Raw genomic sequence first — 72,089 nt, 5'->3', positions numbered from 1 at the left:
AACGGACCGATTCACTTTGATTCTGTGAAGATCTGGACGATCTTCCGTCTCTACACATGTTATATTGAACGGTCCTTGTATTTTTGGCCCGATTCAAGGCGTCAGTCTCAACTAGGGTTTGAGATTTTTCCCTTTTATTTACTGATTTCTGATTGATACTCTTCCCTTTCTTGTGTTTGGCTGATATTTTCCTTATTTGGCTTAACCCGCTGTATTTTACCTATTTGTGATTTTACTTACCTTAAAACGAATTCTAATTGATTTTCGTATGCTATTTTCCTTATTCTCTGTTGAACCTGTTGTATTTCATTATTTTGAGTACTACTTGATTCTCGCATGTCACTTTTTGTCCCTTGTTTAAGTCACTGAACTTCCTCATTCTATGTGTTAGAAGCCCTAAAATTGATTCAGATTAATTGTAGTGTATCTTTCCCTATTTGTGTGTGAATAATTTGTTTCCGTGTTTACTTGTCTGACTTCTACTATATAAACCCCTCTCAGAAGAGATTCTAGGACCCCGAACTAGACTACTGTTTTCCACGACTCTCTCATTCACTCACTGTTACTTTCCAACTCTCAAAAACTATTTAACAACCTCTTATGGTGCAAGCGTTGCTCGGAGCCCATTCTTGAGGCTCTTGTGAACTCTGAAGCATTGGGGATTTGGGGTTTTTGCTTCTACACTCTGCACTCTTTTAATCTTGCTACTGGTTAGTGTTTAAATTCTCATAATGTTTAAATTATTTCCTGCATATGTATCTGAACTTTGATTCAATTGTGATGTTGTTCAACTTTGATGTCATTCTGTGACACATGAGAATAGTCTACTGTAATTTGCATTTTGTGATCTCATCTCTAGACCTTGTAGCATTACATGTTAATTTTGGGTTCCAACATAGTGGTTGTATGAGTTTCTGCATATTGTGATTAACTAATGTTCTCTATGATACATGTTCCTATTTGTATTATACTGTTAATCCTGAGCTTGGTATAATCTGATCCTCTAAGTTCTAAATTGGTCGCATTACTTGGTTTTATTGGCCTAATGCCTTGCCTGTTAACTTTGTAATCCTAGATCCTTTGTCTTTTGTCATATGTTACCCTGCCAATATACTAAATTATGTTCATTATGTGAATATCTTGTAAGTTTGCAAATGCTTTTTCAAAACCTATTACTTTAGTATTATTTTCACTAGCTGTTTCATGTCATGAGTTTAATTCTGGGGCTGGCTAAAAGCCAAAGCCCTTCCCGCTAAGTCTCCTCTATCAACCTCCCTAGTGTGAGCACTTCCCTGGGTTCTTGAAGCCCTTGGGAACTCTTACGCACTAGGGTCCAAGGTTCATTGCCATTTTTCCTAATTGCCCGACTGGGCACCCTTTTCCACCTACTGAACAAGCCAATGGGCTTGTGTAAATGGTTGTCTTTCTGGAACTGTTGATCATCTCTGGCTACTGGGTTTTGATTATTTGTGTGTAAATGGAGATCGTTTTTAATTGGCCTTGACTTCTGGGCTATGTTTGAAGCCTGCTGGATATGATGTTAAAGGCCCAGCAAGGATGGGAATTTAGTCGTATATTTGGGCATGTTATAGGCATGTCTATTGCCATGTAATATTACTATTCTACTTGTTGACCTGGGTCTGTAATAATACTTTGTATAAACAATTGGGGTGTTAGTGAAAGGGGAATGGGTAGAATTCTATATCAACATGCCATGGGTAGATGGCATGCCTATAGGACTTGACAATATGTTTGATATATGTATTGTTCGATTACATGAGCCCTATAGAAATCATGATATTACAAGAAGCACACACACCCTACTTGTTTACTATTCAAACGCTATGTCTACTGTTGCGTGGTTATAGACATCATGAAGTGAACACTTTGCATGACTACACAATTATTCACTAGAAAGTATGCCTATAGGATGTATAATATCTGTTTTGTCAACATAGAAACCATTCATGTAGGAAATCACACACTTCACTCAACTTGCCTAATACCTGCACATTATTCAAAAGTATGATCGTTGGACTAAATATTTTACCTGCTCTTATGTCTACTTCTGCCCGATTATTAGATATCATGTCTATAGGGAATGAATGCTAATAACACCCTTTTCAATCTGCACCACGCTCAATGGATATCATGCTTATAGGATTTTAATTACTTAAATTCATTGTTGCATCACACTGTCCTTCTAGAAAGCATGCCTATAGGAGCTAAATATGTATAAAATCAGCTCAAATTGTCAAGCTTTAGAAAGCATGCCTATAGGAGTTAAATATATGAGGATCAGTCCCAATCGTCAGTCTCTAAAAATCATGCTTATAGGACATCACTACGCGTTCTTCAAACGATGTTATCCACTTGATTATTAGGAAGCATAAGTAATTTTGAGCATTTCCAATAAGTTTTATTGTCCCTACTACGTAAATCACCTACAGATCATGCCTATAGGTTTAACAACTTATAACATGTAGTCTCAATAATCAGTATGTAATACCAAATACTCCTAAACTATATGGTCACATAGAAATCATGTCTATAGGGCTTAATGGCTTTAACTCGTCTCAATTTTGAAACTTTCAAATGCCTAACTTGTTTGCGTGCATTTGTTGTCAAAGTGTGGAGGCTAACTTGAGCCCTTAACTGCTTTATATGAAGTCCGACTTGTTTTGTATGTTGCCTAGTTTTCTCATTTTGAGTAACCTAAGCTAAGTCTATAATCACCCCAAATAGAGCTCCAAACGCCTCCTGGACCATAGGCATGGGAAGGATAGTGCATGCATAGGACACAAGTTATAATTGAACTAGTACGCTTTAGTTAACAACTTAAAAATAGTAATCGGGTAGCAGGAGATGATAGTCTGTGCCCGCCGAATAATACGAGTAACAGCTCATCTGGAGGGAGTTACGAAGTATTATTTATATTGCACGGGGTGATCCTTTAGGCTAAAAAACTTAGGATCCCCCCCCCCCCCGATTTTCTTTCTTTTCCTATTAGAATCAAAATAGTTGTACCCTTTGTTCAAAAATCTATTTATAATAAACTTCTTAAATTTTGTGATGTCTCTTCGTTTATTTGATCACCTAGACTAATTCATATAATTCGAGTTCGACCAGGAATCAGAGTTGTGGACCTCGAAGAGTGCCTAACACCTTCTCTTCGAGGTAATTTCGAGCCCTTACCCGATCTTTGGTGATGCAAACTAATCAAACAGAGTTTAATTACAAAATAGGTGCCCTATTGCACCTTAAACCCGTTAGGTGGCTCTCTCTCTTTTAACACCTTCCTTTAAAAAAGTTGTCACGTGTAGAAACCCGATTTCACGAGAAAAAGGGGCGCGACACGGCTCACAATGGGTAAAATTTTAAAGGAAATTTTACCTCCTATAACAAAGGTTGACACCTTATTTATTATAAATAAATACCACTTTCAAAAAATTATCTTCTATAGCTACCTTTTAATTTTTATAGTAAAATATCTATTTATGGTCACCTCCTACCGTTAATCTATTAAATACGCTGTGTATTTTTTTTCTCTCCTTTCAAATTTTTCTCTCACAAAATTACCGTATTTGATGTAAACTTCTCTCTCCATGATCTCTCTCTCCAATTTCTCTCACTCACATATCCGCTCTCTTCCCCATTCTCAGAAATCACGATTCTCCACTTCTTCATTTGCGTTGTCTCTCTCAATTTTCTGTATTTTTTGCACCAAATAGTTGTGGTAAGTATTTAAGTTGTTAGATTTTCGCTTGTATTGTGTTTCTTCTGTTTATCTCTACTAACTTTTTATAAATAATCACCATTGTTATGCTTTCAACAGAAAACTTAAAATTTCCTCTCCAATGGCAGATTCAACATCCCAGAAGAGGGTTACCAGAGGTATACCAACCAAAGCACTCAATTTCGATGGGCCCTCTTTCTCTTTGCAAATCACTCAAGCAGAATTAAAATTTGCAGGTTCAACAGCAAATACAGTTGTAGAGAGGAGAACAAAATACGCAATGACACATCGAAAGAAGCCCAAGTTGAGAAATCTTCAAAAGAATCAACACTTTCTGATTCGGAAAGAGAAGAAAACCTATGGATGATGCTTCAGGTGTTAAGGGAAAAGAGGTCGATGCGGGAACTAGCTCGGATACACAGGACGAAAAGGTAATTGTTGATGTATCTATATGTATTTGAGTCCACATACATTGAGTATTACCTTCTACAATGGGTTTCTCTTATTGTATGTTAATGTATTTATATGTATTCAATAGTGCATAAATTGCTTTCTCTTCTTGTATGTTGATTTACTTATATGTATGTTGATGTATTTATATGTATTCAATGCCTTCACTGCTTTGTACTTGTTACAGTGACTTTTGCATATTGTATTTAGATGTACCTTAGTTCATTCCACAGCTTTTTTAAATACACTACTTGTTCTAGTTTTAGTCATGTATTTCAACTAAGTATTTTCATGTGTATTCTCAAGCCAACTGTATTCTGTTGTATTTACAACAACAGTCATTGCCATAACTCTCATTTTTTTGTGGTAATTATCAATACATTATGTTTGCAAAACATGAACGAGTTATGTATTGCAAAAGATTTATTAAATCTTTTGTAATTTTTGTTGTATGCAGGAAATAAAACTATTTGTGAAACACCCACCTATTTTATCACCGCATATCAGTTCCTAAACTAACACAAACATAGTCTCCGACCTCAAAGAAAAACTTACTCCAAAGTTGTACAAAATATTTGGTACTACTTATTTTAGAAGTTTCCTTGATATGAAGCAATGTGAGGTCCAACATCAATTGTTCAGGTGCTTCATGGTTCTCCAGCTGGAAGGAAGTCATGATGATTCATTTTCAATATACGTCAATGGTACAACATTATCCTTTTCAATCAGGGAGTTTGCACTTGTCACTGGTCTCAATTGTGTTGGTGACCCTGAAGATTTTCAGTTTAACACAAAGGTGCATAACAGAATTATTGATACATACTTTGGCGGTGCAAAGAATGTCAAGAAGAAAGATATGTTGAAATGCTTTAATGACAAGAATTGGGGTCATGACAACGATAGGGATGCCATCAAAATAGTTGTGTTGTATTTCATACACACTTTCATATTATCCACTGAGAAGAACACTTTTACCATCCCAAGACTACATTTTAACTTGGTAGAGAGTAGGAGATATTCTGATTATCCATGGGGTAAGGATGCATTCCAATACCTTATTAAATCTATTAGTACGAAGATGGATTCTCAGAAGAAGTACTATACGATAGCTGGGATGACTCTCGCTATGCAAGTATGGTTTTACGAGTGCTATTCAAAGGTTGATCCCAAAATTGCACTGCGAGTTGATAACTAGATACCCAGAATACTCAATTAGAAATCCACTGTCAACTAGCCAACTTATGCTTATTTGATGAACGACATGTTCAATGACCGGGGAAATATGGTAATTTACTATTCGTTAATTGGCTGATATTTTTTTCTAAGAATATATTTCTGTTAGTGAAATCATTGTTGAAATTTTCATTGAAATATAGTTCAATGCATCACAAATCAATGTACCTATTTCAAAATTAGGTCGAATACAGTACAATAAATAATACAGTGGTAGAATTAAAGATTAGATACAGTTGCATACAACATACATCAATGTCACTGTTTTCCAAATTAACTGGAATACATTAGAATATAGAAAACAGTTTTTCAGATACAAATTTAAGTCAATGAGCATAATTTTGTAATCATATAGCAAAGGTCATTCACTTTGAGTGTATTTGTATTTTCAGATTCTTTACAATGACATTCAACCAAGCGATATAGAGCTTGCTGTTATTCAAATTCCTCCAGAAGGCGTTGATGTAGAGAACAATCCTATTCATTCAAACAACAATAAAGATGATTTGGATGACTTTAGTCCTATACCACCTCCTCTGCCTAAGAAGAAACATGATGCAAGTGTTGCTCCATCTTCATCACTGCCTCACAAAAAGTGCAAACAGCAGCTTATTGATCCCTCAACTGCAGAGAGTCCAATTTTGTAACGACCCGACCGGTCGTTTTGAGCTCCGATGGTTCGTTTAGTGGTTTGAGGCTATGAGCAGCTTCACTTCAGGTATTATGACTTGTACGCGTGGTCGGAATTAAATTTTGGGAAGTTTGGAGTTGATTTGGAAAGAGAATTCTCATTTTGAAAGCTTTAAGTTGGAAGAATTGACTAAGATTGGAATGTTGAGTAAACGACCTCGGAATCGGTATTTGAAAGTTCAAGCAGGTTCATATGATAATGTTGGACTTGGGCGTATGTCCGGATCGAGTTTTGGATGACTCGGGAGCGTTTCGGCGCCTATTGTGGAAGTTAGCATTTTTGGAAGAATTTCATAAATTTGGGTTGAAATGCACTTCGGTGTTATTGATGTCCATTTGAGATCCTGAGCCTGGGAATTGCTGCGTATTGGGATTTTGGTGTTCGGGGTGCGTCTGTAAGTGGATTCGGAGGTCTGTAGGACATTTTGGAGTCATTTGGCTAAAGTTAGAAATTTGAAGGTTTTTTAGAAGCTTGACCGAAAGTGGACTTTTTGATATCGGGGACAGATTTTGATTTCGGAAGTTAGAGTAGGTGCGTAATGTCGAATATGACTTGTGTGCAAAATTTGAGGTCAATCGAACTTGATTTGATAGGTTTCGGCATCGAATGTAGAAGTTGGAAATTCTAAAGTTCAATAAGCTTGGAATGAGGTGCAATCCATGCATTCGACGTTGTTTGATGTTATTTAAGCCCTCGAGCAGGTCTGTGTTATATTATGGGACTGGTTTGTATGATTGGACGGGGTCCAGAGGGCCTCGGGTGTGTTTTGGAGGGGGGGGGGGGTTTCTGATCATTTCGAGCTGTCTTAGAACTGCTGATATCTGGTATCTGGTTTCCTTCTTCACGAACGCAAAGAGAGTCCCGCATTCACCAAGAGGAATTTTGAGGCTGCTGGTTTTTGGCCTTCGCGAATGCAAGGTTCAAGTCGCGAATGCGGAGGGGTCGCCTGAGGAAACTACGCGAATGCGGAGGGTTGGTCACGAACGCGTAGAAGGAGGCGAGGACTGGGCCTGAGTTCATTGGCCTACGCGAACGCGGGGCTTGGTGATGCGAACGCGAAGGGTCTGGACAGCTGGCCTTCGCGAACGCGATCAGCAGACCGCGAATGCGAAGAAGGAATTCTGGGGGAGAAGCAGGTTATGCTTCGCGAACGCGAGAGTATTGCCACGTTCGCGAAGAAGGGCGGTGCTGGGCAGTAAGTTGTTTTAAGGCCGGGATTTGGCCCATTTCTTTCATTTCTCTTGGATTGGGAGATTCTTGGAGGGTTTCAAGAGGGGGTTTTCATCATCAATTGCAAGGTAAGCTATCCCCACCTATTATGAGTTAAATACATTGATTATGTATAGATTTTAACATGAAAATTAGTAGAAATTTGGGGTTTTGGTGGAAAAACCTAGAATTTGTATTTTTGGAATGTTACCACGAATTTAGGCATGAAATTGAGAGTAAATTATATATTTGAGTTCGTGAGGTTATGGGTAAAGTTTATCTTTGGAAAATTTCGGAATCCGGGCCCGAGGGCGATTTTGTCAACTTTTCGAGCGGAGTTGGAAATTTATATAAATTGAATTGTTATAAGTATTAGGGTATATTTTCATTGGTTTGCCCATTATTTGGCTAGTTTTGGAGCATTGGGCATCGCTTTGAGTCGTCGGAAGGGCTTGGAAGCCGGTTATGGAATTTCGGAGCGAGGTAAGTCTCCTCTCTAACCTTGTAAGAGGGAATTATCCCCATATGAGAAATAATTAAATATGTGCTTCTATTAGTGGGGGCTACGTACGCACGAGGTGATGAGGGTTCGTGCGTAGCTACTATTGTGCTTAAGTCCGAGTAGTCTAGGACACGAAAGCATGCTATACTTGAAATATTTGTAACCTTATTGACAATTTAAATTGCTTAAATCATATCGAATCGGTAAATGAATTTCTAAAGAAATTAAACATCATTTTCTTGACCGTTAAAGAGAAGTTTTCACTTCTTTGGGTAATTCTTTCCCTGATGAATTTTTGATTGACTGTTTGATGTGTTTATTTATATTTGACCGCGTCGCATATATGATTCGAGAGCGGGGTAATAAATGCATCTATGGTTCGTGCTATTCGACCCTCTGGCGGTGCACAGTTTAAATATTATGTTGGATCAGGTCGTACGACCTCGGCATGATTTGCACATGCTTGTATTGCATGCCTTGAAATTATAAATAATGATATTACCTCCATGGCCTGAGATAAATTGATAATTGAGGAAATATGAACTTGAAAATCTCTTATTATCAATAGGATTGTTACTTCCTAAATGATTCCCTTGAGTTTATTGATATTTTTAATAAATCCACGACTAATTAAATTTTTGGACCACTAGTACGTGTCGAAGTCGACCTCTCGTTACTACTTCTTCGAGGTTAGACTGGATACTTACTGGGTACGCGTTGTTTTCGCACTCATACTACATTTGTTGTGCATTTTTGTTGCACAGGCACATGTATGTCTAGTGGCCTCGTTGGGCGCAATGGTTGATATGAAAACTTAGGTAAGCTGCATCTCTCGAGACGATCCGCAGCCAGCAGAGTCTCACTCAGAGTATTGTACTTTCTTTTCTGTCTAATTTGTATTCCGTACAGTTATTGCATTACATTTTATTTCCTAGAAATTGCTCTTGCACTTGTGACACCGGGTTTTGGGATGACTATGGGATTATTCAGGATTTAAATTTATTAAAGACATCATTATTTTCTCGGTTAAGTTCATTGTTTATTGTTTAATGTAAGGAAATGAAATGATTTAAAAAAATTACTAAAATGAGGAATTAATTAACTTCTTGGTGTTGGCTTGCCTGACAAGTGGTGTCAGGCGCCATCGTGACCCTTAATGGATTTTGGGTCGTGACAACATGGTATCAGAGCACTAGGTTCCCTTAGATCTCACGAGTAATGAGCGAGTCTAGTAGAGTCTTGCAGATTGTTACGGAGACGTTTGTACTTATCTTCGAGAGGCTACAGGGCTATTAGGAGCACTTCCCTTCTTGATTCCTCATTGTGCGGTTTGATTCCTTGAGGCTTACGCCTTCATTTCCTTCCCATTCAATCTTATGCGACATGAAGCGGTGGTTCTAAATCGGGAATCGATGAATTTTAATGGTACTACAAATACGGTACGGGATGTTTCTCCCTGGGTAGTTGTTTGGACTGTTGTCGTTGCCTTGCTAAAGGATATTCTGTCGTTTCAGCTCAGTAGCTGTACTTTTGAGAGCTTTGAGGCTATGCACAGGTTGCTATGATGCTTATTAACAGTTATCGTGCAGTATTGATGTGATGGTAGGATGCTTGCCTATGTGTCAGGGCAGTGATTGACTTGAAAGGAGGTTTGCTCAGAGTATGATTTAGAGAATCGGTATTGTTATTTCTGGTGGAGGAAAGGCAATCGGACTATAAATGTTCAGGTTTGGGTTGATAGGATAACGAGACTTGTTATTTTCAAGTGTGGTGGAATTTTTATCTGCGACGTGGTATCGTCGTCTTCGATTGAATGTGTTAAGATTCGCCGGTGTTATGATCTTCTACAATTCGCCTTCGGGGCAGGATATTATGAGATAGTATTGGAGAAGCGGCTATCAGAGATCGCGGGGTGCGATGGTTGAGGATTGAATGGGTATTTCTAATGCTGACGGCTCGAGAAGGAGGATCTTCGGAAAGGGTTGAAGTTAGTAGCGATCTGTCGGTTCAAGTGCTACAGAGATAGATATTGATCTAAGGCAACAACTGGGCAGCAAAGGATGAGGAAGGACAGGCTGTGGTTATATTTCTAGAAGGCCAGGTGTAAGAAGCGAAAATCGAGTATTTGCTTAAAGGAGTGAGTTTGACCAAAGTGGGAGAGTGGCAGAGTAGGATATGGATTCAGTGGCAAGATAACTACACACTTTGAGGAAAAGTTTAGAGTGATTTGGGAATTTTAGTGGACAGTGATTGGGTCCACGAACTTAATTTTGAAATATTGGCTATTATATGGTGAGAGATTGGATGCAACAGAAATGGAGTTGCTTGATACGAAGAAGGATACCATATAACTTTGAATTGGAAGATATTGTCGCACATTTAGTTGATGTCCATAAGAAGTGAACAGACTAGTACAGTTGGTGAATGAGCACAGGCTCAGGATGGGTTATTGTTGTCATAGTGATTGTACCCCGTGCGGCAACGTTGGAAGATATCGGTGTGTAATTTCCACAGGTGGGTTATCTCCTATGAGCAAGTATGCGGTCACGTGGTTGGTGAAGCTTCTGCGAAGGATTTTACTGACTATCCAGTAAGAAGTCGAATATGTGAATGTTGCTAGAGATTGAGAGTGTTCATGAAATGCTAACAGAAGGATTTCGAGGAATTTGGCGGGTTGGTTGGGTAAGATCATGTCAACAATGAAGAAAGAATCTTGGTGGGTTCCAGAGTTGTGTAATAGTAGCTTCAAGCTAAGTGGGAGAGTCCCACCGCCTACGATTGGATTGCATGGTTATCTACTTGTGAGGTTCGGGTTATCGGCGTATTGGTGAGTTATTACAGCTAAGGGAAAAGAACATAAGTGATAATTTGAGCAAAGAAAATGATAAAGGTGTGCTATAGTTGGCCTTATTGACTCATGTTCAGGCTTTTGGAAGATTCAGGATTTATGCTTCGTACAGAGGTGATTTACAAGGGAAGTGACTCAGTCGGGTGCTTTATTGAGATGGGTTTTCATGTGCTAGCGGAGCCTTGGAATTTATTATATTCGGGACCAAGCCAGAGCGGATGACTCTCAACAACGGTCCTAGTGAATTCAAAGGTTAAAAATGCGGTGTCTAAGGATTCAAGCCCGCAGTATGGTTAAGAATTGAGCTTTTATGGCAGATTATGATAAGAGGCTCAGAATTTCTATGACATTTTTGACTTGAAGTGTACCATTAGGAGGAAAAAAGAGAAAAAGACTTTGGATTCGTAGAGGAATTATCAGAATGGGTGTATCAGTTGAAGATGCGAATGTGCGTGCAAGGAGGGTATGAAACTATGCATGGGTTTGGAGACAATGTGGTCTCGTGGAATGGGGTCACTCAAGGTGAGTGCGGATTTAGGTTGGTGATGTAAGGAATGGAGCTATTATTATCCCTAACGCAAGTTAAGAATGAATTAGAAGTTAGATTGGTTAGCCATGGTTGAATTGGCATAGTGGTGGCGGTATGTGCGAGGCTCGACGGCTGGCATAATTGATTTTATTTGGAAGTATTCAAGTATTATGGTATGAATGTGTAGGCGGATCCTGGAAGGGTTATGGTGGTTTAGACCACTACTTGAGGATTTGAATGTTCTACGATTATGAGAGTTCCATCACGTGTTGCTATGGTTCTCTTGGAATGAGTTAAGTAAAAAGTTTCTATGTGATGAAGTGTTTACCATATTAGTGGTTCAGGAGTTAAGATGAAATTCTTGTACTAATGCATATTGGCTTGTTAGGTGCAGTGAGCGGTATGAAATTTGAAAGTGAGGATCAAGTTTGCGGTTTGGTGTTTGACAAGGATGTCACAAGCCCGGATGAGCAAGAAGGGGATTTGGATGTTTGGAGTAAGCTGGTATTGTCTTCAGTGTCCTGAGATCGGCATTTTGTGTCAGAGGCTTTGCATCTTGGTTACGGATTCTTGATATGCTTTACAATATTAGTATGACCGGTGGTATGGATGTGCAGACTTGTTATCTAGTACGGAAGGTCGTGGGAGCATACCTCACGGGAAGATTGTATAAGTGTGACATGTAGTCACTTGATTGATTGAAGATTTAAACCAAGTTATAAGATTGTGGTAATATCACTAATTTGAGAATTTATGCCTGGAGGGCATCGGTTTATTGGGTTGTGGACTGTGGAGGTTCGCTCTAGATATGAGGGTTGTTCTTGTGAGTCGTGGGAAAAAGGATTATTATGGACTCTTGAAAGGTAATTAGCCTAGTACGGTGCGGTCAGAATCGGCTCAAGGTCGGTGCGTGGATTTAAATATGAATATGGGCTCTATATCAGGCTAGATGTGTTCATTTCAGCATAGCACTCCTTACGGAGGAGTATTCGGACGTTGGATGTTATCTCGTCGTCGGCTATTTCATGTAATACTATATGGTGTCGTATGCGTTATGAGACGGCTTGATAATTTTCTTATGTGTTGAGGTTCCGCGTAGCAATAGTATTATGCGAGCAGGATGGCTCTTGAGATTCTGATCATATATCTTACTTCAGTTGTGTTTGATATTTGTAGCGTATGGCGCTATCTATCTCCCCAGGGATGGTATTATGCACTTAGCGTGCTTGTTGCCATTTTGGTAGTAATGAGCACTCTAGCTCGGTATGTATCTCCTTATATAGATTTATGTGTGGATCGGGTGGCACGCCGCCACGGGTATGTTGTGTGGATCGGGTGGCACACCGCGAAGGTTATGTCGTTTGGATCGGGTTGCACGCCATAATAGAGTGATGTTAAGTACAGTCCCCTACATTCTATTTTGTGTGTTTGTTTCCCATTTTTCTAAGGAAGGTTTATAACACCTTTTCGGTTGTCTAATTAGTTGCGGTGAGCTGAGTAGTCCCTTCCAGAGTTTGTTTTCCATATGTATCACGTTCAAGTCTGTAGGCTATTGGCACATTGTGGCATCATGTGAGACTTTTTGGTCATGTCTGGGGTGGCTTGTTGCCTAAGCAACTCGTATTGGGTGAGACGAGATTATTGGATCTAGGATCAGTGCGATCATATTATATGAAGTATATCAAAGAGCAAATACCATTATTTGGTTCAGAATGCGGTAATGGTTCTTGTCAGGAGTATAGACTCAACGATTTGTTGACTCGGCAGTTGGTTATGAATTTCTATACATCTCTTCCATCGTGGCGGCATTGCGAGAGTTGGAATAGGACTTATATATGTCATGGGGTGCATTATGAGCATTAGATTCGAGAAATATCGGCTATTATGATCAGAGAGTGTTATTATGGTCTTGTGAATGATGTGGTGCATGGTGTAAATTCAGCAAGGGTGTGCAGTCATGTTCTGGTACAGCGTGTGGTGATTGATACGGCATTCATATGTTGGAAGCAGGCCTGGCAGAGAATTCCAGATGTTGGAACTAGGCTTTAAGGCTTTTGCCTAAATGAAAGAGGATATCTTTAAATTTGATCGAGCTAATGTGCTCAACTGAGTTGTGGTAGCACGGGTAGGTTGACGAGGTGTTAAACAATAATTTCAGACTACTCCAGCGCAATTCTCAGCACGTTCGAGGACGAACGTATGTTTAAGTGGGAGAGAATGTAAAGACCCGATCGGTCATTTTGAGCTCTAGCGCGTCGTTCAGCAATTTGAGGCCATAAGCAGCTTCAATTCAGGTATTATGACTTGTACGCATGGTGAGAATAAAATTTCAGGAAGTTTAGACTTGATTTGGAAAGAGAATTCTCATTTCGAAAGCCGTAAGTTGGAAGAATTGACTAAGATTCGATTTTTGAGTAAACGACCTCAAAATCAGGATTTGAAAGTTCCAGCAGGTTCGTATGATGATTTTGAACTTGGACGTATGTCCGGATCGGGTTTTGGATGACCCAGGAGCGTTTCGGCGCCTGTTGTGGAAGTTAGCATTTTTGAAAGAATTTCATAAATTTGGGTTGAAATGCATTTTGGTGTTATCGATGTCCGTTTGGGATTCCGAGCCTGGGAATAGCTCTGTATGGTGATTCTGGTGTTAGGGGCGCGTCCGGAAGTGGATTCGGAGGCCGTAGGGCATTTTGTAGTCATTAAGCTAAAGTTAGAAATTTGAAGGTTTTTGAGAAGTTTGACCAGAAGTGGACTTTTTGATATCGGGGCCGGATTCCGATTTTGGAAGTTGGAGTAGGTTCGTAATGTCGAATATGACTTGTGTGCAAAATTTGAGGTCAATCGGACGTGATTTGATAGGTTTCGGCATCGAATGTAGAAATTGGAAATTCTAAAGTTCATTAACCTTGGAATGAGGTGCAATCCATGAATTCGACGTTGTTTGATATGATTTGAGGCCTCGAGCAGGTTCGTTTATGTTGTGGAACTGGTTTATGTGATTGGACGGGGTCCCGGGGGCCTCGGGTGTGTTTCGGGGTGGTTTTGGATCATTTCGGGCTGTTTTGGAATTGCTTATATCTGGTATCTGGTTTCCTTCTTCGCGAATGCGAAGAGAGTCCCGCGTTCGCGAAGAGGAATTTGGAGGCTGCTAGTTTTTAGACTTCGCAAACGCAAGGTTCAGGTCGCGAATGCAGAGGGATCGCCTGAGGAAACTACGCGAACGCGGAGGGTTGGTCGCGAACGCGTAGAAGGAGGCGAGGACTGCGCCTGAGGTCGTTGGCCTACGCGAACGCGGGGCTTTGTAACGCGAAAGCGAAGGGTCTGGACAGATGGCCTTCGCGAACACGATCAACAGACCGCTAACGCGAAGAAGGAATTCTGGGGCAGAAGCAGGTTGTGCTTCGCGAACGCAAGAGTATTGCCGCGCTCGCGAAGAATGGCGGTGCTGGGCCGTGAGTTGTTTTAAAGACGGGATTTGGCCCATTTTCTTTCATTTTCTCTTGGCTTGGGCGATTCTTGAAGGGTTTCAAGAGGGGGTTTTCATCATCAATGGCAAGGTAAGCTATCCCCACCTATTATGAGTTAAATACATTGATTAGGTATAGATTCTAACATGCAAATTAGTAGAAATTTGGGATTTTGGTGGAAAAAACTAGAATTTGTATTTTTGGATTGTTACCACGAATATGGGCATGAAATTGAGAGTAAATTATATATTTGAGTTCGTGAGGTTATGGGTAAAGTTTATCTTTGGAAAATTTCGGAATCCGGGCACGTGAGCCCGATGGCGATTTTGTCAACTTTTCGAGCGGAGTTGGGAATTTATATAAATTGAATTCTTATAAGTATTAGGGTATATTTTCATTGGTTTGCCCATTATTTGGCTAGTTTTGGACGTTGGGCATCGCTTTGAGTCGTCGGAAGGGCTTCGAAGCCAGTTATGAAATTTTGGAGTGAGGTAAGTCTCCTTTCTAACCTCGTAAGAGGGAATTATCCCCATAGGAGAAATAAGTAAATATGTGCTTCTACTTGTGGGGCTACGTACGCACGAGGTGACGAGGGTCCGTGCGTAGCTACTATTGTGCTTAAGTCTGGGTAGTCTAGGATCCGAAAGCATGCTATACTTGAAATATTTGTAACCATATTGACAATTTAAATTGCTTATATCATATAGAACTGGTAAATGAATTTCTAAAGAAATTAAACATCATTTTCTTGACCGTTAAAGAGAAGTTGCCATTTCTTTGAGTAATTCTTTCCCTGATGAATTCTTGATTGGCTGTTTGTTGTGTTTATTTATATTTGACCGCGTCGCATGTATGATTCGCGAGCGGGGTAATAGATGCATTTATGGTTCGCGCCATTCGACCCTCTGGTAGTGCACAATTTAAATATTATGGTTGATCGGGTCGTACGACTTCGGCATGATTTGCACGTGCTTGTATTGCTTGCTTTGAAATTATAGATAGTGATATTGCCTCCCTGGCATGAAATAAATTGATAATTGAGGAAATACGAACTTGGAAATCTTTTATTATCAATAGGATTGTTACTTGCTACCTGATTCCCTTGAGTTTACTGCTGTTTTTAATAAATCCACGACTGATTATATTTTTGGACCACTAGTAAGTGTCGAAGTCGACCTCTCGTTACTAATACTTCGAGGGTAGACTGGATACTTACTGGGTACGCGTTATTTTCGCACTCATACTATACTTGTTGTGCATTATTGTTGCACAGACACATGTTTGTCTAGTGGCCTCGTTGGGTGCAGCGGCATGATTGATACGCAGACTTAGGTGAGTTGCATCTCTCGAGACAACCCGCAGCCAGCAGAGTCTCCTTCAGAGTATAGTAGTTTCTTTTCTGTCCAATTTGTATTCCGGACAGTTATTGTATTACATTTTATTTTCTAGAAATTGCTCATGCACTTGTGACACCGGTTCTGGGATGACTATGGGATTATTTAGTATTTAAATTTGTTAAAGACATCATTATTTTCTCGATTAAATTCATTGTTTATTGTTTAATGTAAGGAAAAGAAATGATTTCAAAAAAAAATTACTAAAACGAGGAATTAATTAACTTCTTGGTGCTGGTTTGCCTGACAAGTGGTGTCCGGTGCCATCACGACCCTTAATGGATTTTGGGTCATGACATATTCCACATGTGTCGGCAATACCTCAATTCAAGATTCCTCCTGCTGGCATATCTAAAATCAATGAAACTGTATTGCATGTTAAGAAGCCAGCAGATTCTAAATCAGATGATTTGTCTTCTTTGAGGAAGGATCTAAATTCATTCAAGGATTATGTGAGTATTCTTAAAACATATTCAACTTTACAGTTTATGTATTAACTTTCATATAGGTTTCTAACATCTCTCTAATTATTTGTGTATTGATTAGGTGATGGGCGAGTTCACTTCTCTACGAACATTGATCAATAAAAATTTTAAAAAGCTTTCTGACCAGGTTAAAGCCAATCAGAATACAGAAATGGTATACCAGAGAAAGAAATATACCGGGAGACATGACGATGGTATTCAAATGTCATCTGATGCCAACTTACAAGATAATCCCAAATGTCAAACACAGAGTGATATAGCTGTTAGGGAGAATTCAGAAGTTAATATTTTTTAGCCTCTTTAGTATATATTTATATAAATATATTCATAATATATATTGTAATTTAGTTTTTGCTATTATTCAGTTTAATCGTGTATACAATAACATACATATTACAGAATACAAGTATATACATGTGAATTCAGTTTTACATATGTATTCAGGATTATCTAAATACAGATTTTAAAACATCTTTTGGTATTCTTCAGCTTAATCATGTATACAACAACATACATATTACAGAATACAAGTATATACATGTGAATTCAGTTTTACATGTGTATCCAGGATTATCAGAATACAAATTGTAAAACATCTTTTGTTATTCTTCAGTTTAATCATGTATATAGTAACATACATATTACATAATACAATTATATACGTGTGAATTCAGTTTTACATATGTTTTTGGGGTTTTCTAAATATATTTTCTTTAACAGCCTTCACTATTCTTTAATTGAATCATGTATGCATCAACATCCATGGTTCATAATACACTCATATACATCTGTATACATTAACAGAATACAAGTCTGAAGAATATGTGCTATATTAATATATTCTATTGGTTATATTATTAGGCCATGCAAAGGAAGCTGAACACCGACATTCATGCCGATCAACACCCACATGCTATTTCAACGGGAGACACGTTAAATGCATCTACAGAGGTTAATCATGTTTGTGGTGAAGTAAGAAAGGAAGGGACTACTACATCTGAGGTGTCGTGTGTCATACCACCTATGTCTGACGAGGGTGTATCCAGAGAAGTACATGTATCAATATTTAAGTTGGCGGATGAGTTTCTTCCAAGTAAAATTCTAGAAACTAGAATTGTGATGCATCATGCAACAAAAAATGTTGATTCAACCCCTTTACCCTCTCATAGGAATCGGCGTCCAAGTCGATGGTATTCTTCGCCTTTCGAGTCAAATTTCGACTCCGCTAGTTAGTAAATTATTATACAAAAAATATGTATTATAAAATTATGATCTATTTCCCCATGATAACTATAATTAAATGTCTCTGTTAATGACTTTGATGAACAACAGGTACCTCAGTAAAGTTGACTCCCATATTTGACAAAAAATACCCCTTTGAAGATGATTTAATATTGGGGCCGCATCCTACACTACGAGAAATGGGTTCATGATGGTCTTCTTGCTAAACATGATCAAAAGTAAGTTTTTTTTCCGATATGTATAGTATGGTTTTATCAATTATTAAGTGGATATATTATTTTTTTCAATTCATTGTAGAAATGATAAGGAAGACCATTACAAGAAAAACAAGTCAACACTGCCAATACCGTTGGATTTTGGAGTTGATCAAGTCACTTCAAAAAATTAGTTTTACCTTCTCTCATTTGACGGTAAACTATGGAATGACGATGTAAGATATAACCCTTCTGAATTCAATTTAATTCATATTTCTCTGTTTGGTTTGTCTAATTGTATATTTCACAATTTGTCAGTGACATACAAATTTTGTATTCACTGTATTTATATTTTTGAACACAGTGTAGACAGGTGTGTTTTGTATTAACAAAAATACAGTTAAATAATGTATTCACAGTTCCTGGGATAGTTTTATCTGCTGCTGGTTTAATTCAATGAATTTTGTGTATTCAGTGTATTTAACTGTATTCAGATTTCATTTTGTTTCACTGTTTTATCTAGCAATTTGTTAAAAGCAATATGTATTCTTCATTAGTTGTTTTAATTGTACGATTTATTAAGAGCAATATTTTAGTTATCAGTATGTATTTAACTGTATGCAATATTAAATACTCAAATGTATTCAGCAGTATGTATCTAATTGTACACACTATATTCAATTTGTTTTCAGCAGTACCGACTTCTATAATCAGTTTCTTCAACATACAATACCTGTATATATAAAGTTTCTTCAATGAAGTTTGTTTTCCTTGATTTCATTCAATGTACTGATGCTATGTATTCAATTTTATATATAGCATATTTGTGTCATATTTACTACCTGAGAGAGAATGGCAAGTACAATCAAACCACCACATTCAAATATACAACTGTTGATTGTATATTCAAGACAAGAATTGTTGAAATCTTCGACAGGTATGCTGATACAGATAGTAATGCAAGTGTAGCCAAAGAAGAGGATGTGGTATGTGAGTGCATAAAGGGATACAGATTGCTAGCTAATATGCCATGGCATACGGTTGACAATGTCTTGATACCAGTCAACTTGAAGGACAAACTTCAATGGATATTGGCAGTTGTATCATTCAAGGAGAGATATATCACAGTATATGACTCATACAGATCAACAGGTCATGATACCTATGTGGGTTCTGAGATAGATAAGCTTGCTAAGCTTATTCCTCTGTATATATCGATCAGTGGTTTTTACAGAGATAAGCATGGCATAGATTGGTCTCGTAACTCAGCATACAATGACAAGGCATAAATGATCCCTTTGATGTTGTTTCCATTTTGAATATGCCTCAACAAAATTCTGGGATCATGTATGTATTTAATCCTCTTACTTGTATTATTTATAACACTAATAAATATGAATTATATTTAATTGTGTCAATCTACATTTTCAGGGATTGTGGGTTGCATGTCGCGGCATACGCAGAGTATCTGAGCACTTTTGGTTTGGTTCCACAAATAATATTTGATGCCAATTTACTCTGTCAAAGATATGGTGCCCTCCTTTGTATACTATGCGGAAGATAGATGGCGATGCCATAAGCGAGAATGAAGCACCCTCAAAGATTGTTAGGCAAATCACAGATTCGGATACTTCTGTGAAGATACTTTTAGAATAGTTTTCTGTGAAGATGTATTTTGAAGATGGTTTCTCTGAAGATAGTTTATGGAGATAGTTTTTTTTTAACATAGTTTTATGAGAAGAACTGTATTCCGTGAAGCTTATTAAAGAATACATGATGGTTTTAGTCAAAATATTTTGTTTTAGAATACATAACTTTATTTTCTATAAGATGTTGCTGAAGGAATACACAATAGCCTCTAAGTTATGTTGTCTTCATTTTATCAATTTAACTAAAGCTTCAATGTGTTTCACTGAATTATCCAGCCTCTAAGTTATATATACAGGAGAATGTATTCAGTGTAGTCCAGTATGTATTCTTATGTATTTAGATATATTTATAATTAATATCAGTTATGTAATTCCCATATATGTTCAGCAGTAAACTTGTAATGCAAGCCATGCATTCATGATTATGCATTGTATTCACTGTAGTTATTGTTTTCTATGTTTTCAATTTATTCACTATTTTTTCATTGTAGTCAATGTATTTCTCTGTATTCACTGTCTTTAGTGTTTTATACTTTTTTAATCTATTCACTGTAATTGGCTATACACACACTGTAATTCTATAAATTCAATAAATTAAAGACACTATAAAATTGAACACAGTATATTCAGACGTATTCTATATTAACATAAATACAGTTACATTCTATATTCACTGTTTTTGTGATTGTTTTTTCTGCTGCTCGTTGAATTCAATGAATTCTATGTATTCAGTGTATTTTATTGTATTCAGATTTCATTTTGTTTCATGCTTTTTTCTAACAATTTGTTGAAAGCATTATCTATTCTTCATTAGGTATTTAACTGTATGCCTTATTGAGACCAGTAGTTTAGTTATCAGCTTGTATTTAACTGTATCAAATTTTTTAATTGTCAAATGTATTCAGCAGTATGTATCTAACTGTACAGACTATAATCAATTTATTTTCAGCAGTACTGACTTCTATACTCAGTCTCTGCAACATACAATATGTCATCAATGAATTGTAGAATGGATTCATATCTTTTTTTAATTAATATTATTTATATTGTTCATATGTATATATGTATTTAAGTATGGAAAATTACCAGCTATGTCCATTTATAAGTAGCTCATTACAAAATTAGCCAATTCATGAAATATTGCTAATATTAGCCAATTAGCTATTTATAGCAAAATTAGGTCAATTTTTTGCTTTTATTTGAGTGGGTGTTATTAGAATAGATTGGATACATCTTAAAGAGTTCGAATCTCAGTTTTGAGATGATTTGGTGAAGTTTTGAGGTGGTTTGAATTGAAAATTCGAAGTAAAACTCGAACATGGAAAAAAAATGATATGTGTATCACACTGCGTATCATTTTTGTATCACATATGTATCATATTTATATCAATTATGTAACACATGTATATTCATGTATACCTGTGTGTGAGATACATGCGTGATACATGTCGCAGAAGAACTTTTTTGAACTCGATTTAATTACGAATTTTGATACAAAATCAGTCCGAATCACCTCCAATCTTCCTCAAATTTTGTATATTGACTTATCTATATGTTTTCAATGAATTTCAACTATACCCATTGAAAAAAGTTCCTTTTTTGCTTAGACTTTTGAAATATTATATTTTTTTTGTATTTCATTATCTTATTTGCTATCTCATCCATGAAATTTCCTTTCCATCTTGCATCTAATGTTGCTAATCACGCTTAAAAATATGGAGGGAGATTTTTGCATGTGATTCTTTGAGATAAAGAACCTTATTTATTTAGTTTTTTAATTTTTATATGTGCTTGGCTAGTTTTGGTAAGTTTATGACTAATGGCTAGAGGTTGGTAAGTTGAAAGTTATATGGGACATTTGTGTAAGTTTCCCTTTAAGTATATATGCGGTATGTATAGTTATGTATCGCACTATTGATGGCCTGCTATACCTCATTTCTGTATATAAATCAATTTGTAAAGATATCATAAAAAAACATTTTTAGTGATCTGAAACTAAAAAAATTGATACACCGATAAATCAAAATGTAATATAAAACTTTATAAAATATGTGACATATTTTAATTGAAGTATTTGAATACAGAAGATGAACTAATTCCTACGTAGAGCATTTCTACAAGTACGCTTATTATGTCCTCCCTGTCCACATATACTACACGAATATTGATTTTTTTCTGTAATAATTCGCTGAACGGCTTATCGCGCTTCTTCTTTGGCCTTCTAGGAGGTCTTTTTCATTTGGGTGGTAAGACAACTTCAAATAATATATGTGCTGGTATATTCCATTCACTTCGGTCGGGCAGTGGATACACCGGCACCTCGTATGTCATTACAACAGTTTTTGGTTTGTAATACTCCGAGCAATAATCTTCCGGCATTAGAAACTTGCTTTTCAAGACAGCCCAAGCATGTGGGCATGGTAATTCGTCAACTTGGAACCGCCTACAACTGCACTTTTTCTCTAGGAGGCAAACAGTGTGTCACGACCCCAGTTCGCCCTCCGTGAACTATTGTGACGGCACCTAGTCTCTACGACTAGGTAAGACTAACAAATGCGGAAAAAAAGAAACAATTTGCGAAAGGAAAATAATATAACACCGAAATAACAAAATGAAATAGTGTTAAGATGCCGCCTGAATATAACAGTACAAGAATCTCAACCTAACACTTCCCAAAATCCGGAACCCCATGAATCACAAGCTAAATACATAATAAGCTCTAACTCCAGAATGTCTACCAACAAGGGAAAATATAGAAAGGGATATACTAGTACTGAGAATAGAAAGGGACTCTTCGGTCTGCAGACGCGGCAAATATACCTCGGAGTCTCTACAAAACGCCTCGCCTCAAGCGTGATAAGTCTTAGTGGGAGTACCTGGATCTGCACATGAAAAACATGCGCAGGAAGGGCATGAGTACACCACAGCGGTACTCAGTAAGTGTCAAGCCCAACCTCGGTCGGGTAGTGACGAGGAAGGTCAGGGCCCTACTGAGGTTAAAGGAAATACAAGATATAACAGTGTAGAGTAAGCTAGTATACTTAAGTGCAACAGTAAAAAGTAACACAAGATAGAAGAACAACAACAACGTTAATAGGAACAAAGTAATCACGGAAATAAATACAGGTCAACGCAAAGATAACAACCGGGGATCTCGCAGTATCCCGAGGATCTCTTAGTATCCTCAATATGTGTGTTGGGGATCTCTTGGTATCCCGAGGATATCTTGGTATCCTCAATACACGTACTGGGGATCTCTTGGTATCCCGAAGATCTCTTGGTATCCTCAATATATGTGTTAGGGATCTCTTGGTATCCCGCACTACAGTCAAATTCAATATATGCGCAGGGGATCTCCCAGAACACCCATCCGTAGTCCCAAAATAAAAGAAAGACAACACTATCAAGGAAAGAATCCACAATTTCATTCGAGAGCGAAACAGTATGAAGTAACACAGTATAATGATAAAGATAACAACAATTACAATAGAGAAACTAACGCAGAAAGAATACAGCTCAACACAGAAATGGCAACCGGGGATCTACCAGGATACCGTCCTATAGCCCCCAAATGTAAATATCCAGCAACTGGAGATCTACCAGGATGCCGTCCTATAGCCCCCAAATGTAAATACCAGCAAATCGGGGATCTACCAAGATACCGTCCTGTAGCCCCCAAATGTAAATGTCTAGTGGATCTCCCGGGTGTCGTCCCGTAATCCAACTCATAGTGCGCCAGGGATCTACCGGAATCTCGATCAGTAGTCCCCAAATATAAATGTGCAGGGGGATCTACTAGAATACAAATCCGTAGTCCCAAAATAAATATGCAGGGGGATCTACCGGGATACCGTCCCGTAGTCCCAAAGTAAACACACAGCAACAACACGAAGAAATACACAATTCAATTCAAATTCCATACTAAGGTAAAACAGGTACTTCTAGCCTAGCATGTTGCACATAATCCAAATAAGGCAGTTTGGCCAAGTAAAGCAATTGAGTCAATTAGACATACTTCCCTAAGCTAACAACAAGCTTAAATTGCAAGTAGTATAAACAGGAAAAAGAAACACAATTAAAATTACTTAAAGAAAACTGGATTTTCAACAATTAGCACAAGTACGCACTCGTCACCTCATGTACAAGGCATTTCAAATATCAATAATACCAAATCCTAAGGGGAGTTTCCCCCACACAAGGTTAGGCAAGCCACTTACCTCGAACCGGCTCAAAATCAATCTGTACCCACGTTCTTGCCACGAGTACTCGACTCCAAATGGCCCAAATCTATTCAATTCAATTGCATAATGTAAATAACACTTCAAGTAACTGATTCTACAAACAAATTCTAAGCTAATATGCGAAATTAGGTAAAATGACCAAAACACCCCTCGAGCCCATATCTCGGAATCAGGTAAAATTTACATTTTCAGAATTCTCATATTCTCACGAGTCTATACATATCAAGAACACTGAAATCGGAGTTCAATTGACCCCTAAAATACCCATTTAAGGTCTCTTAATCTCAAGCCCTAATTACCCATTTTGCACTGATATTTCCCTAATTGTTCACCACTAATTAGACCTTTAATCACATATAAACGAGTTATGAAGTCAAGAATATTACCTCCAAGTGATTCCCCTTTGGTTTCCTCAAAAGCTTCAACCCCGTTCAAAAATGGTGGAAAAATGAAGAAGGGTCGCGGATTGGCTATTTAAATACTGCCCAAATATTAATCCTATGCGGTTGCATAAATACCTATGCGATCGCATAAGACCACTCCTCACAACAAATGCGATTGCATAGAGCAAATCCCATCTCCTCGCTGCCACTCCAAGTCCTTCTACGCGAACACAGTGACCAAGGCTGCTCACCCTACGCGATCGTACTCCTACCTTCGCGATCGCGATTCAAAAAATCCACCTGGCCTCAACTTACTCTACGCAATCGCGGATGAACTCACGAGATCGCAATGAACAAACCACTGCTGCTAAAACACCAGAAAACCAGCAATCTCCCAAAGATCAAAAGTGCCCGTTTGAGCATCCGAAATACACCCGAGGCCCCCAGGACCTCAACCAAACCTACCAACATATCCCATAACATCATTCAAACTTGTTCCAACCTTCAAAACGCTCAAAACAACATCAAAATACCAATTTAGCATCGGATCCAAGCCTAAGAACTTCAAAAACTCTCAAAATACGCTTTCGATCAAAAAGTCTATCAAACATCGTCCGAATGACCTAAAATTTTGCACGTACATCAGATTCAACACTACGGAGCTACTCCAACTCCCGGAATTCCATTCCGACCCTCGGGTCAAAATCTCACTATCGAACCAGAAACTTCAAAAATTTAACTTTCGGCATTTCAAGCCTAAATTAGCTACGGGCCTCCAAGACACAATCCGAACACGCTCCTAAATCAGAAATCACCCAACAGAGCTAACGGAACCATCGGAATTCCAATCCGAGGTCGTCTTCACACTGTTCTGACTACGGTCAAATTTCCAAAACTTAAGCTCTCATTTAGGGACTAAGTATCCCAAAACTGTCGAAAACTCAAAACCAAACATCCGGCAAATCAAAATAGCAGAAACACACACGGATAAAGCAGTTTATAGGGGATCGGGGCGTAAATTCTTAAAACGACCGGCCGGGTCGTTACACAGTGTAATGCATTCCTTCATCGTTCACCATATGCAAGTGTTCAGTCGATGGTACAACCTACATTAAACAGAGAAATATACGTATTAATTATAGAATATATATCTCAAAGAATATACGTATTAATTACAAAATACATGTATTCAATAAAAAAAGTTTAACCAGACAGCATGTCAACACATATTAAACTTTCATAAATCTAAATATAGTATATGTATGTATGTATGAAATACAATGACATACAGTGAAATACAATAAAATGTATGAAATATAGTCTTAATACAGACTATTTTAAGACTGACAGACTATTAAAGATGAACACATTTAAATAAGGAATACAGTGATATACATTAAAAATACAGTTTATCTTCTATAAAGTGCATCTAATTTGAAACAAAACTATTGAATACAAACACTGAAATGCAAATGTATAAAAAATTAATGTATATATATAATAACCAGTTTTTAAAACCGTCTCATACAACAGAATACATGCACAAGTGCTATAATATAATGAACATGTAGTATGTTAATAGTAGAAATTGTATAAGAAATAATACATGTTATACCAGGTCTAAATACATGATGCAAGGACTTAAGCAGAAAAAAAACTTACAGGCATACGTGTATACATTGCCTCATTAAAAGTAAGCATCTCTTGGAATTTTTTCCCAAGCGTTGTGTAGGTGTGTGAAACTTCTTTCCGATTGCTGCAATTCCAACGTCCAAACATCTTCCTAACTTTTTTAGGAAGTCGTATTAGCAATTCTCTTGCTGATACAAGTGCGGAATTGATTGATTCAGCAATATTTGACGTCATGGTCCATCCCCGGTTAACAGGTGCATACAAACTAGCCCACTTTTCGTACCCAGCTAATTCCAAGTATTCTTGCACCCGAATATCTACCTTCTCCACCTTTTCCATTAGACTATCAAATTCATCATGGGTGTATGCTTTTGCCATTGAGACGCATATCTCGCTCAACTTTGAATGACTCTTTTTGAATTTCTTATATACGTTATTCCATAGATGCCATATACAAGCAAGATGGGGTACCGTAGGATACACTCTTGATACAGATTTGATGATGCTCTCATTCCTATCTGAAACGATGCACATGTTTTCCCTCTCACCATATGCTTCCTTGAATTGCTCCAAGAACCACGACCAAGCAGCATCGTTCTCTGAATCAACAACACCATATGCTAGCGGCATAATATGACATGTAAGTACAATTTCATACATATATAAAAAAATCATTCAATCTGTATTATGTAGTAGCATTAACAAATTTTAGTAAAATCCATATATATATATATATATATATATATATTAAACATACTCACATGTACCATCCAACGTGCTAGCCGAGACAAATGTCCTTGCGTATGCCGATTTTAGGTGGCTGCCATCCACAACCACGATGGGTCTACAGTGAGCGAACCCCTTTATAAAAGCATACAAAGATATATACAAATACAGAAACTCATTTTTTGGTGACTTTATCATTCTAATATGCAAACCAGGATATGTCATATCCAGTGTATATAAGTACCCTGGCAATTTATTGTATGAATCAGCCGGTTCACCTCTCAAAAAATTCGTTGTCTTTTCTTTAGCCCTCCATGCCAACATGCAACTAACATCTACACCAAAGTCTGATTTCACATCATCACTTATATCTTTTGGGGTGTATTTCCTATTATGATTACTAAATTTGGACCTAATAATACCACCAATAAGGCTACTACTTGCTTGACGTTGCTCATAAACCTTATCCTTTAACGGATATGTATGCTCATCATTGAACTCCCTCACTTTGAACATTTGTGATTTGCTAATGCTAGAAGCCTTAAATCTCCATTCACAATCCTCTGAAATACATAATAATGTATAGCTGCAAATACATTTATGTAATACATAAGATTAGTTAAGTATGGATACAAAATATAAATAGAAACTACAACTGATTTGTCTACCTACTGTATGGGTCAAAATCTGACCGCACGTGGATTAGCGCTAAAAGGAACGGTAAGGGGTCGACTAAGCCGTGGTCGTACCCACACGGCATAATAATGACGAGTATCTTGGACACTGCCGAGATCGAGCCATCAGAAAGCTTGTACGGCAAAGTAAATGTCGTGATACTTAAGGGAGCGACGTAAAGTACAATCAAGGGATGAAGACATTCTGGCTAAGGACCGTTGGACAAAAGGGAATATTGATAATATATATAGGAGGTAAGAAGACAAGAAAAGGGGGCTTCCTCTCCTTGAGAAGGAGGAAGTGAATAAAACCAAGAAAATGTTTAGATAGTGAATACAAATCTCTGTAATCATGGTTATTGAATCAACGAAGATAGATCTTGTTACTGTCGATGGCATTCCATCTTTTCCATCTTTATCATTACATCACGGGATAATATGTCAGGAATGTAAGCCTACCATTTATATTTGATATCTTATATGATTTCAGAAAGTTTACAAGCTTGATTGTATCTTATTCTCTTATTCAATGCGCTTATATCTAGTGTTTATTATCCTTGGCTAAGATTTATCCTCTATTTTCTTCATTAATTAGTTTAACAAAGAGTTCAACACTTTTTGATCAAACACCTACAGCATGGCATTTTCATTTGGAAACAAAATTGTCTATATGTAAACATACAGTGAAATAGAATATGTCTTTCTTGAGTATACTATAACTTTTTTTTAATACATATGAACAACGTGTTACATATGTATACATGATTACAGAATACATTCATATACATGTTAATACATTGATGCATATGTATACAAACATTACAGAAGACACTTATATACATATGAATACAGCGTACTTGATATAATTGTTTCAGCAAACTCAGCTACAGCAACACTAATACATAAAAAATATATCGAAGGTAATCATATATTATCAAATACATATATTATACATGTTGTATTTTTTAAATTCTGCAATGAATACATTTGCAAAAATTCTGAATACATATCAATAGAATTTTATAAAACCTCTTGTTCAACATGTGTTAAGTAAGAACCCACAAACCTGATAGCATTAGACCTATCAACACGGAATTGAAACCTTTCAGCAATTGCATAATATTCCATCACCGCTTTCAATGTGGCCTTATCCTTATATACTTGTACAGCCATGACCTCTCTTTGGTTAGTATTTGAAATAATCAAATCCCTTTCCAGTTTGAACATATCAATTGGTTCACCTAAATTGACCGACTCAAGAGCAAGTGTATCAACTGTATCAAATTTACTCACCCCGCCTATTTCGTCAATTCGCATTAGGTCGCCTTGAATTAAACTACCTCCAGCTACAACTTCTTTGTCCAGTGTTGTTATACACAAGGGATACATCCCGAATTTTTTGTTCTCTTTTTTCAACTCTACATACACCCTGTAACCCATATCATCGTGTTTTCCATTAGTGTGCAATTTTCTTCCACTTTGTATTCAATTTTAATTGACTTTGAGCTCAAATCTATGGCAAGTTGCTTCGAATTTCATCTCTCTTTGGTTAGTATTTGAAATAATCAAATCCCTTTCCAGTTTGAACACATCAATTGGTTCACCTAAATTAACTGACTCAAGAGCAAGTGTATCAACTGTATCAAATTTACTCACCCCGTCTGTTTCGTCAATTCGCATTAGGTCGCCTTGAATTAAACTACCTCCAGCTACAACTTCTTTGTCCAGTGTTGTTATACACAAGGGATACATCCCGAATTTTCTGTTCTCTTTTTTCAACTCTACATATACCCTGTAACCCATGTCATTGTGTTTTCCATTAGTGTGCAATTTCCTTCCACTTTGTATTCAATTTTAATTGACTTTGAGCTCAGATCTATGGCAAGTTGCTTCGAAATTCATGCAATCAAATCATTGTTCGTCGCATACTCCTTTATCAGTATCCCCTCAATCGAATAATCGACATAGTTGTTCTCACTATTCCACTTGTCAGAATGACGAAGTAGCACTGTTAAACTTGCCATCTGTAAAATCGAGTTTCAATATATTTCTATATACTTGTATGAACTTCGAACAATATCAGCGTGCCAGAAATTCCACGAAATCTACCAGAAAAAAAAAAGGATTGAATCTCCGAAGATTGCTCTGTTTTGTGGTATTTTTCGGCTAAGAATCTTTTTTTTAACTGGAATACAAGTTTTGCGTATTATAATTGAGTTTGTTGAGTTATATTAGGAGTCTATCGTGTTTATTGATTCACTTACCGTTTTTAAACAGCTGAAGGGACCTTTTTTTACGCTAATTTACGTTATTGTATTCGCGGATACAGTTGAATACATTCTATGCATTAGCTGTAATTCCCTTTTTTCCGCCGACTTTTCCTAATGTAAATTCGTTGGCAATATGTCTACGCTGGTTCAAATCCAGCTCGACCCAATAATTCGCCAATCCGCCATGATATGATATAACCCCCTTTGTACTTCAGAAATATCCGATCCGGAGATAAAAAAGAATCAAATTTTCTGCTAGATCCTGTATTTTCCTGGGATTATAGTTCAATTGGTCAGAGCACCGCCCTGTCAAGGCGGAAGCTGCGGGTTCGAGCCTCGTCAGTCCCTATGGATCCAATAAATATATCAATAAATCTCTCCCTTTTTATGAATTTTATGAAGGGGACCAGGGGCAGAATTTCATTGTCAAAGCAAAGGGGAAATCCTTATTTCTTTTTTCTTTCCTTTTGGTAGGAGAAAGACATATACGGTTGGATTAGTACACTTATTGGTAGCATTATAGTCAGTATTTCAAGAAATGCTGGCTTTTTCAATTGCCCCCGATGAATGTAATGGAATCGAGTACTATACCTTTTTGAGGCGCGCATACACAAGGGGAATTCCTTTCTTGTCCAATACAAAATTTAATATAAGAAAGAAAAACAATTTATTTTTCTGGCTACGGATTTATGGAACCTCACTTACTAGTTTGAAGTTGAAAAAAAGATTTCATGCAAATTGCAAACTGAGCTTTTGGTAATTCATGAATACAGTAGCTTAAATACATTGAATACACTCTATAAGAAGTTAAAGCATAGCTATAGGAAGTAATTTAGTAAATGGTAGCTATAGCAAGCTAATAACCACTAAACAATAGTGGTTTCTAAAAATTTCTCAATTTTAAATAGGGCTCTCTATGAAGTGGCTATCTAAAGGCACACATATGTAAAACCCAAAAAGAAATGGGCTCATTCAGCAAAGTGAAAAGGGCCGGCCCATCTTCGCAAGTGGGGATTTTCAGATAATAACAAAAGAGTCCAGTTCTTCCAACTAAAGCAGCTCAACTATCTGGTTCTTACCACATCGCCTACAGAAGAAAACTTTTGCATGTTTATAGACTGAAACAAGAGCATGTGGGTTTGTCCCTTTGGGGACATCCGATAAAATTGGAACGATACAGAGAAGATTAGCATGGCCCCTGCGCAAGAATGCTATTCTCACTATACTTACTAACTGAATGCTGATATCGATGTTATTCTATGTTGAATGCTGATATTAGTAAATTTTGATATTATACTACTAAATTAATATATGTTTCATATTCTTTTAATTTTTTATAAATTCTGCACTCCACTTTTTTTTTTTTTTCGGCCATAGCTCCCGTGAACCTTGATGCTTTTATTCAATTTTTGTTTTTTCAAAAACATAGAGAAGTGCAGGTGAGAAAATTTGAATGGTAGATAGTAGTCAGGTTGCTACTTGCCAGAAAACTCCAAGTGGGCGTTTGGATGTAAGAATTGTGAAATTCCGGATAAAAGTGAAAAAAAATTCAAGTGAAAATGGTTTTGAAAATTAGAGTTGTGTTTGGACATCAATACAATTTGGAGCTGTCTTTGAACTTTTGTAAGTGAGTTAGAAGTGAATTTTGAAAAATAGTTTTTTGCAAATTTTCGAAATTCGTGAAATTTGACCAACTCTACCTACATGTTCAATTGGTTGTTGAGCTTTAAAAATCCAATCTAATAAAGAACTATATCCCAGAGATTTTGCTCTGATGTCTAGATTACATCAACTATTTCTTGATTTTTCCTTTGTCTATCTTCTTTTTAATTGCTTGACTTAGGAATCTTGCAGATATTTCTAATTAATTTATTCTACTTCCTCTGTCTTGAATTTAATTTGTTTTCCTTTTTGGGATCTCTTGAAACTCACTGTTGATTCTTTTTTTTAACATAGAAGTACCTTGTAGGTAAGTTTAAGAAATTTTTAGCCACTTTTACTATTACTATAGAAGAAGCTTCTTTTATGCAGCACCGAAGCTAGGATTTTCATTAAGAAGTAAATATACAAACAAGTCATGGAAATTCAATACATAATATATATATACTTACAAAAATAACTTTTACCTATCTAAACAGTAAAAGCCATTGTTGCGCCAAAAATTGTAGCTCCGCCCTATCGGGTGGTGGGAATGTCCTGTGGCAGAAGAACCCTTCTACAAGAGGTGTCATCCAACATCGTTGCGCCAAAAATTGTGGCTCCGCCCCTCGGTGGGCATGTCCTGTGACAGAAGCACCTTTCTACAAGGGATTGTAGGTGTCATCCAACATTATTGCGCCGCAAATTGTGGCTCCGCCCCTATCGGGTGGTGGGAATGTCGTGTGGCAAAAGCAGAATCACCCTTCTACAAGAGGTTGTAGGTGTCATCCAGCATCGTTGCGCCAAAAATTGTAGCTCCGCCCCTATCGGATGGTGGGAATGTCCCGTGGCAGAAGCACCTTTCTACAAGAGGTGTCATCCAACATTGCCGCGCCAAAAATTTACAAATATATAACCAAATAATATTTTCCTTTATAAAATAATATAATTATATATTCATCTCATGAATCTAAACACCATTATTCAATTGTAAAGCCATTGTTGTCTTTTTTTAGCTTGTGTTCCTATCAACTGTATGATTTTCATGTGATTGGGTGGGCATTTATGGTCAAAAATTTGAGTAGGCTAAACATTTTACTAACAATTTTATTACACATAACATGTGATTGCCTTAAATGAGAGGTTATATTAGGCACCTCATCCCATAGATAGACATGTTTTAAAGTTTCTGGATTTGGTATTAAAAATTAGATGTATAATTTTACTCTCAACAATATCTTTTCTCTTTTCTCTAGAACCTAATCAACTTGTGCTACAAATAGGGGCGGATGCAGGATTTGAAACTAGGGAATTCAAAAAATGTCACAGCTAACAGTCAAATTTATGACCAAAAGTGTTTTCTGAAAATCGTTTATTCGACATACCATAAAAGGAAAAAAAATCTGCTTATATACAGTATAATTTTCTAACAAAAAAAAAATCAATAACCACCCTCGACTAATATGACTCCATCACTGGCTACAAAGGCGTAAATCTTTTTTCTTGATCTACTGTTAACTATATTTTTTTTTTTTTGGGAAAAGGTGTCTTCTCAATTACTCCGTCTGTTTCAAATTAAATGAGGTGTTTTCCTTTTTCGTCTGTTTCAAATTAAATAAGGTGTTTTCCTTTTTCGTCTGTTCCAAAATAAATGATACATTTCTAAATTTAGAAATAATTCAACTTTAAACTCTTTATTTTACCAATTTTACCCTTAATGATAAACTTTTATAACCACACATATATTATGGGCCCACAAAGTTTTTACCCCTTAAGCTTTTAAAATCACAAATTTTAAAAATCTTTTTTTTTCTCAAACTCCGTGCGAGTACATCAGTAATAAAAAATGGTGGGACCGACCCCATTCTATCGAACAAGCCGTAGCTAAAACGTGAGTAACTTGATTCGCTGATTTTCTAACTAACACCTTGTTTGGATGGTTGTTACCTATTGTATCGTATTGTATTGTTTTTACCGAACAATGTTTGTTTTGATTGTTTAGTTAAAATTGGTTGTATTGTATTGTTAAATCCATTGCTCCGGAACAATGAAAAGTTCTATTTTTTGAAACAACCGATTTGGTGTGGTGGGATTGTTTCCTATTTTTCTTTCTAATTATGCCCTGACTTATTACTTTATAATTCTATTTTACTCTTTACCTTTTTATTTTAAATAATAGCAAAGTCTCTTTCTCACATAATTTTGTAATAGAATTCTACATGAAATCTAATAACCGATATAAATTCTCAAGACGACATCCCAAATATAACCTAGTATATAATAACCTACATACGTGAAAAACTCATTTTGTTCTTCTGCCGCTTCTCCATACTCTTCAGGTAAATGTTTTGTTTTACTTTTGTCTGAATGGAGTCTACTTAATATTTTTTTTTAAAATTTTTTATTATTATGATCTAATTATAAATATAGTGTACTTATTATTATTTTTAATATTATTAACTTGTTCAACTAATTTCGATAGAATTTGCATGAATTTAATTGCTTAATTTATATATAAGACATAATTAGTGATTAGTTAGTAGAAAGTGGATTTCTTAAATAATTTTTATGTGTAATTTTTGATAAATTAAATATTTAAAACAATTGAGGGTATTGTAGTAAACTTATCAGTTAAAGTACAGTACGATACAGTCAAACCAAACAGCAAAATGTTATTTAACAACAACGAACAATACAATATATCCAAACATTGTATTCATAAAACGATACGATACAATACAATACAGTACAATACGATACATTATAAAACGATGAAGAACAGTAATCCAAACAGAGTGTAAAAAAAACAGGCACTAGTTGAAAACCCTTTATTAATGTCTTACAATCATTGACAAAGGGGAGTTAATCATTGACAATAGAGTCAAAATCAATACAGATGGTAGTTTCTTGAGTGAGAATAGTAAAGCAGAAATTGATGGCACGGTTAGAGATATTACATCGGAGTTAATCATGACTTTCTCCGTCAAAACTCAATGTTGCTCTAACAACCAAGCTTGAGATGGTGCACTCAGAATGGGTTCAATATATTAAAAAAACCATTGACAAAAAAATCAAAATACTTCAAATTGTGTTTTAGTGTTAAATTTTAATTTCTTTTCCGGTGAGTTAACTTTATATTTATAGTCCTTTAATTTCCTTTTCCTCTACGTTTGTTTCTATATATTTACTTTTACCCTAACCAATTTGCTTGTGTGGTGTGCATATTACAATTTTCACTTCTAAGATTGGCGAGGTGGCCTTAATGCAAGGCTAAGTTAATTGATTAATTATGGTTGTTGCTTTTAAGAGACAAATTTATTGCTTCAAAAATCTTTGGAGTGATCCTTGTTTTGCTTTTCTTTGAAATTTGGAGATAAATAAATTAACGTCTCCCCTAATAATAGAATATTCTCCCAATGTTTTCGTAAATACTTCTATATATTTGTATTTGTAGGATCTTAACAAAAGGATTAAAAGATTTTAGAGCAAGTTCTACTTAAAAAAGAAGATATTTTTCTTAACGGAAAAGGGTCAAATATGCCGCTGTACTATCAGAAAAGGTTTAAATATATCCCTCGTTATACTTTGAGTCCAAATATATCCCTGTCGTTATATTATTGGTTCAAATATACTCATTTTCCGTTAAGTTTGTCAAAAGTGGATATCCAATCTTACGTGACACTGACATTTGATGAGGTGGATGCCACATAACTTGCCACCTCAGTGCACATAACCTATTTTATCCCACCCATCTATTTTTTTCCTCCACTAAAATTTTCTTCTCTTCCACCACTATTGCCACCATTACAGCTACCATGAAAAATATTGTATATAAATTTTAGTCTTTTATATATTAATTAGGGGCGCTGAGGTGGCATGCCATGTGACATCCACCTCATCAAATATCAGTGCTCAGTAGAATTGGATATCCACCTTGGACAAACTTAACAGAAGAGGAGCATATTTAAACCAATAGTATTACGACAGGGTTATATTTGGACCCAAAATATAACAAAGGGTATATTTAAATATTTTCTCATAATATAGGGATATATTTAGCCCTTTAGCGTTTTATTAATAGGTACGATTCTGTTTTAACTCTAATGAGATTTTTTAAGTATTTACTTTATTATATATTTCGAGTTGTATTACTTCGAGTGATGCTCTAAGGCATCTTAACTTAAGGAATAGCCAGCAAAGGATTTTTTTAAATGATTCGCCAACCAATTCTAGGCAAAAGCCAGCAAAGTACTTTTTTTATTTAAAAAAAAATGTAAATAGGAAAACACAATTAATAGTCAAACTCAAAATTACTCAAGAAAATAAATATATTTTTTAAATTTAGCCACAGCCATTTTATCGAAGAATAAAAAATGAACCTATCACCCATACTACATTTCTCACCTTCCCCCCAACTTTGAAATTTCATTCTTGTTTACTACTAGTATTTTTAATTTTTTAAATTTTTATTTACCACTCAACAACAAAATGGCTACTCACAAAAAGAAACAGAAAATTTACATGTAAAGCTGAAAATTGCAGTTTCTCCTATAAAGTACTTGTTTGAAAAGCAATTTTAAGGGAATACATTACAAGTACTTTTTAAAAACTCGGCTAATCACTAATTATTTTTTTAAAAGTATTTTTTAATTTAATTAACCAAACACAGACTGTTTCTCACCAAAAGTACTTTCAAATTAATTTTAAAATAAGCTGATTTAGAAGTTTGGCAAACAGGCTATAAGGAACTGCAATATTTTTTCAAGTGAAAAGCATATCCAAATATAATTTAAAATTCCAAATACCTTTTTTCAACTTAACTTCAAATACTATTTTTTTCAAAAATTATAATTTTTATATCCAAAGGCATACTTAAAATCTCGAGTAAAAATCCTGCAAATCTCTACTATATGAGGAAATAAATTCTCCTCCAACAAAATCTACCAAATATGTAATATGTTTACAGGTGTCTTTCTTATATTAGTCAAAAACACCCTGGAAAAAACCAATTGAACTAATCAAAAATCAATTAAAAATATGAAAAAATATTAATTAGAGGCCGCACGTCGTTTACTACTATAAATATTTGTATGCATATGCCAACTTTCAACTAGCTCCACATCATTGGTAACAGTTAGATATATTAGCATTTTCTCAAACACATTCATTCAACGTTTTCCGGCGAAAATTCGCCGGAAACTGAGGTCCACGACGTCGGAGAAATTGAGCTAACATGAAACGAAGAGGAGGAAAGAAGATCTCGAAACTCAGCAATGGCGAACGAGTTGACTCAGGAGATCGAATCAATAACGTAACAAAAAATGGTCAAAAATTAGATCGAAGAAAATTGGTGAAATACGAGGCATTACCTGAATATCTCCAAGATAATGAATTTATCAGAGATTATTATCGTTGTGAATGGCCTCTTAAGGATATTGCTCTCAGCGTATTTTCATGGCACAATGAAACTCTCAATATTTGGACGTGAGATTTTAAAAATATTCAAAATTTTGAATTTAAATTTGTTGCATTTGGATTCTTCTTCTTCTTTTTTTAATTTTTTTTTCAAATTTTTGTTAGGCATTTGGGAGGTTTTGTGATATTTGTAACGTTAACGGCGATGAGCTTGACGGAGAAGGCGACGGTGGAAAATTTATTTTCCGGCATTTTCAGGTTCGATTGAAGTAATTTGCAGACTGTTTTGTGGCTAGTTTTGTAATTTCAGCTGTTTAAAATGGTTAAATAATGATAAACAGACCGACGGGTGACGGACAGTGGATGACAATGAAGAAAAATGGATCCGCTGATTCTTTTCCGGTGAGTTTCCCGATCATCTTTAAGGTGTGTCATTGTTTGATTATATACTAAATTTAAGAAAGAAATGATTTTTTTTTATACTTTGTGATCTATATGATATTTCTGTAACTATAAAAACTTTTCATTAAGCGTAAAATTAAAAACTTAAAAATCATTATGTATATTATATATATTGATTAAAGTTACAACAACAATATACCCAATATTATGCCACACCGGTTTGGGAAATATTGATTAAAGTTACATAGTAAAAAGTTTCTTATACTATCAGTAAATTCTTAACTTATGATAATAGGTGATATTTACTAAAAGAATTACCTGTAATGACCTAATTAATAAGTGAATAATTTATTTGTGTAAATGTTTCATCTTAGTGGGAAACATGGTCAAAGAAAACCTATTTTATGTAGTTTTTTATAGTGCCGGGTCCATGTAATAGCCATCGCTTTTGGTTTGCATCTATTTTATGATTTCATGATATTATTTTTTCTATGATTTTTATTGGTGGTACTGATATTGTCTCTTTTCGTCTTCTTGAGCCGAGAGCCTTTCGGGAATAACTTCTTTACTCCATCGGATAGGGGTAAAAGGTTTACGTATACACTATCCTCCTCAAACCATACCGTTCCATGTATTTTGTTTTCCCAAAGATTAGAGACAGTGTCAGACGTGAGAGGTACAACGGTCAGCGAGAAGTTAGGAGTGTTGTAGGTCCAACGTTTTATTATAGGATTTTCAGTAGAATTATAAATATAGGTATCTAAATTAATATTTTATTACTGATTTCCTTTTGTCCTTAATTGACAATTAATACTAAGGACAAAGTGAGAGATAATAATTAGTTACATCTTGATTTTTTAAAATGACAAGTATTTTAGACTTGTTATTTGAAGTAATCACGACAAATAAAATGGACTTTATTGAATACATGCTATGTGGACTGTGGAGTAATTAGCTCAAAAATATAGATGGAGTACGTTAGTGATTTTGCTAAATTTTAGGTAGCTATGCGGTCGACTACAAGACATGGCCGGAAGTATCAATAGAAGAAGAGATAATCCTTCAATCAACTCCTTAATTGTAGTAAATTTCCTAAAGAAACTATTAATGTCAATTACAGCCCCTAGTAACCAATGTCGGGCAGCAGGGGAGAACCCCATTGTACATGTACAGGAGTGGCAAGCGGGCGGGTCAGGTCGGATATAGTTTGGATTGAAAACGGGTAATGAAAAACGGATAAATTAATCGATCCGGCCCATATTTAATACGGATAAAAAACGGATTAACCGGCGGATAATATGGGTAAAATCAATGAATTCTTGCATATGATCACTTTTGGGAGAATTCTTAGTCTCCCAACCTGAGGAACTCCCAATTTGAGGCTTTACAAATGTAAAAGTTAGACCCATTAGTTATCCATTGGTTATCCATTTAGAAAATAGATAATATGGTTCTTATCCATATTTGATCTTTAACAAGTTCATTATCCAACCCATATTTTAGTGGATGATATGGGTGGTTAACTATTTTCTTTTAACCATTCTGCCACCCCTATACATGTAGATGAAAAAGTAACGTAATCCAATGGAAGTATTAACATTAGGGGTGTCAAATGGGCGGGGTTGGGCCGATTTTGAGCGGGTCAAAGTGGGTTGAGTCAATATTTGACCTGCCCAAAAGTTACTTCAGCTAAGATGAGCTGGGTCAAGATGGGTTAAAATTTGGGCTAGAGCCAAATTTGACAGCCTTAATTAACATTTTTTTTTTTTGCTAAACGAACTAATAATGTCATTTAAGCTAGTGATATTGTGAGAATTGTGCTTTGATGACTTTAGCAACGTAATAGCTTGGCTTCTTAAGTAGAGGCGAAGCTAAGATCTAGATTCACTAGGTTCATAATAAAAGTGTGATTACATATTATAAATTTATTTTGTATATGCATACATAGTTCAAGCAGAAAGCAATGAGTTTAGTTTAACTCCTGGAACTCGCCCTAAATCTGTCTCGGGACTTAAAAAGTCTTTTGATTGAGTAAAGCCAAGATTTTTATCTTTCATAGTTTAGTGTAAGGGAAAGAGGGTGCTAATTGATGTGTTAGTATTTGACCACTACGTCTGTTTTGCTTATGTGAAGATTGCACTACAAGAACAAGACATCATCTACTTTGATATTTGACTGCAGGATTCTTATGCCAAGCATGTCTCAAAATCAATTTTAGACGTAAGTGGAGATGGCTATGAAGTTGCCATATGGCCATGGTTTGTTTTCTTAGGAGGAGCAATGAGCTGCTTAATCTGCAGCACTCTCTCCCACTTATTTGCTTGTCACTCACTTAGATTTAGCCTCTTCTTTTGGCGTCTAGATTATGCTGGTATTTCTATTATGATAGTCTGCTCTTTCTTTTGCCCCATTTACTATATCTTCTGCTCTCAACCATATTGGTGTCTCTTTTACCTATCCACCATTACTATATTTGGCATACTTGTCATTATCACCCTTCTTTCCCCGGCTCTTTTCTCCGGTCGTTTCAGATCATTTAGGGCTACTCTCTTTCTTGCTATGGGTTTCTCAGGTCTGATTCCAGCTACACATGCCCTTTTCCTCCATTTTAATCATCCACAAGTACTTGTGGCTCTAGGATATGAGATAGTCATGGGACTTTTGTATGCTACTGGAGCAGTATTTTACATGACAAGGTTTCCAGAAAGATGCAAACCTGGTGCATTTGACCTAGTAGGACACAGCCATCAAATCTTCCATGTATTCGTCGTTGCAGCAGCTTTAGCACATTGCATAGCTTCCCTGCTTATTATGGATTGGCGTCGAGGATGGCCACCCTACAATGCAGGTATGCAATGATAGACATGGCTACAAAAGGGCATTTGAGCTTCAACAATGTTCTAACATGACTAGGATTTTAGGAAGAATACCATTCTTGTTGGTTTTAATGCCATATACTGCAGCATTTGTATATAATTTAATTTTTGTACCTTGTAATGTTGTTTGAACTTTCAATTATCCAGTATGCCAATGACTCTCTTGAAATGCTGACATTCATGAGATGATATTCAAGTTTACATATTTATTGCTTATTATCTTCTCAAACTCCTCTCTTTGAAGGGGAGCCTTGGCGTAATAGGTAAAGTTGCTGCCATGTGACCAGGAGATCACGGGTTTGAGTTGTGGAAACAACCTCTTGCAGAAATGCAGGGTAAGGCTGCGTACAATAGACCCTTATGGTCCGGCCCATCCACAGACCCCGTGCATAGCAGGAGCTTAGTGCACCGGGCTCCCCTGTTTTATCTTCTCAAACTCCATGGAGGGGAAAAAAGTTACTAACTCAAGGACTGAATTGGATTATGAAATTCATACTTGATTGTCAAATAATTCCTAGCAACAATTAGATATTACCTCCAGAATGGCTCTATTATGCAACAATGGCCTTATTTTTATATATTACGGATTTAATAAATAGTATAAATTAGATCAGGTAAAATATTTGTGAAAGTAATAACTAAAATGCATATGCAAAGCTCAGAAAAGCAAGTCAAGAGTAGATTTCGAGAAGCCAAAGAGTTGCACTCAAGGAGGATGGTAAGATAAATTACAAAATCCATGAAGCTGTCTTTACTATACAAAAAGTTATAGACTAAACTATAAAGCATCACTTATTAGAGGATGGTAATCAGCATTCAAACCTGGTTATTGCAAAAGTATGTGAGGAGAAAACAAACAATCTTGAACTCAATTTTAGAAGAGGATTTGCTTCTCATGCACCATTTGTTTATCTCAAGTGTATCACCTGACAAACTCGAAACAGTTGCAAATCTTTTGCTTCTTCTGTTCGAGCCCACAAAATTGAAGAGAAAAATGGAACTTTAACACATACATGGAAAGACTCAGTTCCTTTAGGATTCGATATAAATCTCCGTGCAGCAACCTATGGTTGAGCTAATAAAAAATTCCACCAAGCTTGCTTCAACCAACTCAAACTGTACCAGGAAGTCGACGCATTACCGGACTTTGAACTTCACCGTGTGTCCTAAGCAGGAAGTAACTCTAAATTCAATTCCTGTCCTTAAGGGGGTTCCCCAGTCTGCTGTAAAGTAAAGAGACAAAACTAATAGACCAAGATCAGGTCACTGCTCTTAACACAAATGTAGTAACTCTTCAACTTGCTACTTCAACAACCTCATTTTCACCATCACTATAATCTCCCCAACGCTTGGTTGCTTTCTCCTCAGGGGAATCAGTGTTGCATGTTTCTTTTGAAGCAGTAATCTCATCAGATGGTGCAGCTGTATCTCCAGACTTTTCTCCATTTTCACATTGTGATTTGTCAACATCTTTAGGCATGTCAGATTGCAGTTTTTCCCCATCTTCTTCCTGATCCTGTGTGATCTGCTGACTTCCTGTGTCGGCTGTTACCAAACTACTGGAGGGTTCCACGTCGGTCCCATCAGCCTCTGCCGTCTCGTGGTTTTCAGCAGCACCTTCCACAATTACAGCTGAAGGGGAGTCTCCTGCCTCAACCGGAGAAACTGGAAGGTCATTTTGAGTCGTTGGCATGTCGTTCAAAGATGCTGGAGAACCATCTGGCGACACTGGTATGCTATTTGGTGATATGGCATATCCATTTGGTGAAACAGGCATACCATTTGGGGAAGCCATGTAACCATTTGGAGCGACCGGAAAGCCATTTGGAACCCATGGTTGACCAGGGACAAACTCGGCTGCATGTGGGTTCATGATTCTAAGAGTAGTGAAATGGCTCGCATCTCCATTATGTTCACCATTGAGAAAAACAGGCTTGTTTCGTGGAACTCGATTTCCAGACCTACCATAGCCACCTGACAAGCGTGGGCCATAAGGAACTCTTGCTGTTGCTGACTGATGCGGTGATCTACGAACAGGATTCACGGTAAGCATAGGAGGGATATTCACAGGAGGGGGTAATATTCCTCCATGCTCCTTGAAACCTGCTGCTGGGATAGTGCCAAAAACTGGAACAGTCGATGGATTAAATGGAGGTGCAGCGGCCGAAAGTTTCTTGGCTGTTTCTTTTGCAGTCTCAGAATCACCTTGCTTATCTGATTCAGTAGGCACAGTACTAGCATTTTCGGTAGGTTCATCATCATTCTTCTCTTCCACTGCAGCTCCTGCATTTGTAAAACTAGCATCCTTCTCTGTTGCCGAATCAGCAGCAGGTTCAAAATCAGAAGAGGTGTCGGGGATTTTATCAGCTTTGCTTTCTGGCATATCAACTTTGGGAGATACATTTGCATCAGTGGAAGAATCATCATTTTGGATCCCCGTGACCGAGCTATTTGCTGAGTCTACTCCTTTGTTTTTAGCAGCAGTCTTTACTTCTGAAGCTGTGACGACATCTCCTTCCTTCTCTCCAGAAGCGTCAGTTTTTGTACCCTCCGAAGATTTGGCTGATACAAGTCCTTCTGCTTTACTTTGTTGAGGGTCATTGACTTCTTGATTGGTTTGTCCACCAGAATCATTATGTTGCTTCTGTTCACTGACTTTCTGAGCCTGCTCTCCATCACTGTTTCTCGCTGTTGTCGGCAGCGTTGAATCTGTTGCCACAGTTTCCTTGTTTTGTTCTGAACTATTGTCCTTCGGCAATTGCTCTGCCACTGCTTTTACAATTGTACCGGGTGGAGCTAAAGCAACTTCTTTGTAAGAGAATAGTTTTCCAGCTGCCTGAACGCTGATTGAGCTGACAATCGAATTGGTTTTGACAATTTGTTCTGTTGGAGCAGGGCTGATGGGTGCCGATTTGGGATTAGAAGCAGCTGGTGAAGAAGCACTGTTTAGCTTAGGGCTGAAACCAGCACTTTTCACAAACTTCTTTGAAGCAGGAGATGGCGTAGACGATGTTGCAGATTCATTTGGACTCGATCTTGGAGATGTAAAATTAGTGGCTTTACCTCGAGCTCTTGGTAAATGGGAAGCATTCGCGAAGTTGGTGTTAAGTTTTGCAAGGTTAGGTCTCCTAGAACTAGAAAGCTTACGCCCCATCATTGAACGGCCTTTGGGTAAAGCCTCTTGCCATCCTTCCTCAGACGTATCCTCTTGTATCACGTCATCATTTTTCTCCACTAGTGTCTGTTCTACCAAAATGTGATCAGATTGCTTAGGTGTAGAGTCTGCAATCTGTAGTTCCTGTTTGTTGTCTAATTCAGACTTGTTCTCTTTATCACTGGAGTTCTCCAGAACAGGACTATTTGGAGAAAGAAGTTCATCCTTCTCAAATTCATCCGTAGCTATTCCCCCATTTTGCCCTGCTTTGCCTTTAACCTGTACAATAAATGAGGAAATGTGGACAGGATACTTCAGTTATGTAAACTAAAAAGAAAATGGTTGTGTATATTAGGAAATGCAAACGACAGAAGTCGAAACTCAAACCTTTGCGCGAGCTTGCTTCTTTTGGGCTTCTCTAGCCTTCATCTCTGCATCTGGAGCTATGTAATCCAACAAGTCCGAGACACTACGTATATCAATGAGAAAACAATTTTTGATTAGCATATATAAGATGTCACACATTACTTTATTCTGGTTCTTCCCAAGAGTAACTAGAAAAATAATGGAAGTATGGAATAGGAAAAAAGAATATTACCTTAGATGACCTTTGCTAGAGATAGAGGCATCGGGCTTTGGGGTACCATTTCGTGCAGCTTCTTGCTGTTCGAGAGCTTTGGACTCGAAATACTCAAGCCATGCAGCAGCATCCTGCAGAAAATTCTGAATAAGATTGACACGAGGATCATCATCGGGAACAAACTGAATGACCAGACTTACAAACTAACTTTTTACCTGAGTACGTAAATCATCAGGTCCAAGTTTAGCTTGTAGAATCTGAAGCGTAGTTTGTTCATGCTGAACGCTTAAGGAATATGCTTCCATCAAAGAAAGAGCAATTGCAATTGCATGATAGCTGGCAGCAGTCTGGAGGAAACAAACATTTCGGTTAAAAATAAGATGCCAACAGGCTGATTTTCTAGACACTCAAAACATAATAATAGATAGAGAAGAGAAAGAAATTACTTGAATGTGGTCCGCTCCAAGAAGTCTCTGGTTACACTTAAGAGCCTCGTGAAGGTACCTAAGTGCAACATGGACATTTCCGAGACCTTCTTCCATCATTGCCACGTTTATATATGTTGCAGCAGTATTTGGATGTGAAGGTCCACAAGTAAGATGCAAAAGATAGAGGGCACGATTCACATACCTGAATAGAGAAAAAACAGTTAGTTCAGTTTTGTCCTTCAACATAAAGATGTGTTCACATACAAGATGATGCAATGTCCTAATCGTAAAAAAATAATCACATGACTTTCAACACCAGATCCACATACTTTAATGCCAACTCTGTGTGTTGAAGTCGGTAGTAGAAAACTGCTAAATCTCCATAACTCTTCATCGTATCTGGGTGGTCAAGTCCAAGTTCTCTTTCATTAATATCCAAAGCTTTTTGTTGATAAATAGTAGCCTGATATGAGGAAACATTACAGATATAAGAGAGAAAATCACGATTCGTACATGTTAAAGGAAACTAGAGAAAACCAGTGTTGTATCCAGCGAAATAAATATGGTCAGATAATGCGGTATGCTGAATTTCTGTAAAAAGTTTTTCCCTGAAGTAGAACACTCTGCTTCTGAAGCCAATTCAGAAATCCAATTATAAGCTAATACCTGATTAAAATCTCCAGTGTGGTAGAGTACCACAGCTAAGAGACTGTATGCACCAGCTGTCATTCGATGGTAAGGACCACAGACAGACACGAGTTTTGAGAGTGCCTTCACGATTAAAACAAATATCAGTTCGAGACTTTGAATTATATATCAAGATGTGCCATTCAACCAAAACGAGTGTTACCTTAGTTCCATAGTTTACAGCATCCTCCAGTTTGCCTTTGTCGAGGGAAGTTTTGGATGATTCCAGCAGCGTACGCCCATCGGCTGACGAGCATGCAACATGCTGTTGAGAACATATACCATTGTTAAAACTTCCTGAAGTCCTCCTAATAATTCACATTCCACATCTAAAAACTGAAAACTAGTGTGTATACCTTGTACACGGGGACCATGCTTATTATATCCGACTTCTTGAAAGGAAATGGAGAGTCCACATCATAGTCTTTGGGAACAAGCTCAAGTCCTACCTGTAATAATAATTGTTAGTACGGATGAGGAGAGAAAGACTTACTAAAGACAGGACACCGATTTCTTAGCATTCGAATTTGCATACCTTATGGCAAAGACCTCGAAGAATAGCAAATTTTCTAAGATCCTGCCGACTTTCATCCTTCCACTGCCACCCAAACCTCTTCGAAAGAAAAGCTTCTATCCATTTCCATTTCAAGTCATCATCTGAATCACCATTCTCTGCAGATGGCGTCCCGAGCAATACATTTAAACAAGAAGCTATTGCTGCAGCCACATTAGCAATATTATCAACTGCTGCAACAACAGCCTGCAGTATGTGTTTGTAAGCTCTAACGACCATCTCGTGAATACAAAGAGATTGCACATGAGGAAGCTTGTCTGCAAGTTCCACCTAACATCAGAAGCAAAAAAGTTAGTAAAAGAAAGTAATGCTAAATATCAACCTTAGAAATTAAAATAAAACTTAGAAGTTGGAAGGAACATTTCTACCAAGAAGACATCAAAGAGAATAACAGTTCCCACTTTCCCTTCCCTCAACTCCTCTGTCGCTGTTCATATAGAACAGGATTCTCAAAGAGCCTATTTACTGATTTAAATAAGCCAATAGAAAAGAATTTAAGCTGAAACATGGAGTAAAGAAACTTGGTAAAAAAAAATTTTTCGAGGAAAACTTGGTTAAATCTCTCTTGAAGCCAATTCTTATTCACAGAAGACTCTCCAAAAGGATAAAAGCTAGAAAGGTCAGAGTTTCTGACTCTGCTAACGAGAGAGTTTTGAAGTATTGCTATTGCTGTTATGCAGCAGGTTAATCATACGGTGGGAAGTTGTCTCAAAAGACCAATCAAATCTGCGAACTTAGAGAAGGACAAAATATAATGAACAGAAAGGATCCATACAGGTGATATCAACTAGCTGGGAATAAGGGCGTAGCACTGTTGCTACACTAATATTAGATCCTGATATTTATCTAGGGTCCTTTCTAGTCTAATTCAATACTTGTTTGTCAATGCAAGAATAAGTGTTCGACTTAGAGCTATGTTGTGCGAACTCTCTAAATGCTGCCACACCCGTGTCGGATCCTCCAAAAATACACTCTTTTTGGAGGATCCTACACGCACCTGGCGACATTTTCGGAGAGTCCGTGCAACATAGATTTAGAGTACTCCAAAGTTGTAGTTAATAGAAATTTATACTTCCCTTACTATAAAATAAAGGAAAAATTAAGGGCTGGGGACTGCACTAATAAAGTTAGAAATGACGTCCATTCATAGATTTATTGCGCTAAATGTAAGGCCTGAAGCAATTACCACGCGCCCCAAGGAGCACATTTGCAAACCCCTGGTGTGCATGAAATCTGTCAGTGTCCTTCCATCGACAGGTGAAAGCTCCAGCGACCCGAAATCAGCAACCTTTCAGAAGTTCAAATATTGCAACCAGCAAGCGTTAGTTCAATTTCGAAGCAGGATAGACATGCAAAATATATAGAGGCACACTAACCAGTTTTGGAAGGGCAGTATCAGCGTAGTATTTATGTGCCATATTGATCAACTCATCAGGTGACTGACAAAATAAACAGAACCAGAACTTGGTTTTAAGAACTGGATATGATCACCTCTTGCAAAAGTTACTTGTAACAACAAAAATTGCTACACACCTTAAGGTGAAGACCAGTTTCTGATTCCTTTAGGCGCAAATATGCTGCTTCAGGTAGCACCTTTTTCCAAAGAATCTCTGTTTCCTCGTCTTGTTTCTCTAGTTCTTTCTTGTTAGTGTCACTTGAAGAAACTTCCTTTCCTGAAATCTTGTCATCTGATTTCTTCTTAATATCCTTCAGCAGGCCACCATGCTTCCCAAGACCCTTTACCGCTGGCTCTACTTTAGCTTCATCGGCTTTTTTTGACTCAGCTTTCCCGGAGGCCTGATTTTGCAAATGTTGCACCCAACATGCACCCAACTCCCATCTAATAGATTTCACTTGTTTGCTTTCTTCTTCCTGTAATTTGTGCAAGCTTTCGCCGAGCACCTGTCTTACTAAAGACTTAGCAGCCACAACGTCTTCGACATCTGCACCGTGTAATTTATGTACTTGGCTTGATGACTGAGGTGTTGATGACTTGTGCAATAGCATTCTCAAGCTGCACCAAAATGAAGAATACAGTAAAGAAAATATTTCATGAAAATCAGAAACAATTCACTAAAGTACATACATTAATCTTACGGCTTCTTTCATTTTTGGCCCAGGGCCCAAAATAAATACAGGCAGTAGCCCAAATATCCAAAATATATGCACTGATTATGTATATTATATGTACATTTATGTATATTTATATATATTATATGTATATTCGAACGCAATACACAAAACATATACATTTGCCAGCTATCATTTTTGGGTGGCCCAAAAATGTAATTATCCGTTAAATCTTATTGGTATCTGATTCTGGTTAACTCAACTGACCTGTTAACATTTAATGCATTGGCACCTCCTTCCGCCTGGTCATCAATTTCAATGTCCTGAGGAATGGGATTAGACCCCCAGTTCACCTCAGCTGCAACTTTTACAATAGCTGTGTAGCCACAGTGTCTAACAACCACTACACCCAAGGTACAAGTATCCTACCAAAAAAAAAAAAATTAACATCATAAGATAAATAAAATCTACTTGCAGATAAATGACGAAAGAGAAACAAATTTATATTCAAACTGACATGAACTGTAGCACTCTCATCTGCAGTTATGCCTTTTAACAAATTTCTCTTTGCAAGCTCCTCCGCAGACATGCTCAGCACCTGATTCCCGTCATTTTTGTTGTCCAATTTCTTGCTTGCATCTGAGATGTCTTTTGTCACACTGATTAGAAGATCTCCAATTCTTTCCTCGTATGAACTAGACTGATTTGTTCCATTTTGGCTGTTTTCCACTAGATGCTTTATGGAAGCAACAGCTTTGAGAACTGACACATCGACGAATAGACTGTGAAGTAAAAACGCTTTCCTATCTCGTATTTGCCTTTCTTCCGCCGTTTTACAAGGCATTGCTGCAAGAATAGCAAATTCCTTTGCCCATGGCCTATGATCATGTTTGCCATCTCTTCCTTGTCCACCTCCATTTCCTTCCCAATTCTCATCTTCCATCGGAAGGGGAGGAAAAGTAGCCGGATTGTCGGCAACAAAAGGAGGGACAACCCATGTGTTTGCTCGAAAACCATAAGGGAGGTTCCCAAACTGTAAGAAAAGGTAACCATTCTTGAGCATTCATTGTTTTTAACATTATTGAAACCAAGATAATCGCAAATGTTACTAACCTTATTGTGCTCAGTGAAAGCTTTCATGAGAGCCTTGTATGCCTGGAACAAACAAACAGTTAACAATGAGGCATATATAGTCATTGCCACTAGGCGAAGTCTAGATCTCAAAAATGGAATAAAATGAGCTAATCTCGAAATCCTCTATTTTTACCCAGCTGCAGATGCCGCAATTGTGAACTCTTGTTTGCAATTGTGCAGCTCGCAAATGTGAACCAAATGGTCGCAAATGCGAAATGGCCTTGGAGCCTCAGATGTCGCAAATGCAACACATACATGTATATATATACTATATATTGACTCTTCTCCGCTTCTTCGTAGGTTTACTTCTTTATATTTTAATGAAGTAAAAATTCTAGCTCCGCCACTGGCCACTACATACTGAACCTTTGTGGTTCGATAGACGATAAAGTATTAAGAAAACACATTCTTACTCACAGCATCAAAAACTCGACTTAATTGTTGTAATAATCCAACCAAAGAGTGACTCAAAAGAGCATGTTTTCCAGCAGGATAGAAACCTGTCCGAGAAGCAACAATGGTTGTTGGCTTGCCACTGCAAATCCGGACCTGTAATATATTTCAAGAATCATTATTCAAAACAATGACTCCATATGATAGAGTTCTAAAATTTAAGAACCCCTCACTATTTGCAAAAGTTGCCACATTATATTTAAAACAAAGAAAGCTCACATCTATTTGGAAAAAATCATCTTCTGTTTTATCCTCAAGGAATGGTCGACTTGATCTCCTAATATCTGCATAAATCAAACAACAAATTACCAACAACAACAACAAACCCAGTGTAATCTCACGAGTGGGGTCTAGGGAGGGTAGTGGGTATGCAAACCTTGCCCCTACATTGAGAAGGTAGAGAGGTTGTTTCTGATAGACCAAACAACAAATTACCAGTTAAGGCAAATATCTTTATGACAAATTTTTTAACACTAAAAAGATATTTGCAGCTCGCAAGCTGGCCCGGACACCACTGTCATTTAAAAGGACAAAAAAAAAAGATAACTGCAGCTATGAAATGCCACTGAAAATTCTTTCATGTGCATTTCCAGCTCCAATTAATTGAATTACTTATTTCTTTGCACCCCATTTTCACTAATTAAAAAAAACTGAAACGAAAGTTGAAGACTTTTCTGTTAATCAAATAATAAAAAAACACTCCCCTCATTCTAGTTTATGTCACACTATTTCCTTATTTCTCCATTCAATAAAGAATAAGTAACATATTTTTATAATTAAAAATAATTAATAATTTAACTTTAAATTTTTTATTTTATCCAAAACGAAGAGATGACATATTTAAAATTACAAGTTTCAAAAATCTTCCTTTCGATCTTATATACAAGATTGAGTCAAAATATGTCACATGAACTGGAAAACGGATGAAGTATATATAACATAAACCCAATAATGAAAATTATTAAACTTAGTTACATATTACAAAAAATAGAATTAAAATTTAAAACTCACATTGGATTGGAGGGGTGAGATGAGCAAAAGAGAAAAAGTCATAAAACTGTCCCAACCGGGGTGGGGGACACATCATTGCTGGGTCGCCTTTCTCCGCCGAGTCGCCGGCGTCCGCACCGCCGCATACGGCGGTGGCATCTGGCTTCGACGGCTTGGCCTTAGGTGAACCGGCCGCCTTTTTCGGTTCCTGGCTTTTGGGCTTGCTTGATTTTGATTCGGCATTTTCTAGACCGGGTTCGGTTGAACCGGTTCGACCGGTCGGTTTGGGTGAAGAAGATGAACCGCCGAATGAAGTGGTGCAGGCCACTATGTCCAGAAGTCTTCTAATATGAGCCACTGATTGTTCTTCTGTATAATCCTCTGCACAATAAATAAAATAACAGAAAATTTAGTTAGATTTTAATATTTTGAAAGTTATGAAAATTAATTTATATAAAACTATGAATAGTGTCATACTGAGTATAAAGAAATGTCATATAAAATAAAAAAGTTACATTATGTTAATTAATGCTAGCATATATTTTGTGTAACACTAATGCAAGCCTCGTTGTCAAATGCGGACCTATGTGTAATATTTAGGGTTATCGAACGTCATAAACTTAAACAGAATCTTGCATATATATATATATACTAATTTTAGTGTACGCGCGTTGCACGCGTATTATGTGTCAATAATATAAATCTTTAAAAGATAATATAAATAATATACAAAAGATGTATTTAAGTTGTAAAATAAAACTTCTGAAATTTGCAAATTCTTAAAAAAGATAAGTAAACTGTCATAGCGGTTTTTCCTCGGTTTGCTATGGTACTTGCTTCAATTTTGCCAACTCACCACAACAAGATGCAGAGACATAAATTGTTATTCTTACTGAACTAATTAGTGTAAGCAGCTTTTAAGACTTTGCAATGCAAGGCAACCAACACCAATTGACTTTAAAGTACTTTTTGACGTGACAACAAATTTTCAAAAAAATTTCAGTGAAGCTATTTTGTATTTCTCGCACAGAATAACTACTTAATTCTTCAAAGTAACTAACTTATTTTACTACCTAAAGTTTCATAATATGAATTTTTGAGTTTTGAACATCGAATTGGAGTCGGAATTGAATGAAACTAGTATGGTTGGACTTGTAATCGAATGGATTATCGTATTTTGTGAGTTTGGTCGAGTTTCGAGGCGTAGGCCCGGATGTGATTTTTGGCCGAATTTGGGATTTGATGTAGGATTCGATCTTTATCATTGTAATTGTTTCCTTGGGCTTTGTCTGATGTATTTGAGTTGCTTTTGGTTAGTTGTGAGCCGTTCGGAGGTCGCTACGCGTGTGATGGCATTTTTGGAGCATCGCTTGGCTTGCTCGGTGTTGGAATTGACTTGTTCAAGATAAGTAACTCTTCTAAACTAAGTGCTTAGGGATGAAACCCCCAATTACCTGTTATGTGATTGATGTTGAGGTGACACATATGCTAGGTGACGGGCGTGTGGGCGACCCTGTGAATTGTGACTCCGTTGTTTCCAGGGCACTGTATAGTGGTCCCATTTTGTTGATATATGTGTTTTCACCATGTTATAAAGTAATTTGAGCTGTCAGTCATGCTAGATATCATGTTTAGGCTTTATGCTGATATTGTTAGGACCCATAGTGGTCGTTACTTGCTGTCATCTTACTGATTTCATTGATATTTCATACTCAGTCATATCATGCATTCATATCATATCTCGGTCTCAGTTGTTACTTATTGATACATCATATCATTATTCCAGGTCAGTTTTCATGACATTGTGATCCCGTGGGTGAGACTAGAGAGATTGATGACTGAGTGAGGCCGAGAGCTTGTGAGTGACAGTTATGGGATCGGGCTGCACGCCGCAGCGGTTATATTGATGATTATGATAGCGTTTGGGCTGAAGAAACCCCTCCGGAGTCTGTAACACACCCCCAGTGAGCGCGGTTGATTATATTGAGGGATGGATCTTGTTCGAAGCATTTATATACTTGGAGATGGATCTTCTCCATGGGGTTGGATTGGCCTTCCTCGGTACTGAGTGACTGATGGTCAGTGATGTATATATTCCGGGATGGATCTTCCCTGGGCCGTATGGGCCATATACAGTACCGAGTGGTTGAGTATGATGAGTGGAAAGTGTGAGACAATGAGATTGAGTACTCTAAGAGTGTGAGTACATGATTCATCTCTGAGATACATGGCATTGGCATGCACACATGGCATACATGTATAGAGATGCATTTTTCCTCATGTTGTACGGTATCACATCATTCATGACTCTTTTTACACACATTGATATGTGGGCATAGAGTGGTATTTCACACTTGTTATTTGGAAAGGAAATGGAACATTTTATTTATTGTGGAAAGGATTTTTTTTCATGAAAAATTACAGTTTTCAAACTGTCTCATATTTTCGACGATTTCGGTAAAGGATTTGGGTTTTCACGATATTCTTGAAAAGCAGAACTATTTTCGAAAAAATTGTGCAAAAGTTGAACATCTTTTTATCTCTGAGTTATGTCCTTGTTCATATGCTCTACGTTGTTATGAATTGCTGTTGGTTATTGGTGTTGGACCCGACCTATGTTCCAACTCGTCACTACTTTCAACCTGAGGTTAGATTTGTTATTTTTTGATTACATAGGGTCGGTTGTACTCATACTACACTTCCTACACATTGCGTGCAGATTTCAGATGTCGATGCTGCTGTGATAGATGGGAGCTGGATTGGAAGATGTACCTGCGTCCATGTTGTAGCTGCCTCTTGTTCATGGTAGCCTTAGATTTTAAAACTCTGTTTATGTACTTTTCAAACAGAAGATGTATTTATTTCATATTAGCTTTGTAAATTCTAGTCTTAGAAGCTCATAATTTGCACTACCAGTCCTTGGGAAATGTATAAGATTCAGAGAATTCTTTGTTTAGTTGTCTTATTAATATTATTGAAATTGAATATTTGTTAGTTGGCTTACCTAGCGGGTTGAATTAGATGCCGTCACGACTAGTGAATTTTGGGTCATGACAACTTGAATCCTTTAAGATATCAGAAACTGACTTTGAGGTTGCAACTTTGGCTTTTGAAAACTTCAAAATATAGTTTTCAAAAATATGTGCCACCCAAAAATTTTGAACCTAAGATTGTTACAAAGATCCCTAAATGGTCGTTTGGATGGGAAACAAGTTATTCCATGATTAATTATTTCGGGATTAGTTTTTCCGGGATTGTTATTTCATCCTTTCACATGGATAAAAATAATACTACAATCCTGTAATAACAAATATCGGGATTAGTTATACCGCCGAGATTAGTTATACCGTAATTTTATCTTCAACCAAACATGGGATAAACTCATCTCGGATTTTATCCCGAAATTAATTATCCCTTTTCTCTCGCACCAAACAATCTCTAAGGTGTAGCTATTACTGCATTCGACAAATTATACTGTGTATATAAATTAATTATTATTCGTTATATATATATATATATATATATATATTCGCATTTTGTTAGTATTGCATATCAGGTGGGACCGAGAGCATAGAGAACAGTACCTTCGACCAGGCTGAGGTGGCACGGTTTGAGCGACACAATCTCCACTGTATCTTTTAGCCTTGTTCCTCGCACCTGTCCCATTCCAAAATGCCATCATTATTTTCCATATATGTATAAATAGAGTTTAACTATTTAAATTTTTTAAATTTATCATATTAGTAAAAGCTTATTACAGAATATAATTATTTAAAATAATATAATTTTGATTACTTAGAAAGTATGATAAGAAACTTACTATAATGTTAATCAACATTGATTTGTATAAATTTATTTTATTACTATTATTTGATAGCATAGGAAACGAGAGAACTCTGAGAAGAAAAAGTAAAAGATCTAATTTTCAAAATAAATAATATTTGATATTTTGCACTTCAATATAGTATAAGAGCAGTCACGAGTTTAAAAATTGCTAATATAATCAAATACTAAACATTTAGGTTGAAAAGTCATAGTGTAGTCGTGCTGATACCTAAAGCAGTAACACAAATACATTGCTTTTTTACTTGGATAAAATTATGGTTTAAATAAACACAATTATATTTTAACCATTTAATTCTCATAAAGCTCTTTACATCAATCATTTATTTTTAATATTATTTTTAAAATTTTAAAGCTAATATACAAACATTTGAAATGTAATTTTTTTAACAAATTGAAGCTAATTATACAAATATTTTTTTTTATTATTTTACTCTAGTAAACTTGTTTCTACTATTAAATGGCTCAGCGCCACATGATAAAACAACTTTTTTTTGGGTTGCATTTTTTTCCAAAAATTGAATTATTTTCTGAATGGAAGATGAAAATGACATGCAATATCTAATTTAAGAGTAAAATATCCAAATAAAAAAAATAAAAAATTATAAAATGTTACCTCATGTGACAAGGAGTAATTGGTCACGTGACACGTCTCCACATTGACGGCTAAGAGCTTTCTCACATCTAAAATCTTGTCCGTTGATATTCCCTAAAGTCAACGATTGTAAAATTGACCAAAGTCATATACGCGCACCATATTATTCTCTTCTAACTTCCGTTAATTTTCTTTTCCTTTTTCAACGAACTACCGTTAGCAATTAACTGTCAGTTACTTTACCTTAAGCAACACTTGCGAATCTTCAGGTGTTCCCACCGTTATCTCTATAACGTTTGGCAGAACTGTAATTCAAGAATTAACTCCGGCTAAGTTATAAAAGAAAATGCCAACAAAAAAGCAAAAAAGAAGAAAAAAAATAGTCTTTGCATGAACAATAATTTCTTTTCGAGTTTTAAATTATATGCACTGACAATAAAAAAAAGTATGTATTATTAAGGTAGTTCAACAAATAATAACAGTCGAGTTATCACTTTAATGTAGTTACTAGTAATTACTAATATTTATTATAGATATTTTTAAATTGAGAGCTCCAACTCAGTGGTAAAGGGTGTTCATATAGATGCTGGTGTCGCGGATTGAAGTATACACTAAATTAAAGCATCTATTTTAAATTTAGCCCAAAAAAAAAAAAGAAGATATTTCATACCTTATAAAAACTTATTTTTGTACATATTTCTACACAATTAGTACATATAACCTAAATTCTTCTAAAAAGGTGGCATGTGATACAGTGGTAGGTAAATTTTTGAAGTGATAAAATAACTTGAATTGGAGTAATGTTTTAAATTAATTAACGTGGTGGACACAAGGAAAAAGTTATTCTAAAAATTATTTTAATCATAAATTAGTAGTGCAAGTGTAATTGAATTAAAAAAAATTAGAAACATGACTAATTTAGAAACTTACTAAACATGGAGAAAAATGTAAAAGATGGTAAGACACCATAGTAAAACAATAATTTATTTGAGTCATAGATTAAAATTTTGATAAATAGCAAAAAAAAAAAAAAAAAACAAAGGGAAAAAATCATGAAGATATATTCAAGATAATAAGAAAAAGATAAGGTACCTTTCTCTTCTTTCTTCTTCTTCTCCCCCTTAGTTTTGTGTGGCTTAGCTTTTCCTGTTTTAGGAGCCATTATTTCTCTTCCTCAAACTTCTCAGTAAAACGCGGCGTGTTCGAATTCTTTCAATAAAAACTTACACAAATGAATAACACTAGCAATACATAAAGAATTTCAAATTCCCATATATTCATATATATATCAAGAAAATGCAAATGGAAGGTTTTTATTAGTAGAAGAGAACTTAAAAAGAAGCAAGATAAGAAGAATATTATGAATGAAAATTCATTGTTTTTTTTCTTCTTTTCACTTTGTTGTTCTTGAGAGTATAACTAAGAGGATATAGGAAAAGAGAGAAATATGAAGAAATAAGAAGAAGGGGTTTTATTTTTGTTGGAGATAGGATAAGGTAATACACAATCCAACCCATAGCCTAAGAGCTTTTAGCATATATTTTTTTCTTGTTTGTACATGGTATGTGTATATCAAAAGAATGTAAGGCTGGCAATTTCAGACCTCTCATTTCTCTTCCATTCTTCTTCTCTTTTTTCCATTTGTGAGTTTTATTTTTTGTCATTAAGTGGACTAGAAGCTGCTATATTACTAAAGAAAATGTTAAAAATCTTGTTATCATCTTCAAACTTTTTATCAATAATTTAACTAATTCAAATAGCCGCACACTTAATCGGTTAAACTAAAAATAACCGACGGATATATAATACTCTATATGTATAATGTATGTATATTATGTGTATAACTTTGTATAATCAATGTATAATCTATGTTTACTGGCTGAAAAAAGTAAATAGTGAATCTGAACAACATTTTTAGATAATGTGTCGCTTATGTTATTAATTGAATTTTTCTGTTTAGCTACATAATTTATCAGTCGTTACTTCCTATTTTTTTAGTAGTAAATTTTTTCCATATAGGTTTTGGGAGTGTGGAAGCGTGTGTGATCATTTTATTTCATAGTTTTAAGTCGTAAGAAAGAGTTAAAATTTTATTTATTTAATTATGTTTTCACGATACGCTCCTTCACTCGAACTTGATTCTTTTTTACGAGTCAAGCACATATGAGACTTTCTTTTTATAATGAGTGGCGGTAAGACTTGAACTCAGGACTCCTTCGACTCTCATATTATATTAAACATTTAAGCTATAGAGCATATTCTTATTTACTTTAATTATGTCTTAAGAAAGAAGTTGAAGAAAAAAAACAGTGCAATCTGGCTTCGGTTTAAAGGATAAGAGGTTTATTTTGAAATAGTAGATTTTAAGGGTTTAATCTAATGCCACGTTCATATAAAGATAATGCTTATGAAGACCCATTTACATGTTAGCACCACATTTCTTCCCGTTTTCCTTTATTTATTTTAGTAGAATAAGTTATAAACAGACAATGTAATAAAATAAATTTGACAAAATTATAGAATAATGCACTTCATAAGTTGACCGTGTACTATTTTAGCCTAGTTATAAGTTTGCAAATGTGTAGCCAAATATCAATAAGATCTTTTCTTTTCTCATTCCCTCTAATTATAACAACCTCATTTATTCCTACTAACCCTATTGTAGCTCTCTCCTCATTTTTCACCCATAAATATTTAATTTAATTAATGAAAAAGAATCATTTGCAAACAAAACTGGAAAAAAAAAATTAGTTCCCCATTCAGTCAACACTCATTCGTGCCTTCTTCCATGTCACGACCCGGATTTCCCCACCATCGGGAGTCGTGATGGCGCCTACTAATGGGAGCTAGGCAAGCCAAGTTAATTTACTTCTTTTAGCAATTATCGATCATTTAATAAAAACAAAACTTGATGTGATAAAGCGGAAGTCTCAAATAGTAATTCACTGAAAGAAAAATGCGGAAGTTTAACAAGATCCTCTATCCAAGACTGGTGTCACAATACTCACGAACGTCTAGAGAATACTAAATACAAGGTTTGAATGAAACATAAAACTGTCTGCTTCGGTACAAATGATAACAAACTGAATAAAATAGAAAGGGACTCCGGGCCTGCGGACGTCAGCAAAGCTACCTCGAATGTCCCTGGACTAAAATCAACTCCCAATCGACTATTGCTGTCCAAAAGCTGCTGCTCCGGCGCTGTGATCTGTGCAAAAAGATGCACAGAGTGTAGCATCAGCACAACCGACCCCATGTGCTGGTAAGTGCCTGGCCTAACCCCGGTGGAGTAGTGACGAGGCTAGACAGGACTATACAGACCTGCGCAGATATATCTATATATACAAGTACAACAAAATAACAACGGAAAGTAATAATTGAGACTGGGAGGGGAACATGCTGTTGGGGGTAGCAGATAAACAGAATAGCAGGGATAAATAAGGAAACTACCACTGAATTCTTCTAACGCAGAATAAGTGGTCGGCATGCCACACGATCCCATTTCATAATATATATAAGTGGTCGGCGTGCCACACGACCCCATTGCATAATATGTAAGTGGTCGGCGTGCCATACGATCTCATTTCATAATATATAAGTGATCGGCGTGCCACACGATCCCATTTCATAATATATAAGTGGTCGGCGTGCCACACGATCCCATTTCATAATCACAATATAACAAAATAATCCCGACGGGGGATAACAATGTATAACTTCCCGGCAAGGGAACAACAATATAATAACTTCCCGGCAAGGGAACAAAATATCAAATCAAATGTCCCGGCAAGGGAGAAACATCTATAACCGCACTGGTCCCAACATCTAACTACCGCAGCTATAACCGATCCTGTTACAACATCTAACTGCCACAACTATAATCAATCCAGTTACGACATCTATCTACCACAACTATGATCAATCTTGTTACAACACTTAACTACCTCAGCTATGACCAACCTATGACAACACTTAACTACCTCAGCTATAACCAACCTATGACAACACTTAACTATCTCAGCTATAACTATAGTCATCACTCAACACAAGAAAACATTAACCTAAGCGTCCGTAATATCAATTAAGAACACAGTACAAGGGAACCACAACTCAACAATAGCCCGCCAAGGGACAGCATAATGATCCTTTCTCTCCTCACTTTTACTTCACAATTCACTTCACAACTCGAGCCAATGCTCTAGAGGTTCAATTATCACTTATACTTTCGTAATTCGCTATACAACTGGAGCCAACGCTCCTCAATATCCATAAGTCACGATTCTTTCCACATCTTTGCACAACAAATAGTAATAATCACCAAGGCATGAATAATACAACGAAGTCATGGAAATCACAATATAGGACTCACGGTCATGCTAGACACCAATGTATAGATACTCGTCACCATGCCTATACATCGTACTCGACAATTAGCAAGTAGCAAAATAAGACTCAACTCCTATTCCCTCAAGCTAAGGTTAGACCAAACACTTACCTCAACTTCCACGGCCAAATCAATCCACCACAACCGCTTTCCATCTCGAATTCTGCTCCAACTCAATCAAATCTATACAATAATGACTTCATAGTATCAATATATGCTAAACAAATCAAACCCAATGGCTAATTATAGCTTTTCAAGCTTTCTTCCCAAAATCCTAAAAATCGCCCCCGGGCCTGCTTGGTCAAAACACGAGGTTCGAACCAAATTCATATCACCCATCCACCCACGAGCCCGAATATATAATTTGTTTTCAAATTCGACCCCAAAACGAGGTCTAAATCAAGAAAAATCAAAAAGCCCTAGTTCTACCCAAATCCCTAATTTTCTAAAATTCCATATTTTAGGCCTAGAAATCTAGTGGGTGTTGATGAAAGTGGAAGAAAACAAGTTAAAGATTACATACCCAAGTAGTTTTGGTGAAGAAATGCTTCAAAAATCGCCTAAGAGCTTTGGAGAAGAAGAAGTTGTGAAAAATAATGAGAATCCCGTAATGCATTCTGCTTTTAGAACTTAAAATAACTGGGCGAATTTTTACTCTATGCGATCGCGGAAGAATCAATGCGATCGCATAGAACAAATTGATGACTATCAAAATTAACTCTATGCGATCGCGGAAGAATCAATGCGATCGTATAGAACAAATTGTGACCTCCCAAAATTTACTCTGTGCGATCGCGGAAGAACCAATGCGATCACATAGAACAGATTGATGACTACAAAAATTAACTCTATGCGACCGCGAAAGAATCAATGCGATCGCATAGAACAAATTGATGACTACCAAAATTAACTCTATGCGATTGCGGACATTCCTATGCGATCGCATGGAACAAAAACCTGGACACCAGCAACCAACAAAAACACTAGATTTTCTAAGTCCAAAAACACTCTGACGCCTATCCGAAACTCACACGAGCCCTCGGGGCTCCAAACCAAACATACATACTAACTCAAAAATATCATACGGACTTGTTCGTGCGATCAAATCACCAAAACAACATCATGAACATCGAATTAAACCTCAAAATCAAAGAATTTTCTCAAACTTCTTAAAACATCAATTTTTGCAATTCAAGTCCGAATCACGTCAAATGACATCCGTTTTCCACCAAATTTCACAGAAACATCTTAGATCATATATAAGACCTGTACCGGGCACCGGAACCAAAATACGGGCCCGATACTAACATGTTCTAATCAAATTTTATTTCCAATTTTCTTAAACATTTCCAGAAAACAATTTTTCTAAAAAAATTCATTTCTCTGGCTCGGGACCTCGGAATTCGATTCCAGGCATACGCCCAGGTCCAATATTTTTCTACGGACCCTCCGGGACCGTCAAATCACGGGTCCGGGTCCGTTTGCCCAAAATATTGTCCAAAATCAAATTTATTCATTTTAACATCAAAACTTAGCATTTTTCACAGAATTTCATATTTAAGCTTTCCGGCTACGCGCCCGGACTGCGCACGCAAATCGAGGCAACTAAATGAGGTTTTCAAGGCCTCGGGGACACATAATTCAATTAAAAACAGGTGATGACCCTTTGGGTCGTCACATTCCATAACCAATACTTCTCTATTTTTTTTATTTAAATTTTGTATATCTTCAGGTTTATACATACCTATCACAACTGCAAAACGCAAAAATAGACGCGAGAAACCTAAAATCTCATCTCCTTTAATGCTAATCTTGTTAAATTTCGATTATGATTTTGTGAGAAATTTGGAGTGGCTATTGTTTGAACTTATTAGAAATAGTTTAAGTAGGTTGTATACAAAGTTTGAAGTTATTTGCTGGAGATTTGGACTAGTTTTATACAAGAATTGCAAGTGAAAATCGTACGAAAATTTCGTCAGCGATGCTTATACACTTTTATACAATGTTATATACTTTTATACAAAGAGGTACAATATGTATATAGTTGTATAAAAATGTATAAAGATGTATAATCACAGAGTGAAAATATTCTTGATACACTATGTATATAGGTGTATAACAAGAATGAGAAGAAGAAGAAGAAGAAAATGCGAGAAATTCACCAAATACCTGTAAATAATGTATCAACCTTGGATATAATAGTGTATAAGTTGTGTTTATACACTATTATATACTATTTATACAATATTATACAAATGAATCCTATCAATGGAGTTTCACGTGTTCTTCTTCTTCCTTGGGCATCTTCTGGAATTTAACTCAAATATAGCCTAAAGCTACTCCAAATCACTTGAAATTTAAGTTTTGAACTCATCTTGACGATTCCAATCAATTGAGACAACACCCATTCCAAACAACTAACAAATCGGAAAACTCAATTTCTGAAATTTAACTCAAATATAGCCTAAATCTACTCCAAATCACTTGAAATTTAAGTTTTGAACACATCTTGATGATTCCAATCAATTGAGACAGCACCCATTCCAAACAACTAACTAATCGGAAAACTCAATTTCTGAAATCGAATCTTAGAACCACTTGAAAATGGTTACTTTTACTTTTCAAATCCTTAGTTAACCATTGAAATCCGGAAAAGAATTGAAGGAGAATAACAATAGTAGAGAAATTTTGTGGTGCAAAGGCTGATATGGGAAGGAGAAGAAGAACGAAGAAAAAAGGGGAACGAAGAAAAAAGGGGAACGAAGAAAAAAGGGGTTGGCTAACTGGTGAAAATTAATTTTCAGATTATGTACAGCTTGGGCTATACTGAGTAAGGGCTTCAAACATGGGCCATTTTCTGATGGGTTGTTGGGCCAAGTGACAAGGAATATAATTCTCCCATAAAATTTTATATTATTATGTATTAGTATAATTTAATTAGCTATAATAGATTATTATTCTCCTTTGAAATGATCTTCTTGTGCTTGTTATAAAAAATTAATTGTTGTCGTAAGTCATCTTAACCTGATGTCAGAGGCGGATCTAGAATTTAGATTCCATGTGTTTAACTTTTAAGGTTTTTAACATTGAACCTATTGTAATTTTTAAAGATATAGGTTCAGACCTACTATTTGTTGCAATTTTAATGAATTTGTACACATAAATATATGCTCAACATCGAAAGTACTGGATTCAGATGAACCCCGCGGCCAAACTCTACATCCGCCCATGCCTGATGTTACAAAATTCATTACTATTATTAGAGCACAAAAGTTGAACTAATTTAATTCATTGGTCATTATTTAAGAAATGAGACAGGGACTTTCGCTATTAATACAAATTATTCCACTTGAGCATAGTGGCAAATTTGAATGCCAAATAGGATTTGAATTAACACGCAATTAAGTAACATAATTAACATGGCACACCCTAAGTAAGTAGGGTTTCTCCTCTTTTTGTCCGACCTACAGTTTTTCGGGCCTTTTTCACTTTTAATTCGTGACAGAAATTATTTTTATTCGATAGCCGAAAAATGTATAAAAATTGTATAATTTTTTTATATAACACACAAATGTATATATGTACAAAAAATATACATTTTTTTGGCTATTATTTTTAGAGGGCTATACAGTGTCATTTTCTCTAGTTTTTCTCGTTCTCTCTATTTTAACTTAAGAAATTTCCACTTGCATTTGATAAAATAGATACGTAACGATAGGCTCTTTTTTAGACTTAATCTAATTTCAAATCTTATTTTAGGTGTTACAACTTAGAGGATTATATGTCAATATTGTTGTAGGATATATTTGGAGGAATTATGCAGTCAAAGGAACCAATAATCTAACTCTCCGACTACAAAATGGTTGAGGCTAATTGACATCAAAAGAGATGGTTAAAAAAAGTAATAAATGAATCAAAAGGAATTAAATTGATAGGTACAACTTGTTCTTGACTTTACTTTTCATTTTCTTGATATTAAGGGAGGGATAAGCCAATAAGTCCTTACTCTAGCGAGTGGCAAATGTCAAACTTTTGATTTTTTACCCGGTATTTGGTATCTGCTTTGGAGTCTGACAAATCCGAATTGGAGTAAGAAAATCCTATTTGGGGATATATAGCATTTCCTACCAAAGGTAGAGCTTCATATCTAATGCTCGAACTTTAGACCTCTAATTAAGGATAAATGAGTATTTACCATTCTATCGCAGTCTTTAATAGTGGCAAATGTCTAAATTATTCAATAGCATTTAGGTTTGTTCTTGCTAATAACAATACAGTCAAACCTCTCTATAACAGCCTCGTTTGTTCCCAATATTTTTGGATGTTATAGCGAAGTGTTGTTATAGAGAACATATATTACAACATAATATAAAAATTGATTCCGGAAAAGTTTGGCTTTTATAGTGAAGTGTTGTTATATGGGGATGCTGTTATAGAGAGGTCTGACTGTATATAACCAGTGGTGTTGATAACTATCTTCAAATATGAATATTACAGTATGTTGTTTCTCATTACTTAATTTCTAATTTTTTTTTAGCTTTGTAATAATTTTAGAACTTGGTCTCATAAAAAAGAACAAGTAGGAGATGACACTCATAAGGGATCGGGCAGCTGATAAGGGCAGATCAGAGAGAAGGACTGACAAGCATTTAGGTTGGTAAGCTCTTGAATAAGGTGCACATAACACTTTAGACAATTTTCAAATCCAAAAGTGTGAGAAAAGTGAAATGTAAGACAGAACACAAGTTTATATAATACACACGTTTTAGATTTAATAAAGGCGTAGCCTAAGGGACACATCTGTGAGGTCTGTGGGGCCAAAAGGACAATGACGACTCAAGCCTATGACATGTATTGTTTGTTCGACCTAATGTACCTTGCAAATTTGTACCTTGGTCTACACCATTATAGTGTCCAAAATTGCGCATCCATGTGCCTAAGATTTGCCTAAAATGTCATATATGCCTTGTCACGACCCAGTTTCTCCCTCCATGATCTGTCGTGACGGCACCTAGTCTCTACGACTAGGTAAGCATAATATTGCGGAAATAAAATAAAACCACAAAGATAACAGCTAACACATATAGTGAATAAGCGAAAATGGTGCCACTCGGCATATACAATAAACATCTTTCCCAAAACTCGGAATGTCGCAATGTCACAAGCTTCTAAGAGTTTCTAACTGCTCTAGGGGGAAATCAACACAAGGGGATAAAAGGGGACTCCAATGTCTGCGGACGCAGCAGATGTACCTTGAAGTCTCCTGAAGCAGCAACCACACAGCTAGACTCAAGGTTGATAGCTAGTACCTGGATCTGCACACAGAAAATATGTGCAGGAAAGGGCATGAGTACACCACAACGGTACCCAGTAAGTGCCAAGACTTACCTCGATCGAGTAGTGATGAGATCCGGTCAGGGCCCTACTTGTATAAATATAATGAAATAAGATAGAAGGAATATTTTAGTAAAATAAATACGGAATTCTAACAGGAATAGAACTCAGTGGAAGCCAACAATTCAAAACACAATAATAGCAACATGGGGATCTCCCGGGATACCGTCCCGTAGTCCCAAACGTAGATGTGCAGGGGGATCTCCCGTAAAACCGTTCCGTATTCCCAAAAGTAAATATGCAGTGCTGGGGGATCTCCCGGAATGCTGTTCCGTAGTCCCAAAGTAAATATGCAGTACAGGAGGATCTCCCGGAATACCGTTCCGTAGTCCCAAAGTAAATATGCACCTCAATCAATATAAACAACAGTTTCAACATGGAAATCAATAGTTTAATCTAAGTTCACATCAAAGAAAACAGGTAATTATCACTAGACATGCTGCACAGAGTTCAAGTAGACAGTTAAAACACGTAGGCATGCTTTTCTAACCTAAACAAGTTAATTATATATTCTAGTGTAGTTCAAACAAGGAAAAACAGGTTAAGACTTAGTGAAAAATGGAGTTTTACAACAAATAACTCGTGTACATACTCGTCACCTCACGTACACGGCGCTCATATATCAATCAGTACCAAATCCTAAGGGGAGTTCCCCTACACAAGGTTAGGCAAGCCACTTACCTCGAACCAAGCTCAAATCAATCCGAAATAATGCTCTTTCCACGGACATCCGGCTCCTTATGGCCCAAATCTAGCCAAATCAATTACATAATGTAAATATAGCTACAAACAACTAATTTAACTAATGAAATCAAAGCTAAGGCAAGAAAATAGAAAAACGCCCAAAAATCCTCCCCGGGCCCACGTCTCAGAATCGGGTAAAAGTCACAAATTATGAAAACCCATTCACTCACGAGTTCACTCGTACCAAAATTATCCAAATCCGATGTCAAAATCTCCCTCGAAACTAAGAAATTCGATTGGGGAACTTTCCCCCCATTTTCCCAACTTTCTCACTCAAATTCCTTGATTAAATGAAGAAAACAACTTAGATTAATGAAATGCAACCAAAATCGAGTAAGGAACATGACCCACAAGCTTTCCTGAACATCCCTTGAAATTTCACCTTAAGCCAAGCTCTCTAGGTCCAAAAATGGAGAATGAAATCAAATCCTCGATTTTGCTCTTTTTTAGTCAAACCGCACCTGCGGACCCTTCTTCGCACCTGCGGCGCCGCACCTGCGTAAATTCCATCGCAAGTGCGGAATTCACTTAAGTGGGTAGGGACCGCATCTGCGAGCACTGGGCCGCCCCTGCGATCCCGCTCCTGCGGTCCTCAACTGCTTCTGCGCCTCCGCTTCTACGGACTCCTTATCGCATCTGCGGACTCAACCGGACAGGGTCAAAATCCACTTCTGCGGCTCCGCACATGTGGCCCAAGGTGCGTTGGTGCGAAAACATGTCACGACCCCAATCCCGGTCGTGATGGCGCCCAACACTAATGCTAGGCAAGCCCGACCAATTAAATACTCTCAACCCAAATACGCAATCCGTTAACAAATAATACGATTAAAATAGCAATTATCAAGGTTCCAATCCGAATCTAAATAAAATAGTACGGAAAATAATAACGAATATCCAAACATTCCCCAATAGATCTGGAGTCACGAGTCTAGAGCCTCTAGATGTAACAGAGTAATATATCCATAGTAATAAAGAAGTCTAGGAAATGGAAAGACAAATGAAATGAAGGGGAGGAGTCGGGTCCTGCGGACGTCAGGCAGCTACCTCAACAACTCCTGAAAATAAACTTCACGAAAACAGCAAACAGCTCCACTAAGTCTTCGGCGCACCTGAATCTGCACACATGGTACAGGGAGTAAAGTGAGTACTTCCAACTCAGTGAGTAATAAACATATATAATGGCTGAAAGTAAAAAATACCGAAATATTACAATATAAAGCTATAATCAGCGATTCAGCACATTAAACGGTGGAACAACAACAATACCAGGACAAGTAAGACAAATAGGTGTAAATGCATGAATGCAATGCAATGCACATGACCGCTGCGGCGTGCAGCCCGATCCATTTGGGTACCCGCGCTCACTGTGGGGGTTCAGACTCCGGAGGGGCTCCTACAGCCCAAGCGCAATATCATCGAAGCATTCGCTGCGGCGTACAGCCCGATCCACACTCAGTCCAGATATATATATATATATGCATGCAAGCCACTCGGGCACAGTCAGAGTATTCATTTTAGTTTCAATTATTAGGAATTATAGAGCTAAGTGTTTAAACCTTTATTTATTTATTAAACATTTCGAGGCAGTGTCTAACTCAGGACTGATCATGAAATATGCTAAACATCATGGAAGCAGTGATAAGGATCCCTGAAGGATACAAATGATAGGCACAAAGCCCCAAACATATTCATAAAATCCAAGTAGGATGATTACCAAACAATTTCTAGTCGAGAACACAGTACGAACATCAATCGGAATGGACTAGGTCACAATCCCCAGTCACAATCGACCCCACACTCGTCATAGTGTACGTGTCTCGCCTCAATATAGCGTCACAATGTGATATACCGGGGTTTCAAACCCTCAGGTCATCATCTACATCTATTACTCACCTCAAGTCGGCCACAAGTCTAGCTCGCTATGCCTTTGCCTTTCGAATCAACCTCTTCGCACGCCGAATCTGATTAAAACCACAACGAATACATTACAATAGGCTAAAGAAACATAACCCAATCGAAAAGACTCGAAAAATACCAAAATTCACTAAGTTGGCAAAACCCGAGCCCCGGTCCCACTTCTCGAAAAATTACAAAATTTACATCACTGGATTCCTCATCTCGCCACGAGTCTACACATACCAATTTTACCAAAATCGGAGTTCAAATGCCCTTTCAAAATCCGTTTTTATATCACAACTTTTCAAGCCCTAGCTTGACCCGTTTTGATGAATTTCCACTGATTTCAATGATAAATTTACCATATACTCAAGTAATTAAGCCAAGGAACATACCTCCAATCGATTCTCAGTCAAAACCCTCGAAATTTCTCGCCAAAAGCTCTCCAAGTCGCTTAAAAATGGTGGAAACTACCTCTTGTTCGCGGATGAAATATAATATTTTTAAACCCTTCTGTCAACAGTCGATTTCGCTTCTGCGGTCTCCGCTTATGTGGGACCGCTTCTGCGGCCAACATCCCTCTTTTGCGGATTTTCATTAAAAACCCAACATCCGCTTTTGCGTCTCAAAATCCGCTTCTGCGGATCACCCAGTACCGCTTCTGCGGTTGACAGTCCACTCCTGCGGACTCGCTTTTGCGGACTATATTCCGTTTTTGCGGAATCTCCTCGCCAGGCCACGAACCGCTTCTGCGCTCCTTCACCCGCTTCTGCGGAACCGCTTCTACGGTCCATTTCCGCAGAAGCGAAAATACCAGATGACAGCAACAACAGACCTGAAGCAAACTTCAAAACTCTCGTTTAAACACCCGAACTCACTCCGAGGCCCCCGGGACCTCAACCAAAAACACCAATACATCCTAAAACCTCATTCAAACTTGTTCTCATCTTCAAAACACATCAAACAACGCTAAAACCATCAAATCACATTGAATTCAAGTTTAAGTTTCTTAAAAACTTCCGAATTACGCATTCGATCAAAAACCCGACCAAAACACCTCCGAATGACCTAAAATTTTGCACACATATCCAAAATCACCTAACAGAGCTACTGCAACTATCGGATTCCATTCCGACCCTCGGATCAAAATCTCACCTATCCACCGGAATTCGCCAAAATGCCAACTTTGCCAATTCAAGCCTAATTCTACTCCGGACCTCCGAAATCACTTTCGATCGTACTCCTAAGTCACAAATTGCCTCCCGAAGCTAACCGAATCACCGGAGTTCACATTCGAGCCTTCTAACTAATAAGTCAACATTCAGTTGACTTTTCCAAACCAAACCTTCCTTAAAGAGACTAAGTGTCTCATTTCCTATCCAAACCAATTCAATTCAACTCTAGCTCACCCAATGCTGATAATAAAACATGAAAGAGAAATAAATGGGGGGAACGAGGCTGTAATACTGTGAGCACGTGATTTTTGCCCTAAGCAATAATTCCCAAAATTTCAAACAAAACAATTTCTCTAGTATTTTATAAATTTTTGTGAGTTTTGTGGCATTTTTTTTTTTTGGTAATTGTCGCATTTTGTTTGTGCATTTTAATCCATATGAAAATACAAAAAATATGCATCTTTGCATTTAGGATTTAATTTCATATTTTAGCATTAATTGATTTTAGAACAAAATGCTAATAAAATAAAATAAAAAGAGGTCCATTTTGCATTTTGGTGTTAGTTTGCATTTCCCTTTAGGAATTGATTAGGAAATATAATTGTTAGAGTCAATTTGTTTTAGTTTTATTTTTAGGATTTTTATAAACTCAGAAAATAAATTTAAAAAAAAAGGAGAAAAGCAAAATAAATAAAATAAAAGAAACAATTAAAAGAAGAGGGATTTAAATTGGGCTAAGCCTTGAGTCAACCCACCCAGGCCCAAAATAAACCCCTGAAACCCGTTTGAACCAGCCCATACCCATTTCCATTACCCGGTCCACCCCCCCACCTCCTGAAACGACGCCGTTTAGGCGATTTTCAATCTTGGCCGTCCAATTCTTGTGATCCAACGGCCATCGTTTGAAATAGGAATTAGATATAACTGTCCGAAAAAATTCATTAACCCTAAAACCATACCTCTCTTCCTCGTACTAACTCCTCCCCCGTAACGCCGGTGCCGGCCACCCTAGCCCCACCATCTACCACCGTCCCTCCGCCGTCCGCCGCCGGCCGAAAATCGTCGCCGCCGGCGGCGATGCTCCGATCAACCCCAAAATTACACCACCGGTTCTCCTCGTTCCCCTCTTTCCAACCCTGCCTTTAGTTTCCCTCGAATCAACGCCGGGCTCTTCGAATATTAATTCAAAGTTTTCCGGCCACGACGAAACCCCACCCAAACCACCCCAAATTTACACCACCTAACCGCCTTCACCTCCTCTTTCAAACCCCCCAAGCCCCGTCCCTCGAATCTGTCCAGAATGTCACGAATCTAAAATTTTGATCCCGGCAGAACCCTAATTCAAAATCTTCGTGATTTTGGACCGCACCATCCTTAACCAGGTGTATTCTTGCGAAAACACATGATTAGGGATGTTGCGTGTCAAAAATCTTGAAAGATTCGAACGTCATTGGTTGGCCAGAATTCCTAAAGCCAGTAAGTTTCTCTTCTCTGAATTTTTGGTTCCTGTTAATTGTTAGTCAATTTTTATTTTGTTTTCTGTGATTAGTTTGAGTGTTAGTTTGGTTAATGCTTAGTTTGTACTTCATCTTACCTTTGCCAGTTTATATATCCAAATGTTCGTTTAGGCCAACCAATTGATAGTTCTGATCTTCTTATTAGTTTTGATTCAAGTTGATAGGCTTGCTTTTCTGATAATAAACTTGATTCTGACTCAGTAGGTTAATAGGTTGATTTGTTGTTTTGGATCCGTATTTGTTCAATAGTTGTTGATGCATCTAAATTGGAGTTTTGGTCTGACTAAATGAACCTGGTTGTTAGTCTAATTGGTTTAATTTCAGTTTGAGCTTCAAGTTTTATTAATTAATCTTAATTAGTTTAGGCTAGATTAGTGGTTTGGTTATAGCTGGCGGGTTTAGCAATGGCCAGTAATTTTAGGAGGTTTTAAGGGTAGTTTGGGCATGGAAAAAGGGTAGTTTTATTAGATTTGGTAATTTTTGAAGAGGGGTAAGGATAGGATAGGGATTGTGATAAGTATAGAACCTTCTAGGATGGGCTATAATGTAGACTTTAGTAAACTTAGGGTAGTTACTTGTGACACAAGTCAGAAAANCCTCCGCTGCCTCAAATTTAAGGCCTTCTGTTTGAACAAATGCTGAAGGCTGCGATGATCGGTATATACCTCACAAGATACACCATATAAGTAGTGCCTCCAAATCTTCAACGCATGAACTATAGCAGCCAACTCCAAATCATGTACGGGGTAGTTCTGCTCACGAGGCTTTAACTGACGAGAAGCATATGCAATAACTCTACCCTCCTGCATCAACACACATCCGATCGCAACTCTCGAAGCATCACAATACACAGTGTAAGAACCTGAGGCTGATGGCAAAACTAACACTGGAGCTGTGGTCAAAGCTGTCTTGAGCTTCTGAAAGCTCTCCTCGCACTCGTCTGACCATACGAATGGTGCACCCTTCTGCATCAACTTAGTTAAGGGCGAAGCAATAGAGGAAAAACCCTGGACGAACCGGCGATAATAACCTGCCAAACCGAGGAAACTTCGAATCTCCATGGCTGAGGACGGTCTGGGCCAACTCTGCACCGCCTCTACCTTCTTTGGATCAACTTGAATACCATCACTGGACACCACGTGTCCCAGAAAAGCTACAGACCCAAGCCAAAACTCACATTTGGAGAACTTTGCATAAAGCTTCTCCTCCCTCAACCTCTGTAACACCACTCTCAAGTGCTGAGCATGCTCCTCCTGGCTACGCGAGTACACTAGGATATCATCAATAAAAACGATAACAAATGAATCCAGATACGGCCGAAATACGCTGTTCATTAAGTGCATGAACGCGGCTGGGGCATTAGTCAGCCCAAAAGACATAACCAGGAACTCATAGTGCCCATATCTAGTCCTGAAGGCAGTGTTCATAATATTCGAATCCCTGATCTTCAGCTGGTGATAGCCTGAACGGAGATCAATCTTCGAGAATACCCTTGCCCCCTGGAGCTGGTCAAACAAATCGTCAATACGAGGTAGTGGATACTTGTTCTTCACTGTCACCTTGTTCAACTGTCTGTAATCAATGCACATCCTCATTGTGCCATCTTTCTTCTTTACAAATAGAACCGGTGCACCCCGCGGTGACACACTAGGACGAATAAACCCCTTATCTAGGAGTTCCTGAAGCTGATCCTTTAGTTCTTTCAACTCTGCTGGTGCCATGCGATACGGAGGAATAGAGATGGGCTTAGTTCCCGGCACCAGATCAATACCAAAATCAATGTCCCTGTCCGGTGGCATGCCCGGCAGGTCTGCTGGAAACACATCAGGGAAGTCCCTCACGATGGGGACGGAGTCAAGACTAGGAGTCTCAGCTCCAATATCCCTCACGAAAGCCAAATAAGATAGACAACCTTTCCCAACCATCCGCTGGGCCTTTAGAAAAGAAATCACCCTGCTGGGAACATAATCAGTCGTACCACGCCACTCAATCCTCGGAATACCCGGAATAACATCAAAATCAACCATGCTCAACAGCAATAAGTCAACTCGGGTCTCCAGACCCCCAATAGTCACTAAACAGGATCGGTATACATGATCTACAATGATAGTATCACCCACCGAGGTAGATACGTGAACAGGCAAAGCAAGACAACCTCGGGTAGTACCCAGGTGATGAGCAAAATATGAAGATACATAGGAATAGGTAGATCCGGGATCAAATAAGACAGAGGCATCTCTATGGCAGACTGAGATAATACCTGTGATAACAGCATCTGAGGCAATGACGTCCTTCCTGTCTAGAAGAGCATAGAATCGAGCCTGACCACCGCCAGTCCGCCTCCACGCCTGGGGCGGCCCCTGGCTACCTGGCCTCCACCCCTAGGTGACTGGGCGGGTGCTGATGAAACAGGAGTAGAAGATGAGGGTTGATCCCTCTGCTGAGACTGACTACCACGACGCCGAGAACACTGTCTCCTCATATGACCGAACTCACCGCACGCGTAGCAACTACCCGGCGCTGGAGAAGGGGACTGATGGAAACCCCTTACTGCTGAAGAACCCTGGGCTGAAGAGGCAGGTGTA

The 72,089-nt window shown here is 37.1% G+C and overlaps 2 protein-coding genes across 3 annotated transcripts; one reads left to right on the top strand and one right to left on the bottom strand.

Moving 5' to 3' along the window:
- Positions 1 to 36,297: 36,297 nt before the first annotated feature.
- LOC109208854 (heptahelical transmembrane protein 2-like) lies at positions 36,298 to 40,102 on the top strand. Its single transcript, XM_019372012.1, has 4 exons — positions 36,298 to 36,677; positions 36,774 to 36,866; positions 36,950 to 37,010; positions 39,192 to 40,102. Exons 1-4 carry the CDS (start codon positions 36,427 to 36,429, stop codon positions 39,867 to 39,869), a joined length of 1,083 nt encoding a protein of 360 aa, XP_019227557.1. The 5' UTR covers positions 36,298 to 36,426; the 3' UTR covers positions 39,870 to 40,102.
- A 445-nt stretch (positions 40,103 to 40,547) lies between these two features.
- LOC109208853 (protein TSS) lies at positions 40,548 to 55,896 on the bottom strand. Of its 2 annotated transcripts, none has more exons than XM_019372010.1 (23): positions 55,487 to 55,896; positions 54,638 to 54,699; positions 54,416 to 54,508; positions 53,541 to 53,613; positions 49,978 to 50,337; positions 49,186 to 49,250; positions 48,931 to 49,062; positions 48,493 to 48,534; positions 47,897 to 48,412; positions 47,647 to 47,804; positions 46,843 to 47,323; positions 46,686 to 46,748; positions 46,496 to 46,597; positions 45,271 to 45,579; positions 45,092 to 45,184; positions 44,899 to 45,000; positions 44,715 to 44,819; positions 44,378 to 44,511; positions 44,067 to 44,250; positions 43,836 to 43,967; positions 43,639 to 43,763; positions 43,428 to 43,509; positions 40,548 to 43,319 (listed from the first exon to the last, which is right to left on the bottom strand). In XM_019372010.1, the coding sequence occupies exons 1-23, from the start codon at positions 55,554 to 55,556 to the stop codon at positions 41,181 to 41,183; spliced, it is 5,622 nt and encodes a 1,873-aa protein (XP_019227555.1). In that variant the 5' UTR covers positions 55,557 to 55,896; the 3' UTR covers positions 40,548 to 41,180. The 2 variants fall into 2 exon arrangements, with proteins under 2 accessions (XP_019227555.1, XP_019227556.1); XM_019372011.1 differs by having other exon boundaries at positions 43,639 to 43,751; positions 55,487 to 55,895.
- Positions 55,897 to 72,089: the final 16,193 nt, after the last annotated feature.

This window comes from Nicotiana attenuata, unplaced genomic scaffold (genome assembly GCF_001879085.1).
Source record: "Nicotiana attenuata strain UT unplaced genomic scaffold, NIATTr2, whole genome shotgun sequence".
In the NCBI taxonomy this organism is placed as follows: domain Eukaryota; kingdom Viridiplantae; phylum Streptophyta; class Magnoliopsida; order Solanales; family Solanaceae; genus Nicotiana; species Nicotiana attenuata.
The sequence above is the reverse complement of the archived record's forward strand: the minus strand, read 5'-3'. Positions and strand labels throughout refer to the sequence as shown.

What these genes read in the sequence shown, in the direction of transcription:
- LOC109208853 (XM_019372010.1), bottom strand. Translation starts at nt 55,556, where the DNA reads ATGGCTCCTAAAACAGGAAAAGCTAAGCCACACAAAACTAAGGGGGAG. An exon ending in TAAGTCGAGTTTTTGATGCT is followed by an intron (nt 48,535 to 48,930) that starts GTGAGTAAGAAT and finishes TGTTTGTTCCAG; the next exon opens with GCATACAAGGCTCTCATGAA. An exon ending in TCTAGCAAAGGTCATCTAAG is followed by an intron (nt 43,510 to 43,638) that starts GTAATATTCTTT and finishes TGATATACGTAG; the next exon opens with TGTCTCGGACTTGTTGGATT.
- LOC109208854 (XM_019372012.1), top strand. Translation starts at nt 36,427, where the DNA reads ATGAAACGAAGAGGAGGAAAGAAGATCTCGAAACTCAGCAATGGCGAA. An exon ending in GAAACTCTCAATATTTGGAC is followed by an intron (nt 36,678 to 36,773) that starts GTGAGATTTTAA and finishes AATTTTTGTTAG; the next exon opens with GCATTTGGGAGGTTTTGTGA. An exon ending in TTATTTTCCGGCATTTTCAG is followed by an intron (nt 36,867 to 36,949) that starts GTTCGATTGAAG and finishes AATGATAAACAG; the next exon opens with ACCGACGGGTGACGGACAGT.